This window comes from Primulina tabacum, chromosome 1 (genome assembly GCF_025594145.1).
Source record: "Primulina tabacum isolate GXHZ01 chromosome 1, ASM2559414v2, whole genome shotgun sequence".
In the NCBI taxonomy this organism is placed as follows: domain Eukaryota; kingdom Viridiplantae; phylum Streptophyta; class Magnoliopsida; order Lamiales; family Gesneriaceae; genus Primulina; species Primulina tabacum.
Genome location: NC_134550.1, coordinates 44,057,385 through 44,129,473, shown reverse-complemented (window position 1 = coordinate 44,129,473; position 72,089 = coordinate 44,057,385). Strand labels below are relative to the sequence as shown.

At 35.6% G+C, this 72,089-nt stretch overlaps 2 protein-coding genes and 1 non-coding gene across 3 annotated transcripts; 1 reads left to right on the top strand and 2 right to left on the bottom strand.

Moving 5' to 3' along the window:
• Positions 1-29,859: 29,859 nt before the first annotated feature.
• On the bottom strand, positions 29,860-31,485 carry LOC142509795 (uncharacterized). Its single transcript, XM_075619586.1, has one exon. It carries the CDS (start codon positions 31,483-31,485, stop codon positions 29,860-29,862), a length of 1,626 nt encoding a protein of 541 aa, XP_075475701.1.
• LOC142521429 (small nucleolar RNA R71) lies at positions 30,974-31,080 on the top strand. Its single transcript, XR_012814186.1, has one exon. It is a non-coding gene; the product is annotated as a small nucleolar RNA R71 (small nucleolar RNA).
• Positions 31,486-36,291: 4,806 nt separating the features above from the next.
• Positions 36,292-37,118, bottom strand: LOC142544293 (uncharacterized). The gene has a single exon (XM_075651356.1). The coding sequence runs from the start codon at positions 37,049-37,051 to the stop codon at positions 36,482-36,484; it is 570 nt and encodes a 189-aa protein (XP_075507471.1). The 5' UTR covers positions 37,052-37,118; the 3' UTR covers positions 36,292-36,481.
• Positions 37,119-72,089: the final 34,971 nt, after the last annotated feature.

Sequence of the window (72,089 nt, the reverse complement as noted above, 5' to 3'; positions counted from 1 at the left end):
TATTGGAGGCATTTTATGTCTCAATTGTGAAAAAGGGAATACGAGAGAAAGAGTATGCAAAGTGTTTGATAAAATGCCGAAGAGAGAGTTCAAATGTTTTATGGATTGATAGATACATAGTCAGAGATTGCATGCAATAAGTTGATCAACGACCATAGGCTTATATCCCTCAAAGTTGTCGATTTATATCGATGGGATATAGGTACAGAGATAGAGATACAATATAGATATCAATCCAACCAGAGTAAAGAGAAATACCATCGTTATTGTTATTATTGCTATGATATTCATGTTTCAGAATATTCATGTTTCAGAGTTGATGGTATTTAATGTTTTCAAAGCCATGTTTTACAGAGTATGCTATGTATCCATTGTTATGTAAGAGTTCCACTTGCTGAGTTTTATACTCATTTCAGTTATTTCATGTGATGCAGATAAGAGCGATGGACCAGGACGTTGATTGGAGCCGGGGTCATATGCATATCATAGATGGAAGGAAGAAGATATTTTGATAGCTCTTTGGACATGATCATACAAATGATATTTTGTATTTTGGTTTCATCATTTGATTGATCATGTATATACTTTTGTTTGTAAAAAGTAAATTTATGTGTTTGTCAAGAAAATTTTTAAATCCTTCCTCCCTTCAAAGAAATGTTTATTTAAATTCCGCTGTTATTTTACTAAAACGGGTCAGGTGTCACAATTCCGCTTGAGAAAATTCAATGGACTCGTCATGGCATTGAAGAAGCTACTTGGGAGACTGAATCAGACATGAGACAGGAGTTCCCAGCATTGTTTCACTGATGTAAGTTTCTATTCTGTTTCTATTACATTCCTTCTTATTGGTATGATTGATTGCCTGTGATTTCAGGGACGAAATCATATTTAAGGAGGGGAGAAATGTAATGCCCGAAAATTTAATCTTAGTAATCTATATTTATTGATTTATAAATTGATATGATTATGAGAGGATTAATCGGGACACGATTTGATTCAGCATGAAAAGATGTAAGTGCGAGGACAGTGCCTTTCGCGCACATGCGCGACATGAGACGCGCACATGCGCGAAACGGGCAGAGGGTCTCGCGCATATGCGCGGTGGGTGTGCGTGCATATGCGCGAGCTGTGCGAGGGTTTAAAGTCAACTCCAGAGAAGTGAGCGCACATGCGCGACATGTCCAGAGAACCTCGCGCATATGCACGACGTGTATCCGCGCACATGCGCGAGGGTACCTGAGAGTTGGATAAAATTAACAAAGGCCTCACGCATATGCGCCGAGTAAGGGCGCGCATATGCGCGAGGTTCTGTGCAGAGGACGCGCCGAGACATATGGTCTCGCGCATATGCGCCGAGTGATGTCGCGCATATGCGCGAGACGTGTTTTACAAAGGGCGAGCCACCTAACCTTTACATGCAACGTGTGAATATATATACATACAAATCTTCAGAATGAAAAACAAGATGAAAACGGAAGGCTTGGGGGAAAACGTGATTCTTGATTTTATATTTTGATTTACAATAAATCCGTCCGTTAGATTTTGAATCCGACTGCAGTACTGTGTTCCTATCGACGCAGGCTACAACTGGACGTAAGTTTTATTGAGTTTGGATATGTTTTGAAATTATGATGTTGTAGGAATTTGATATGATTCATATATGATGTTCTTGACATGTTAGACATCATAGAATCGAAGTCAGATTGAGAAACAGATTGATTATGGAATTGTTATGATTTTTTGATTATATTGATTTGAAATCGGATAGATTTGGATTATGAATGAATTACAGATTGTATCGGATATGAGTTATGATTTGTAATTGATGTCTGTTGATTTGGTATTGACGGGGATATTGAGATTGTGCCGTTATGCCGTGATTTGAACTAAATCCTGATTAATCAGATTCAGTGTTGAATTGATAATCGAATATTGATATTATGATTCTCGATATGTCATTTCAGATTTACAGAGACAGTCTTGAGTTCAGAACTGTTATTGCTTCAGACCGAGACTACGAACGAAAGGTATAAGTCAATGTGGTATTGGGAGATCGACTCAAGTAGTATATACTTGAGTTTCCCTAAATCACATACTTATTATTATGATAGTGTTTATTAATTTGATTTGATATGCTTGTTCTATTGATTTATAGGAAGCATGTATTAGACGAGTGATCTTGTGACAGAAGTGCCTGATAGTGGTGGGATCGCCACGGGCACATTGCACGATGTCACAAGATAGGAAATTGGTGAAAATGCCAAAGTCTGTGACGGTTAGGTCAAGACACTGGATGTTTGGTTATATCGATGTGGATAGAATTGGAGTTTCTTCTATTACTGGTGATCGATACCATATCGATGTGAATAGAATTGAAGTTTCTTCTATTACTGGTGATCGATATGGAATGCCAACGTCTGGAAACCGTGATCCCTAGACTAGGATTGAGTCTAGTCTGAGACGTGGAGTCACGAGTTTGATTGAAGATTTTATATTGATTATATTTCTTATTTTGTTACATGTTACTGATTTTTGTTACATGTTTTACATGCTTTTACATTGTTGATATAACTGCATGTTTCGTTGATTTATACTGGGATTTATTTCTCACCGGAGTTATCCGGCTGTTGTCGTGTTTGTATGTGTGCATGACAACAGGTGGGACAAGTTCAAGGTCGAGTAGATGAAGATAGATCGTGATTAGAGTGGAGACTACGGACTTTGATCTGAGATTAGGGTTTGGACACTTGACATTTAGTTGTTAAACCTTAGTTGAATGATGTATATATAGTACCAGACTTGTACTTTTAATATACTGAGATGTATATTTGCATGTATTCCATTACGTTCCGCAATTTAAAAAAAAAAAGAAAAAAAAAATTAGACCATGTTTATTATAATTAATTAAATTGTCCTAATGATGATTAAGAATATGATTAGCGTCCGGGTCCCCACACATGGTGTGCCTAAGTCCATTGTATCAGATCGTGATCCTTGATTTTCTTCTCATTTTTGGCAGAGTTTACAAGAGGCCCTTGGTACTCGTTTGCATTTGAGTACAGCATATCATCCTTGAAAGGGATCGATTTTAGGGTGTTCAAATGCGCAACGGAAGTTTCAAAATTTGTTTTTCAAGATGAAAAATTCGAACACCTCATACTTGATGTGTAGCAAATACAAAACACCAAAAATGTCATACATAGGGTGTTTATAGAAATGTACCTATCAATCTTAAAAGATTGATGATGGCTCCAACTAAGGTGTAAACACCTTAGCTCTTGAATGGCAAGACAATCTTCAAGCTTCTCTTTAAGCCCACCTCGCTCAAATATTAAGCCCACCACCAACTAGTTAGAACCCCTCATATTTTGCACTAGAAAAATATGAGGATTTTTCTTTGAGAAGTATTTTCTTTCTTCAACAATTGAAGAACAAAAATGGAGAGAAAAATGAGGGAGTGAGTGATTCAAAATTTCGGCCATTGCAAGGTGTAGGATGGAAGGGAAGACTTTTCTTGGGTGTTGAAAAAGTTGAGTTAAGCATGTGCATGCCATGCCTTGGTTATACAAAAATTTGTCTCCCAACTCTTCACCTCCCATGCAAGCATTTTTATTTGATTTTTAACAATTAAAAATCCATGGACTTAATTTAATTATCTCAAACAAATTTGAGACTAATTAAACATTACTTGAATTTACTCAAGTCACTAGTTGAATAATTATTTTACTATTGGGCTCTACAAGACCCAATATGATTTAATTAATTCAACACTTGAATTAATTTAATTATTTGGACTCTACTAGGCCCACTAGTGTTTAATTAATTCAACACTTGAATTAATTTAATTTAGTCCATAATAATGTTTATGAAAATCACAATTTTCAAATACATTATTTATTTGGCCAACTTTTAATTTAGGAACACATTCATAAATTAAAAGTCACATTTCTCTCATAGAAGTCATACTTCTATTTTTCTTTACGCTTATAAACTCCTTTATAAGCCGTTCAACACATTGAACTATTTTACTTCTCAACGGGATCTAGAAAGCTAGCACTTGTGTGGCCCTCAATGGTTCATTGATACAACTAGCCGTGGGTTCACATCTCCATGTGATTCGGACTAAACATGTCCTTATACGAGCATACCCCAATTGCTCCATTCTTACTTATCAACCCCTTGATAACAAGAACGTCAGAACTCAAGTCTGATAGTACCCAACCAATCATGTTAAACGCCTAGCAGCATCGCTTACATGATTCCCTAGGTATCAAATGATAGTGCCTGCAAGAACCATTCAATTATGGTTAGCGTACAGTACGGTCCCTTCAACTCATATATCCCGACCGATTCGACAACCATTGGTTTATCGAGAGTTGTCAATGAATCGGTACTATGTGTCATGTCGTAGTTTCATCGATGGTGTAATCTATGAAACCCCTTTCATAATTACCACCATACTCTGATCAGAGATTTAAACCTACATACACATGAGAACACATAGGATATCCATACCCGAAGGTATGCGGTGAATCCCCGACTACAATGCATCGACTCCTATATGTTTCGATAGAACACCCAACCTTGCCACCTGATGACCCCATGAGAGTCGGTAAACAAGTCAAAGTGTAATTCTAGCACATAGAGTCTCAATGTTTTCCCGGGTCATAAGGACTAATGGTGTACAACCATAAACTAGGACGTTTCCACTCGATAAGTGAGAACCACTTGGAAAGTCCTTTATGGAGGGTTGTTCAGTGCACTCTACCAGGAGCACCTATCTGCATGCTCGGACATCACAATGTCCCTTACCAATGAAACATGGTACTCACATCGCAGATATTAGTCTCGAACTCGAGCGGCCTATATCCTTCTTAGCGGCGGCTGAATCGACTAGGAACTGTTTAGAATATACAATATTCCAAATATGAGTTTCATGATACTCATCATATGAGCATCTCATATTCTTTCTACTATTTGTATATTCAAGGGCTTTATCTATGCAACTAGCATGGGTATTCAGATAAAGATGTGTCAATAATAATTTCAAATATTATTAAAATAAAGATTGTTTATACATAGAGTTTCATTGTGAACACTCGGCCAACACTTGGCTCGAGGGGCACCTACTCTAACAATCTCCCACTTGCACTAGAGCCAACTACCCATACGCTTCAAACCCATTAATTCGCGATGCTATTCGAATAATGGTCCATGTAAAGGCTTAGTTAGTGGATCAGCAACATTATCTGCGGAGCCGACTTTGTCAATCGAGACATCTTCTCTTTCCACGATCTCTCGGAGGATGTGGTACTTTCTCAATACATGTTCGGACTTCTGATGAGACCTTGGCTCCTTTGCTTGAGCTAAAGCTCCCGTGTTGTCACACAACACCGGGACAGGAGCAACTCCATTAGGAATGACATCCAACTCTTGGACGAAATTCCTTATCCAAACAGCCTCCTTTGCTGCATCTGATGCAGTAATGTATTCGGCCTCAGTGGTAGAATCCGTAGTACTGTCTTGCATGGAACCCTTCCAAGAGGCAACAGCACCATTGAGCATGAATACAAAACCAGAGGTTGACTTCAAGTCATCGATATCGCTTTGGAAGCTAGAGTCGGTATAGCCTTCCAATTTTAGTTCTCCACCCTCATAGACCAAGAACAACTTATTGGTCTTTCTCAAATACTTGAGGATGTCTTTCACAGCTTTCCAGTGTGGAAGACCAGGGTTCGATTGATATCTACTCACTACACTTAGTGCAAAAACCACGTCAGGACGTGTAGATATCATCCCATACATGATGCTACCAATCGCAGATGCATAAGAAATGCTTGTCATCGCCTCTATCTCTGCATCAGTCTTGGGAGACATAGACTTGGATAGGGACACGCCATGACACATTGGTAGATGTCCTCTCTTGGACTCATCCATCGAGAACCACTTCACGATGGTATCAATGTATGTGGACTGGGTGAGACCAAGCAATCTTCTTGATCTATCTCTATAGATCTGTATTCCCAATACAAAAGATGCTTCACCCAAGTCCTGCACCGAGAAATTACTCGCTAACCATATCTTAGTTGATTGCAACATCCCTACATCATTCCCAATGAGTAGAATGTCATTATCATAAAGCACAAGAAATGTCACAGCACTCCCACTGACCTTCTTATACACACAGGGTTCCTCAGGATTCTTAGTAAAACCAAACTCTTTGATTGTACTGTCGAATCTAAGGTTCCAACTCCTAGATGCCTGTTTTAGACCATAAATAGATCTCTGAAGTTTGCATACCATATGCTCACTTCCTGACAGATGTAAACCCTTCAGGTTGAGACATGTAAATCTCTTCCTTAATATCCCCATTAAGAAAGGCTGTCTTGACATCCATCTGACATATCTCATAGTCATACCATGAAGCTATGGCTAGCAATATCCTTGTGGACTTGAACATTGCAACTGGATAAAAGGTTTCCTCAAAATCAACTCCTTGTCTTTGAGTATATCTTTTGCCACCAATCGCGCCTTGAAGGTCAATACCTTCCCATCCGCCCCAAGTTTCCTCTTGTAAATCCATTTACACCATATGGGAACAATTCCCTCAGGTGGATCCACAATATTCCACACTTGGTTCGAATGCATGGAATTCATCTCAAATTCCATTGCTTCAAGCCACTTGGATGAATCGGCATCAGATAACGCTTCCTTGAAGGTCCTTGGATCACATCCACGGTTAGGCTCATCATGGCCCTCTTCAAGAAGCAGACCATACCTCATAGGTGGTCTCGAGACTCTCTCGGATCTTCTAGGAGCTTGTATCTCCTCTCTTGGCTCTTCGGGTGTGGGTTCTATAATTGTGGGTGTCTCTCGATCCTCTTCGAGTTCTATCATCTCGGCCTTTTCTATCCAATAGAAATTCCTTTTCCAAAAAGGTTGCATTCCTAGAAACAAACACCTTTGTTTCTTTGGGATGATAGAAGTAGTATCCAACCGAATTCTTTGGATATCCCACAAAGTAACATAAAATGGATCGACTATCCAATTTATCTCCCACTACCTGCTTCACATAAGCAGGGCACCCCCATATTTTAAGATAAGAATATTTGGGAGGCTTACCCATCCATATCTCATATCGGTGTCTGCTTTTGAATGGACATTTAGTGGAATATCTTTCAATTTTAAGTTATAAAGATCGTTTTCAAGTTCTCCAGTACCAATTAAACATTCATTCTTGTAAATATTGCAAACACCTTTGCTAAATAAACAAGAATATCCATCTTAGCATAGAAATGAAAACAATGTTTTTCACCAATTCAGGTACAAACAAAACATCTCATAAAATTAACTTAAAACTATTGTTCTACAATAAGTAAACATCTTCAACAGCCTTGCCAGCAACTCTTGCTCCATTGCCCATCCTCAAGAAGGTCACACCTTCCCTAAGCTTTCTACTTCTTCCCATCACCTGTAACTCATTACAAAGATGTGAGCCACAGCCGGTATCCAATACCCAAGAAGTAGAGTTAATTGAAATGTTTACTTCAATGTAGAACATACCATTTTCAGAACTTTTATGCGCAAGATATTCTTTGCAATTACGTCTCCAATGTCCAGGCTTCTTGCAGTGATGACAAACATCACTAGTCTTGTCAGCCTTAACTGGTGTATCTGCCACGACAGGGATTCGGAGATTGTCCTCAACAAGGGAACGTTCTTCTTGGGACGTTGGAAAGAATGCTTCTTTCCCTTCCCATGTGGATCAATCTTCGTACCAGATGAAGAACCCACATAAAGAACAAGCTTCTCTTTCTTGATAGTGGACTCCAAGGTCACAAGCATGTTCACCAACTCCTCAAGGGTCGGCTCCATCTTGTTCATGTTGAAGTTCACCACAAAAGGATCAAATGAGCTAGGCAGCGATAAGAGCAACACGTCGGTGGTCAACTCCAAAGGCGACATCGGATCCATGCCAACGAGCTTGTCCACGAGCCCAATCAACTTCAGGTCATGCTCATGGACCGAGGCCCCATCTCGCATGCGCAAAGTGATCAGCTCCTTGACGGTAGCATGCCTAAGAGGCCGTGTTTGCTCACCAAAGAGCTCCTTGAGATGCAAATGAATGTCAGCAGCACTCTTTGCATCCTCAAAACGCCTCTGCAGCTCATCATTCATAGAAGCCTGCATATAACACCTGGCTTTCAAGTCATGGTCACACCATTCCTTGTAAGTCTGCAATTTCTCAGGAGTGCAGTCAGTCGGAGCCTCAACAGGGGGCGACTCAGTCAGTGTATATGCTATCCTTTCCGAATTCAAGACAATTTTTAGGTTTCTTAGCCAATTAAGGTAGTTAGGTCCAGTTAATACGTGTTTGTCGAGTATTGCAGATAGCGGATTGCGAATCGAAGACATTGTCAAAAATTGTACTGAAAAGTATAAAAGACAAATGTTAATGACTATTTTAAAATATTTAGTAAGATATAAAGTATGGACTTTTACTTTATAAATGTTTACTCCCACTGTTTTGACATCTTTCACTACCCTCTAGTGAAAACGGGAAACTCCTTTCCTCAGTAGGTACGCAAGGTCCAATTAGCGAATTATGATCCCGAATAATATCAGCCAATCATAATCCCTAAAAGGTAGTTTCCAATTGCATCACAATGCAACCCTCTACGTAAATTTTTGTCTCACGTTTGATTAGGACCCAATAATATGACGTCGTTCATCTTCACGTGTCAAGCCTTACCCATCGATGTTGAACCTTAATGGACGGTCGCCATGAGTTCCCCCAATAATATGAGCCGAAATCATGGGAGTTCCACGTAGTTCACATCACCATGTCAATGGATGTCACAGCTTTCCGGCACCCAGGGCCCCCCAATAATATGAGCCTAGCCCCGAGCACGGGTAGCGTTCATCATGCACTCATTGTCGATGGAAGACATGGAAATTATAAACAAATTTATAATTCTCCTTTTCGGGCTTGATATTAATTTTGAATCTTATTCAAAATGAGGGTTTTTAATTCCGAAAGGTCTCATCATTAATTTTATTTAAAAGCTCGCCATGTTTGATCGTATATTTGCCGGATTCATGCAACTTTTTTATTATCACAATAATAACGCACATACTCATTATTTATAACATATCATGCATATATTATAAACAGTAAACAAAACAAGGATGATCAATCGCCCCAACACTAATGGCCCGTGTGCGCTAAACACGGGCCTAGGTCCAATCCTAGGGAAATGCATGGGATGCAAATGCAACTATTACATAAGCTTCCAATATTTACATGTCTTCGATCTTCATAATCATCATGGCCACCATCTTCCAATCTTGAACATCCACTATACTAATATTTACGAATAAATATCCATGGCAAATAGGGATACATCTCATGGATGTGGGAACGGGCCATAAACCAAGCCCACTTTAAATTTGATAATTATTACAATCATTCAACACAAAATATCCTAACATACACCTAGCAAATTGGGCTTGGACTTTTGATCATCATTCATGCATAATATCACATATCATACACCATCAATTAATTATCACAATAATTAATTGATCCAATATTATATATCTTGAATCAATCACTAACCGCCACGATTATAAACTAAATTAACAAAGTATACAAACACCTTTGTCTACTTTCTAATTAATTTATTTATAACCGAATTTCTTGTAAATCACCATTTACTATAAATAACTAAAGTCCAACTTCAATTATTTATTTTATGAGAAAATATTTGCAACTTTTGTAAATTTAAACTTAAGGGCACAAAAAATCATTTTTCACCAAAAACATTTTGGCCCATTTAAATTTCACAAATATGTTAGTCATCCAATGGCCCAACAACTCAAGGTCCATGACACTTTGATATTTCAAAACAGCTTTTGAAAACCCTAGTCGTCATCACCGTCGCCGAAGCTCCGTCGCCGGATTCCGGCCAACTTAGCAAAAAAAAAATTTTTTTTTATTTTTGAGGGGACGTTCGGGCAGCCCGAACGCCTTGATTTTGTTGCAAAAATTTCATCTTATGCGGTTAGAAATCGACCTCAATATAATATTATGTATATGCTACACAAACTAGTACCCTTAGCTCTGATACCACTTGAAAGAGATCGATTTTAGGGTGTTCAAATGCGCAACGGAAGTTTCAAAATTTGTTTTTCAAGATGAAAAATTCGAACACCTCATACTAGATGTGTAGCTAATACAAAACACCAAAAATGTCATACATAGGGTGTTTATAGAAATGTACCTATCAATCTTAAAATATTGATGATGGCTCTTGAATGGTAAGACAATCTTCAAGATTCTCTTTGAGCCCACCTTGCTCAAATATTAAGCCTACCACCAACTAGCTAGAACCCCTCATATTTTTCACTAGAAAAATATGAGGATTTTTCTTTGAGAAGTATTTTCTTTCTTCAACAATTGAAGAACAAAAATGGAGAGAAAAATGAGGGAGTGAGTGATCCAAAATTTCGGCCATTGCAAGGTGTAGGAGGGAAGGAAAGACTTTTCTTGGGTGTTGAAAAAGTTGAGTTAAGCATGTGCATGCCATGCCTTGGTTATACAAAAATTTGTCTCCCAACTCTTCACCTCCCATGCATGCATTTTTATTTGATTTTTAACAATTAAAAATACATGGACTTAATTTAATTATCTCAAACAAATTTGAGACTAATTAAACATTACTTGAATTTACTCAAGTCACTAGTTGAATAATTATTTTACTATTGGGCTCTACAAGACCCAATATGATTTAATTAATTCAACACTTGAATTAATTTAATTATTTGGACTCTACTAGGCCCACTAGTGTTTAATTAATTCAACACTTGAATTAATTTAATTTAGTCCATAATAATGTTTATGAAAATCACAATTTTCAAATACATTATTTATTTGGTCAACTTTTAATTTAGGAACACATTCATAAATTAAAAGTCACATTTCTCTCATAGAAGTCATACTTCTATTTTTCTTTACGCTTATAAACTCCTTTATAAGCCGTTCAACACATTGAACTATTTTACTTCTCAACGGGATCTAGAAAGCTAGCACTTGTGTGGCCCTCAATGGTTCATTGATACAACTAGCCATGGGTTCACATCTCCATGTGATTCGGACTAAACATGTCCTTATACGAGAATACCCCAATTGCTCCATTCTTACTTATCAACCCCTTGATAACAAGAACGTCAGAACTCAAGTCTGATAGTACCCAACCAATCATGTTAAACGCCTAGCAGCATCGCTTACATGATTCCTTAGGTATCAAATGATAGTGCCTGCAAGAACCATTCAATTATGGTTAGCATAAAGTACGGTCCCTTCCACTCATATATCCCGACCGATTCGACAACCATTGGTTTATCGAGAGTTGTCAATGAATCGATACTATGTGTCATGTCGTAGTTGCATCGATGGTGTAATCTATGAAACCCCTTTCATAATTACCACCATACTCTGATCAGAGATTTAAACCTACATACACATGAGAACACATAGGATATCCATACCCGAAGGTAAGCGGTGAATCCCCGACTACAATGCATCGACTCCTATATGTTTCGACATAACACCCAACCTTGCCACCTGATGACCCCATGAGAGTCGGTAAACAAGTCAAAGTGTAATTCTAGCACATAGAGTCTCAATGTTGTCTCGGGTCATAAGGACTAATGGTGTATAACCATAAACTAGGACGTTTCCACTCGATAAGTGAGAACCACTTGGAAAGTCCTTTATGGAGGGTTGTTCAGTGCACTCTACCAGGAGCACCTATCTGCATGCTCGGACATCACAATGTCCCTTACCAATGAAACATGGTACTCACATCGCAGATACTAGTCTCGAACTCGAGCGGCCTATATCCTTCTTAGCGGCGGCTGAATCGACTAGGAACTGTTTAGAATATACAGTATTCCAAATATGAGTTTCATGATACTCATCATATGAGCATCTCATATTCTTTCTACTATTTGTATATTCAAGGGCTTTATCTATGCAACTAGCATTGGTATTCAGATAAAGATGTGCCAATAATAATTTCAAATATTATTAAAATAAAGATTGTTTATACATAGAGTTTCATTGTGAACACTCGGCCAACACTTGGCTCGACGGGCACCTACTCTAACAATCCTCAGACAGACGGACGGTCAGAACGTACTATTCAACATTAGAGGATATGCTGAGAACTGTAGTGATGGATTTTGGTATTGGTTGGCAGGATTCGTTACCACTTGTCGAATTTTCTTATAACAACAGTTATCAAGTGAGCATTGGAATCTCACCATTTGAAGCACTATACGATAGGAAGTGTCGATCTCCTTTGTATTGGGACGATTTATCTGAAGCACCAATTGTAGGACCTGATATGATAAGAGATATGACAGAGAACGTGAAATTGATTCGGAGTCGTATGCGAGCTGCTCAGGATAGGCAGGCTAAGTATGCAAACATCAGGAGACGACCATTGATTTTTGAGAAAGGTGACAGAGTTTTTCTGAAAATATCTCCTTTCCGTGGTACAGTTAGATTTGGAAAGAAAGGAAAATTATCACCGAGATTTGTAGGTCTGTATGACATTTTGGAACGTGTTGGTGATTTGGCTTATAGATTAGCTCTATTCCGCCTGCATTATCAGGTGTTCATAATGTTTTTCATGTGTCTATGTTGAGGAAATATAATCCAGATCCTTCTCATTTACTTCCATTCGATGAGGTTGAGTTAGATCAGAATTTGAGCTACATTGAGATACCGATTCAAATTCTAGACAGAAAAGATAAGCAACTCAGAAATAAATTGATACCGTTGATTAAAGTACAGTGGAACAGACAAGGTGTCGAGGAGGCATCTTGGGAATTAGAAGATAAAGTGAGACATAAATATCCAGAGTTATTCAAATGAAGTACGCTTCTATTCTCGGTTTTATTTTCAGTATTGATCATTACATGTTAGACTTGAAATTGATGATTGATTTCGAGGACAAAATCTATTTTTAGAGGAGAGTAGTTGTGATAGTTTATGGATATACGTTATGGTATGAATGGTAATGAATGAAATAGATAATGGATGGATAGAATCAAAGGTTGAATTTGAGCTAAGTAGGTAATGGAAGTGCAGAAACGGTATGAAAAATGTGGCAGTAGTTATGGTTTTTAGCATAATGTTTTGTATATTGATTCAATTGATGTGAGACCACTTTCATTAGAAAGATAAGACATAAGGCTATAACTTTCATGTTTTGAGTTTTGGTCAAATCATTAGGGACGACGAGACAAAAGTGGCCCGAAGTGTGTCGTGTGTATCGTCGTTCTTGCACTGACACATGTTGGGAGATTGAGCATAACTTTTTACTCAGACCTCCAAATGACATGAGGTCAATTGGAGATGCAAGCCAAGACATAGGGCTACAACTTTTATGCTGAGCTCAAGTGGTTACCAGGAATGTAGCCAATATACCTATATGCCAGGAGGTTGAGGAGTTGAATCCTGGGAAGGCAAAAACTCCACTTTCCTAGGCGTGGAGAAGTCCGATGAGTAAGTGCAAGCTGGTCTGAGTCCAGGAACTGTGATTCCAGGGCCTGAGGACAGGGCGGCCAGGGCCTTAGAAATCCACCCCGAGCGGAGGAGTCGGTGGATGTTGCTGGGGGATTCTCTTTCCTTGGGTACCCTATGACCAGATGATTCACTTGATCTTGAGATTTATTGACAGCCCACAGCTTCTGATCATACATTGTATTATATTGCATCTTTCTGAATTTATATGAACTATTTGAAAATTTAATTCTCATATGTTATTGATTGTATCATATTGGGTTTATACTCACCGGCACGTCGGCTACCTCTTGTTTTCATGTGCTTGACGGTAGGTGAGGTGAGGCTTGGGATGCCAGAGTCCAGCTCCAGGTGAGGAGATACGAGTTAGAGTGGGATTCTCGGGTCTTAGGAGCTATTTGATGATATTTAGATTACTTTGGCTCACAAGTTTATTTTGGCATGTTGAAAATTATATTTCAAACATTTGAGACTTTTAAATTATTTTGAAGATGTTTATGTGAGTTTGTGAACAACAAATTATATATTTTACTAAATCGTTTGGTTTGTTACATTTTTAATTATTAGTATTAATGTCGGACCCGGGGTCTCACATCTTGGAGGCGCCCGGGCGGATGTGAATGTGCGCCCGGGCGGATGGCTTTCAACTTTTTTTCTTTAATTTTCAATTTATGCACGAATCACTTGCATTTTCACCAACTAAACGCATGAGCAACAATAAAACATAAATTATGCTAAAATAATACAAAATACATGCAATCTAAATGATAAATGCAACAAAATGCGACATAACATGTTATGAAAAACAAGTAAAATCCCCCTATATCACTAGGGTTTGGCTTGCGGTGGCTCGACCGTGGCTCGAGTATTTTGGGAGATGGCTCGGTGTGTTCGTTAATGTGTCAAAAACGATATTTTAATAACAAAAATTTAATTCATGAGTCCACGGGTGTGGCTTATGATGTGGAAGGGTAGAATAAATAATAAAAATGCTATGTTTAAAATTTGGGATCAAAATAATGAGTTTTGGATTTATCCAGGATTTAATCGTCTCACGAAACGATAATTAAAGAATTAATTGAAAATCCTAGTTTTAAGCTTAATAAATTATGGAAAATTATATTTAAGCTCAAATAATTATTAAAAGTTTAAGTTTCAAATATGGGAATTTTAAATTAAAGTTTGGTTTAATTCGGAATTAACACGCAGTAATATGCTATATTTAAAGAATAAATTATAAGTCATCGATTTAAGCTAAATAAAAATATGAAAAAATTAATGTAAGCTTAAATAATTATTTGGGACATATTATTGTCAATGAAAGTAAGGAAAAGTAAAAAACGTGAAATTTTAAGTCCAGGAGTAAAACGGTAAGTTTACACCCGAAAAATAGTAAACGTCATGGAGTGCCATGAATGCTGTTTTATGTGCTAATGTGATTATTTTCAATGGTTATGGATGTTTATGTAATTTTATATGTTTAGGGATTTTTATGTCAAAATGTTTATGATTTAATAGGTCATAATGTTATTTTAAACGTTTATGATGCTAAAATGTTATTTTAAATGTTTATGGATTTTTAATATGCTAAAATGTTTATTTTAAACGATTATGGAATTTTATGATAAAACGATAACGTTAAAAGATATGTTGCATGCTTGTTTTTAAAAGGAAAATGATATTAAATGCTTGATTTTATAAATTGATGAAAAATGTGAAACATTGGAGGAGGTGAAGTAATTGTGACTATTGAGGATATGAGGACAAGAATGGAGATATCGTTAAGGAAAAGACCCCAGAGGGAGCCCATTTATGGGAAAAGGCCCCAAAGAGAGCCCGACGATTGTATTTCCATTCGATGAGGATAGGCCAAGGCTCAATTGACGGGTGAGAGTGTCACTCTTGTCCCTGCCGCCCAGTACTGTGGTTACATGATAGATGGATCCATCGAATTTTTGAGGACAAGAAAAGTCACAATTAACGATCTGAATTCAATAAAAAGTAAAGAATCAGATGCTGCTCCATCCTCTTCACTACCAGATTTGGACAAATTTTATGATGAACATCAAGCAGAAATGGAGGATCTGTTGAATGTTCCATCTGAACCAAATCCAGCTGTTGAGCCCCTAGAACCCACCAAAATAGCTTCTGATACGCACAAACCAGAAGACAGTGCAGCACTTGAACAACCTACTACTCCTGAAGAAACTTCTACAGCACCAGCAACAACTCCATCTACTGCTCAAACAGAAGCTGTCCCCTCTACTGCATTGATTGTCCCTCCCTCTGGTTCAGCTGCTCACATTGCTCAAATTGCAGACATCGTGCAGCATCTTCAAGAGAAATCTCCATCCCCAGAAGAAGAATTTGCTCTTGAATTTGAGAGAGATGTTCTGCAAAGAAATCTTAACAATCTCTCAGAGATAGTAAAACAGTTGTTTCATGAACATGCCGGTGAAGTAAATGCTAATAAATTCTTCTGTGACCGCATCTCTAAGGAAGTCACCAGCACGGCAGAATCTTTGGCCAAGCTGAATGTTGAAACTAGTATCTTCAGGAACTCTGTTTTCACAAATCAAAATAACAATTTGCTCGATCAGGCTGAGATAACCAAAACTTGTCTCTGACCATGATTCCTCTATTCTCTCAGTATCCAACAATGTTGCAGTTATGGATTCAAAACTCGAACTTATTGATGCCAAGATTGAGTCTCAATCTCAATCTCAATCTTTTCATGCTCTTACTGAACGAGTTTCCAACCAAGCATCGTATCTGGAGATGCTAAATGATGGAATTCATACCCTTACTAGCCGGGTGGATGATTTGCTCACTCAAATTCAGGCTAGTGATGCTAAAAAGGGGGAATCAGAAAGCATAACATGGGGCAGAACTGGAGATAGCATACTTCATGCAGAGTCATCTTTCAGAGATCAAGATCCTCAGAACAAGGAAACTATTTTTAGAGACATTGGCACTGATTAAGCTCTTTTACCTCGAATTATTTTTTATTGTTTATTTGCTTATCGATTATCTTGTTATGAACTCTATCCGCTTTTCGTTATAACTGTTGATCTTCATCTTTACTAACACCTAGGTTTTGGCATCATCACAAAGGGGAAAATTGTTAGACTTACTTTAATTGTGGTGATGAGAGTCAAAACCAGTAGGTGGTGATAGTAAAAATAGAGAAAAATATAAATAGCAGAAGCACTCATATCACTAAAACAGAAGCAGTACTTATCGAGTATTTCCTAGCTAAACTTAATGGTTAGCAAAAGCAGAAGCAGAACGTAGCCTAAGCAGAAGCAGAACGTAGCCAAAGCAGAAAGCAGAACATAACGTCTCTCGTTTTATCGTTTCAAGCCTTAATGTTACCGTTACCTTACATAGTACTAGTATTAATTGTAACATTTAATGTTGTACGAAGACATTTAACACGCCTTACTAGTTTTGATATAAAACAAAGATTGATTATTCTGAAGCTTTCTGCAGGACCCTTTTTCAGTGATAAAGCTGATTCACTCAGAGCCAAAAAAGCCGTTTTGTTTATAGACGTTGGATTCAAGGTTTCTATATATTAAATGATCAATCTAATATAGAAAACAACGATTATTATTAACAAGGAACACATTTTCTGTCTATCATTCCAACCACTACAAGAAAAAATCCATACGACAACGGTTTTTTAAAACTGTTGTTAAAGCCAGTGTCGTTAAATGGTTCGCTCAAAGACAACGGTGACCGTTGTCGTAGCTACAATTTGCGACGGTTTTCAAAATCGTCGCAAATGAAAACTGTTGTCGTGCTACAATTTGCGACTGGAACCGTCGCAAATATCATTTGCGACGATTTTTAAAACCGTCGCAAATGATATTTGCGTCAGAAATCATATATAAACCGTCGCTAATTAGCGACTGTTTGTTACACCGTCGTTACATTTAGCGACGGTGATTAATAAACCGTTGCTAAATTTAGCGACGGTATTCATGTGCAAAATCGTCGCTAGCGACGATTTACATTAGTTCCGTCGCTAATATTTTAGGTAAAATAAAAAAAATTAAGAATTTAATAAATCTGTGTTGTGAATTGGTACAATCGTATTAGAGATAAAAAAATTTAAGTGTCGTAAAGTGATAAAATCGTGTAAGAGATAAAAATTTTAATTGTTTTGAAGTGGTAAAAAAATCGTGTAAGAGATAAAAATTTGAAGTGTTGTGGAGTAGTAAAATCGTGTAAGAGATAAAAATTTTAAGTGTTGTGAAGTTGTAAAATCGTGTAAGTGAGAAAAATTTTAAGTGTTGTGAAGTGAAGTGGAAGAAAATGGAGCGAATTTACAGGTATTTATAGAGAGTAGTGGAAGAAAATGGAGGGAATTTTAGGTGGGATCGAATTTTTGAAATTTGCGACGGTTGTCTTTCAACCGTCGCAAATTCAGCAATGGTTTTAGCTAAACCGTCGCTAATCTGTAATCTAAAATGTCGCTAAGTTCAAATTAGCGACGGTTGTACATGATACTGTTGCTAACTTTAGCGACAGATCAAATTAAATCGTCGCTAATGAGATGTTGTGTTTTATTCTAAACACACACTAATCGACAACGGTTTTCTAAAATCGTTGTCGATTGTCAAAAAAAACACGCTAATAGACAACGGTTCATGAAACCGTTGTCATAAACGTTCAAAGACAACGGTTTTACAGAACCGTTGTTATTGACCCTAAAAACCGTTGTCTTTGACTCCCAAAAGACAACTGTTTTATAAAAACCGTTGTCTTTTGCTTAAAAAATGATCTACCACAACAGTTTTAACTAAAACCGTTGTTAAAAGTTTTTTAACAACGGTTTTAGTTAAAACCGTTGTCATATGTGTGTTTTTGATTCTGAAATTTCTTGTAGTGAACGTTTTTTTGAGCAATCAAGAACTACTCTTTATCTTCAAACTCAATATACAGAAAAGCAGCACACTCTTTATAGCAGATATCTGATCTTCTAAGATCGTCTTGTACTCCTGTTTCTTTATCTCTTCACAAGCTATTAACCTTATTATATCTTATCGAGAAGAGTTTGTAATATGAAAAAGAGTCTTTTCCAGAACCTTGTTGTATTCATTATATTGTGTTGTGAAACTAAGAGTTTCAGTAGGCGAAAGGTATGTCCTACTGAAGTGGGTGTGTACAAGAGTTGTACTGTAAAAACCAAAGTCTTTTACTGATACCTTCTGGAAACAGAAGAAGGGGGAGACGTAGAAGATTTCATCTTCGAACTTTCAGAAACAACTACTGTCTACTGTCTACTGTTTTATTGTTTTCACATCAAACCATCAGATCGTTTCCGCACAAGTTATTGTGATCTGCTGAAAATATATTCGAACAAGATAAGCTATAATCTCTAACAGGATTCTAGCACCTTTTCAAAAACGTCAAAGAAAGGAACGAGTTTATTCACCCCTCTCCCCCTCTAAACTCTAAATCGATCCCCAACAAAGTTGATTTCCATTTCCACAATATTAATGAAAAGTTTGAAATAAAATTCTTCTCACAATTGAGGTCAATCTGAACAAAAAGAAAAAATAGTATTAATGAAATTATAGTTTTACCAAGGTTGTGTATTTTGACCATATCTATCAAAATACTTGGTAAAAAAATTATGAAAAATCACCACAATTTAGAAAACTCAACTATGAACAATATTTGTTTTATGTGAAAGAAGCAAATCTGTTGGCAAGATTGTCAAAGATGGAGTGCAATATACAATTAAGACTTGGGTCATTCATGAAGAAAAAATTGTACCAATTATATGTAAAAAAAATATTTTCTTTTCTTTTGTCTCCTCAAATTAGCCTATAAATAGGAGTATATTGTGATGAAAGGAAATCATCTATCATTTTATGAATAAAACTTTGTGTTCATAATTTTTCTCTCTTTATTTTTTCACTTTAATAAAATTATCATACTAAGTATATATTCCATGTTCTTCATTTCCATCATGAGTAGCTAATCTTCCAAAGTCAAGATAAAAAGGTAACATTCTTGGTATGATAATAAAGTAATAATATTTAATTATTTAATCATTATTTATTATTTATGTTTTATTTAGTTTATTTTATTCAAACATTTTTGTACCCTACATATAAGTGAAAGATTTGATTTTTTGATTCTATAACTACACCAAATTTTTGGTATTATTTAAATATTAGTTTGGTATCATCAACCATTTAAAGTTGTTACTTTGATTTGATGTTTATAAATATATAGCTTAATAAATACTTGACAACATTTTTAATTTTTGGTGTATATAATTTATGAATAAGAGAATAATGTATAACAAAAATATAAATAATAATTATTTAATATATTAGAACCATTTTATCAAGTGAATTCTAATTATTTACATTTATTAACTTTATTTAAATATCAAGAGTTAATACTCTCATCTCGACTATTTAATTTAAACATACAAAAATCATTATATACGGTTAAAATAATAAAAAACAAATGTTTCCATGTTGACAATCTGCACCTGGGAGTGCAACAATCACAGTTGTGGCAACCGTCTTTTGGATCTCTCTAAGATATCTGGAGAGTCTAGATGTGTAACGTCCACAAGTCAAATGAATTAAATTACATAATTGCTTTAGTTAATTGATTTTAAATACTTACATGATGCATATTATATGATTAAAGATATGATTAAATGATTAAATGATTATATGGCATGATTTCATGAAACTGAAGGATTTTACCCGAATATTCGATAATATGCTGGGGAAAAGAGACCGGGGACGACCAAGACAAAATATATATTTTTCAATAAATATTTTCAAGGCTTATTAATATGATTAAAAATGAATAAATTCTTCTAAAAATGATAGAATTCAAATTATTTTACGAGACGAGTTCGATTTTATCTCGGAAGCCGGTTTTGGGCAAATGAGGGACTTTTAAATATCAAATGCATTATTTTTTAAAACAAATTTTTATAAACTTTTATTTTTCAATAAAATTACTCCTAAACTTGAAAGCCCAAAACCCAAGGCCAATATCATGCAAATTAAAATCTATAAAATAGAAACATATGCTTCTAAACACACCATTCAGCCGAAAACACACACACACCACACACAAATTTCAAAAATACCCAGGGGAAGAAACAATGAGTCTTCATCGTCCGTTCATTCTTCCTCGCACCCCACGTCGATGATCGTATTTTTTAAGCGTTATAAAACTCAAAGGTACGTTTCTAAACTCCCTTGACGCATCATTCAATCCATCACATTTTGTTTATTTTGCATGAAAAACATTGGTGTTTAAATTGCGTAACGTTTTGACGATTATTTTTAAAGTTTTGAAAGTTTTTACGTATATATGAACTTGTTATGATTTTCAAAAAGTACGATGCCAATAGGAGGTGTTTTAGGGACGGGAAAAGAGTCGTTAAGGGAAGAAATACACGCTGGAAACCGAGCTTGGCTAAGGAGGAGGAAGTCTTAGGGTTTCCTAGCCACTTGATTGAATATTGGTTCGGCTAGGAGGGTTGTGCGCCGAGGGCTCGGCTTGGACTGCTCTGGGACTCGTTGAGGGACATGACTAAGGAATAGGAAGATTCCTAGCATGGCTATGATTCAAGGACTGCTGCTAGGGAAGAGTTCGCAACCGCATGGACTCTTCCCATGCACGCACATGTGCGGTATCAGAGGGGGAGGGTCGTGGCTTGGTTGGGTCGGTCTAGGATGGTCCATTAGAATCTAGGGAGGATGGTCAAGAGTTGGGTCAGGGGCTGGTGCATGGTGGTTCGATGGTGGCTCGACCAAAGCTTGTGGGAAATCGTGCGGCTCTTGTTCTTATTGTTGAATATTTTCACTACCGCAAGTATACGGTGTCAAGTTTTAGTACTGGTTAGAGTACAGATATCGATCCCACGAAGAGTAAATATTTAAAACTGTATATTAATTACCACCATTGACATAGCTCAACTTTATTTAAACGAATCAAATAGTTGGTTTAAAATCAATTCAACTAAAATAACAATTCCTGTAATTCTAGCACGCAGCAGAAAATTCACTGAGGAAATAAATCTAGAGATATGATTTCGTCGAGTCTCCCATATGCTAAATTAACATTGACTAACATTTAATTAAATTGCATCCATGTTTATTAACCAAGAACTCACAGTATTTTCTATTCCCACTATCGAGTGTTAAATAGAAATGTACTACCTATTACTGATTTTCATATGTCTATTCAAAATCACGTAACACGTAATAAAAGTAAACAAGGTTCTTTTATGGATTCGTCAGAGTTATACGTCTTTTGCACGTTATAAATATCTAACGATGTGATTTCTTCTGTCCTAATTTCAATCCCCTCTGTCGAGTGTTAGATTTCAATTATGTAATCAATCGAATTATGGCCAGTAATTCAAAAGCATTAAAAACAAGAAATCACAAATAAACACGATGAAATAATTCAATGAAAATTCAAATCGTCGTTCACATAGGTTCAACCACGACTACATCAATCACTAGATAATAAAATTAGTTCATACTCGAATTTAATTCACCACAAAACATGTTTGTAATCATTAAAAAAACGTAAAAGTAAGAAACCGAATTAAGAACGTGTTGGCGAGAGATGAAAGTGCTTCTCCGTGTCCGGATTCACCGTCTTCTATCTCCGTTCTTCGCGTCCCGTGATCCGTGCGCTCTCACTTTTTCTCCTTTCTCTCGAGTGGTGTGACGGCTGTGCTAAAAAGATTTCGGAACCCCCAAAAAAAACACGCCGAAGCCTATTTATTTCTGAATGTACGCGCCGCGCGCATATGCGCGCCATGAGCGACGCATATGCGCGCTGCTCTCGGTATTTCACTTCTTGGGGCATTGCTCGCGCATATGCGCGATCTTACTCGCGCATATGCGCGAGTCTCACTGTATGGGCCGCGCATATGCGCGGCTTTGAGGGCGAATATGCGCCAATCTTTCTGTCCTAGTTGCGCATGCTTGGCTCACATCTCTTCTATTAAGCGCCATTTTGGTTCATTTTTCACGCCCATGTCGTGGCCGCACCTAGCTACCTGCAATCACACCAAAAACAACAAAAAGCGCGTAATTCGGCCCAAAAGACTAACAATCTGTATGAAGTATAAGAATAATATAAGTGCATTAATGCACTTATCAAATCCCCCCAAACTTAAACTTTTGCTAGTCCCGAGCAAAATCAAAATGAAAATAAATAAAACATTAACTAGACTCGACTAAACAAATCCTAAAAAAAAAAATAACTAAACGAACAAGAATTGTGGAATAACAGGATAACCACTAGCCTCAGAGATTAGAGCTTCCATGATTTTGAATCAAACACATGCCACATTACTCACAGTTCACGTGCGTGTGTGTTTTGCTATTCTCGTTTACCCAAACCAAATGCCAAAGTAAGTTCATAACTTTTTCTTTTTCATAAAATTCTGGACCCCTCGACACACACGTAATTAGCAAAACCATTGAAGCACACATTCACCTTCACAAATCAACAGGACTTATAGGGTAACATTTGGCTAAACAAAGTGGTATTATGAAGGCAGCAATTAACCAAATAAAATCCAATATCATGAGATGCGCACATGTACGCAATCAAATTCTGTGTTTATTGACGGTATTTTTCAAGTGTCCATAGGCTTAACTTTGACATCTCTTCTCCACTAGTATATTGGGTACGTGTGACTTGGTTAATAGGTCTTTTAAGCTTATAACGTTAGGCTATGGCTAATGGCTTCAAATGAAGGTCAGGAGTCAAAAGTGAGAGAAAACAAACCAATTTATTTTTCAACACGCGTCTCCTTCCTTTTGTTTCACTTCCACTTGCCTTGCCACAACATTTTCACCATTTTTTCCTCCTTTTTACATCACATGTCATACTCTTTCCCTCTTTATTCAACTTTTTTTTTTCTTTTCACCTTTTCATGATATTCTTATATACACACAAGGGAGAGGAACTTTTGTAGTGATACACAGGTTCGTTTTCTCTCAGTTTTCGGTAGGTACTAGTGTATATGCTAAAAAGTTGGTAGCTGACGTAGGAGTTTAGAATTGATACGAATGGGGGCTTTTGTGTGCCTTGGCACACTCCATTCGATTTTCATTAAGCTCAAACATGGGACACTAGGGTGTATATGATGTTATGGGTAGGCTTGAAAGGCTCAAACGTTCCAAAAATCACCTAAATCATCCCTAAGTCACACAATACCCGTATCTCGCCTCGAAGAGTGCCAAACTAAGTTCTAGACTACTTTCAATTTACCAATCAACAAACACAGACAGATCATGTTTTCGGGTATTCAAACAGAACAAATCACATCTCATTCTCATTTAGGCTCAAAGGGCTAACAATTGACAGTTTATTCAAGGAAAAACAGGCCCAACATAAATCAAAGACTGCCTGAATCATTTTTGTGTTAGTGAACATATAGCTCAACAACAAGAAATCACATGCCGGTTTTGGAGTCCGCTCATTCATTTCAAATCACAAACCACATGAACACTCTCTCGACATCGGGTGTATCAACAATCATAGCAATCGTGCTTTAATGTGTAAACGGTTAAGTAAAGATGGCATGCATTCGGATTCGTAATCAAAGAACAACATGAATTTCGGGTCAACTCTCATCATTGTTTGGTTATTACCTTAATTCCACAATTCCAAAAAAAAAAACAATTAACGACTACGAAAAGAAAAACATAAAGATTAAATGAAACATTTATTTTTTTTAATTAAAAATAAAAAAAATAACATCAAAGCAACAAATCAACTCAGATCAAATAATCAAATCACCCCCCAAACTTAAAATATGCATTGTCCTCAATGTATAAACAAGAAAGAAATGGGACACGCATACCTCACACGACGAGCGTCAGTGCTCGCCATCATCATCATCGACATCCTCATCCATGTGCTGGGGTGGGGCCTGTGGAGGAGGTCCTGGATGCTGTGGTGGCCATGCAGGTGGCTGGGGAAACATGGGATCTTCTGGACCTAAAGGCGGGAACCGCTGAGCGAGCACGGAGGTGAAATCCATCATGAATCCCATAAAATGTTCCGTGCGGTACTGAAGTGAATCTAGCACCTGGCGCTGCTCGACTAGTAACTGCCTCTGATCCTGCATCTCAATCTCTAGTCGTCTCAGTCTGTCTCCCCTGCGCTCTCTGGCTGCTGCATGTGGTGGTGGAATCTGTGCTTGTGGGGGCTCCTCTTCGTCCGGCAACTCATAGGGAACATAGGATGCGCCTCCAAAGAAAGCAACAATGGGGGCCTTTGGCTTGAGAACTGGTTCATCAGGGGCCCATGAGACGCCAGCCTGGCGGCATAGCTCGGTAACAGTGTGGGGACAAGGGAGGGCAACCGTGGCTAACCCTGCGCCGGCTCTCATAATCGAGCCATAAATGATTTTCCCCACGTCAATTGATTTGCCCGTCAGGATGGCATAAACCAATGCGTCTTTGTCCTTGGTGACATCGTAGTAGTGAGAGGACGGGAGGATGCGGGCTAGTACAAAAGATGTCCATGCACTAGCGTTAGGACCCATGTCGGTTTTCTTTAAAGATGTAGGCCCGTTCGAGCTCATTTTCCTTACGGCGCTGGCCTCACAAATGGTCTGGATGACCTCTGTGTAATTAACTCCTTCTTCGAGGAACTCACTGTACTCGTCCTGATCGAAACTGGGCATCTGATAAAGCGTGTTGATCGTTCGAGAATCGAACGACACCAATTTCCCTCGGACCAATACTTTAGATTCCTCATGGCGAATCCGGAGGTTGGCATAAAATTCTCGCACAATGGAAATAACGGCGTCCGACGGGTGTTGAGCGAACTCCACCCATTGCCTTCGTTCCAGTTCATTTATAATCACACCACGTGCAATGGACAAATTGAACCCCCGTTCCGGTATTATGGGCCGTGTCATAGTACTGTCATATATCTGCTTGGGCCTCCTCATTCCAGAATCGGTGAGAATCGAAGCTTGAAGAGGAAGAGGCACCCTTTTTTGACCTCTTTTTCGGCGCCATATCAACTCAATAATCCAATATCACAATCAACACCGACTAAATTTAACAATTGAAGAGCCAAAAGAAAAATATGGTAATCACACCCCAATATAGGTAACGATTATAATTTCACCAAACCACTTAATCCGGTTAGCAATACGATATATGCCCCAATCACAAACTGATTTAGGACAAAACGAAGTACCCACGTCACAATAACAGAAGTTCCTCTAAAAATCGAACATCAATTCTCAATTATTCTCAAGATTTGAGAAAATTTCGAAGTAAAGCCTTTAACTTCACGAGAGAGTTACCAGAAATCGGAGTGTTGGTGGAAAATTTGCTGTTGTGAAGGCGGTGGTCGGCTTTCGGTAGTGGGAGGCGGCGGCGCGGGCTTCTGAGGAAGAGCGGCGGCGGCGTGGAATGTTGAAGGAGGGAGGTGCTGTGACGTGAGGGAGAGTGGGTTTCTGAATTCTGAAGTCGCGATCCCCCTTTTTTTTTCTTAAGCTGAGTCGCGCGCATATGCGCGCCATGAAGTGGCGCATATGCGCGTCTGCTACTGGCCGGCATGCTGGGATGTGGCGCATATGCGCGCCAGGATTGGCTCATATGCGCCGACCTTTCTGGAAATTTCGCGCATATGCGCGCTCGGAGTGGCGCATATGCGCTGACCTCTATGCCAATATCGCGCATGTGCGCGGAGCACACTGTCCAAGCGATTCTTGAATTTTATTTATTTTTTTTAAATACCTGCAAAAAATAGCAAAATGCAAATTAATACTTGAGAAGATTAAAATTAATAAACTAAAGAATCGAAATAAAATAAATAAAATGAAAGCAAAAATAAATAAATGTGGGTTGCCTCCCACACAGCGCTTGGTTTAACGTCATCAGCCTGACTTTCTTCAGTCTACTTTGGTTCTCGCAGTGGGATGTTGTCCATGTGTCGCACTTCATTTCCAAAGTAATGCTTGACCCTCTGACCATTGACTTTAAATGTCTGACCATTGTTGCATTTTAACTCAATTGCACCGTGTGGGTACACTGTTTCAATTGTGAAAGGTCCAGACCATCGTGATTTTAACTTACCAGGGAACAATCTCAGTCGAGAATTGAATAATAACACCTGTTGTCCTGGTTCGAAGTCTCGTCGAAGAATCTATTTGTCGTGCCATTTCTTGGTCCTTTCCTTGTATATCTTGGCATTTTCGTATGCATCATTCCTAAACTCCTCCATCTCGTTCAGTTGCAGCAGTCGTTGTTCGCCAGATGCTCCCATATCAAAATTGAGCCTTTTCACAGCCCAATATGCTTTGTGCTCCAGTTCCACAGGGAGATGACAAGCTTTCCCAAAGACCAACCTATAAGGCGACATCCCGATAGGTGTCTTATATGCAGTCCTGTATGCCCATAATGCATCATCTAGCTTGATCGCCCAATCCTTCCAGTTTGTCTTCACTGTCTTTTCTAATATTTGTTTGATCTCCCGGTTGGATATCTCTGCTTGCCCATTGGCTTGCGGGTGGTATGCCAGTGTCACCCTGTGCTTCACGTCATATTTGGCCAATAGTGAGTTAAAAATTTTGTTGCAGAAATGCGTACCTTCATCACTGATAATGGCTCTAGGCGTTCCGAATCTTGTGAAGATGTTCCTGTGGACAAACTTAACAACAACTCGAGCATCATTAGTACTGGTGGCAATTGCTTCCACCCATTTTGACACATAATCAACAACAAGTAAAATATAAGATTGACCAAAAGAGGATGGGAATGGACCCATAAAATCAATACCCCAGACATCAAAAAGTTCCACCTCCAAAATATTTGTTAGTGGTAATTCATGTCGCCTAGAAATATTGCCAACTCTTTGGCATTTATTACATGACTTGACTAAAGTATAACTGTCTTTAAATAAATTAGGCCAATAGAAACCTGACTGTAATACCTTAGCTGCTGTTCTAGATGCTCCAAAGTGTCCACCGTAGGGTGTGAAAAGTTTTTCATCTGGGAACGACTCGTTGATAGCTCCACCTTCAGTTCTTTCTTTCAGCTCTAGTCGTGACAGGTGATCAGCCACCTGGTTCTCGCAACCTTTCTTGTCTTTGACTTCAAAGTCAAATTCTTGAAGTAGGAGTATCCATCGTATCAACCTGGGCTTGGCATCCTTTTTGGCAAACAAGTAGCGAAGAGCTGCATGGTCAGTGAAAACAGTTACCTTGGTGCCAATGAGATATGTTCTGAATTTGTCGAATGCAAACACCACTGCTAGCATCTCTTTCTCAGTAGTGGTGTAATTCTGTTGGGCTGCATCGAGTGTACGACTTGCATAGTAGATGGCTTTAAACATCTTGTCTCGCCTTTGTCCCAATGCTGCTCCCACAGCATAGTCGCTAGCATCGCACATGAGCTCAAAGGGCTCCTTCCAATCAGGCACTATCATGATGGGTGCAGAGATCAGTGCTGCCTTGATCCTGTTAAAAGCCTGTAAACAATTATTGTCAAAAATAAATGTAGAATCTTTCTCTAATAAATTACATAAAGGTCTAGTAATTTTAGAGAAATCTTTAATATAACGACGATAGAACCCGGCATGTCCCAAGAAGCTTCTGAGTCCTTTCACATTTTTCGGCGGTGGGAGTTTTTCAATTGCCACAACTTTGTCTCTGTCCACTTCTATCCCTCTAGCTGAAATTTTATGCCCAAGCACAATACCTTCTGAGACCATGAAGTGACATTTTTCCCAATTCAGCACTAGATTCTTTGCTTGACATCTCTGCAAAACAAGCGTTAGATTCTGCAAACAATGATCAAAAGATGAACCAAACATAGAGATACCATCCATAAAAACTTCCATTATTTCCTCGACCATGTCAGAAAATATGGCCATCATACACCGCTGAAAAGTAGCAGGTGCATTGCAGAGACCAAATGGCATTCTCCTGAAAGCAAATGTACCGTAGGGGCAAGTGAAGGTAGTCTTCTCTTGATCCTCCGGTGCAATGACAATCATATTGTAACTTGAATAACCATCTAGAAAGCAATAATAATGATAACCACCTACTCTATCAAGCATCTGGTCAATAAAGGAAGAGGGAAGTGATCTTTCCTCGTCGCATCATTCAATTTCATGTAATCTATACACACTCGCCAACCAGTCACTGGACGAGTTGAAATCAATTCGTTATTCTCATTTCTAACCACAGTTATACCTCCCTTTGTAGGCACTACTTGTACTGGTGAAACCCAAGAACTGTAAGATATAGCATAAATAACACCAGCATTTAACAATTTTAATACCTCAGCCCTCACAACTTCTTTCATGGCTGGATTAAGCCTCCTCTGATGATCAACATAAGGGGTATAGGACTCCTGCATCAATATTTTATGCATACAAACAGTAGGGCTAATCCCCTTTATGTCAGCAATTGTCCATCCCAACGCAGATTTAAATTCTCTCAACACCCTCAACAACCTATCTGTCTCATCACTAGTAAGAGCAGAAGATATAATTACCGGATGTGACGAACCCTCGTCTAAGAATGCATAGCACAAGTGACTCGGTAAATCCTTCAATACAGGGGATGCTTTTGGTACCTCTTTACCTGCATCCTCAAGTAACTCTTCAAGTTGGGCATTATTCTTTTCTTTAGGTAGCGTATTGAGAGCAAGTAACTCCTCTCGCACATCCCAGTCATCTTCATCCAGTGTAGACGCTGATTCCAATAAGCATCTCTCCAAAGAGTCCTTTGTCATCCTACCTGCACCAACATGAGATACACATGAATCAATTATATCAATGCTATTACAAGTACTTACCTCATTTGGTCCCTTGATGGTGTTGTAGATGTTGAACACGACTTCATCTCCACCTACTCTCAATGTGAGCTTGCCCTTGTGCACATCAATCAAGGCGTTTCCAGTAGCTAGGAATGGCCGTCCAAAGATAAGTGGCGTCTCCTGGTCTTCTTCCATATCTAAGATGACAAAATCAGCAGGAAATATGAATTTATCTACCTTTACCAGCACATCCTCTACTATCCCTCGTGGATAGGTAAGTGATCTGTCCGCCAGCTGCAAAGTAATAGTGCTAGGTTTCACCTCGCCAAGTTCCAATGTCCTGTAAATAGAAAAAGTCATTAAATTAATACTAGCACCCAAATCACATAAAGCTCTATTTACTCTAGAACCACCAATAACACAAGGAATAGTAAAACTCCCTGGATCTTTGAGTTTCTATGGTAATTTCCTTTGAAGTATGGCACTGCATTCTTCGGTCACCTTTACGGTCTCAAATTCTTGAAGTTTCCTCTTTTTGAACATCACATCCTTGATAAACTTAGCATAATTGGGCATTTGCTCCAATGCATCGGCAAATGGGATGTTGATGTGTATTTTCTTGAAAATTTCCAGAAACTTCGCAAACTGATCATCTAGTCCTTTCTTCTTGAACCTCTGTGGATATGGAAGATTTACCTTAGGTAAAGGTTGCTGCTCAATCACTTTCTTAGGTTCCTCCACTTTCTGTTCCCCAACACTTGCACTCTTTTCCTCATCTTCCTCAACTGTAATCTCCTCACTTTCTTCAGTAGGCTCTGGTATCCCTATTTCCTTGCCACTCCTCAGTGTGACAGCTTTGCACTGTTCCCTAGGATTCACCTCGGTATTGCTGGGAAACTGTCCTCGATTCTGATCTTTTAAAGCATTGGCTAGTTGCCCAATCTGTGTTTCCAAGGACTTCATCGTGGCACCCATATTGCCCATGTGTGTCTCCATGTTATCAAGACGAGACTCAGTTCTCGCCATTCTCTTCCCAGACTCAGTCACAAATATGCCAACTAGATCTTCAAAAGATGGCTTTCCTTCCCCTTTTTGTGTATTGAACCCCGGTGTGGGATTCAACACGTTCTTGTTGTTTGCATAGGAGAAATTCTCGTGATTCCTCAAACCTGGATGATACCTATTAGGGGGAGGATTACCTCGATAACCTCCAAAGCCACGATTGTTGATGTACTGAGCTTCCTCCACAACTGGCTCTTCCTCAGCAGTCACCAATGCTACATCAGACGTAGATTGGCCTGGCTTGTTCATCGCTGCAATCTGTGCGGTCAATGCCGAAACCTGTGCAGTAAGTGATGTGATCGGGTCTACAGCATACACTCCAGCAGGTTTCCTTGATCCAGATCTTTCACTTGGCCACTGATAACTGTTGATGGTCATCTGTTCAAGCAAATCATAGGCCTCATCAGGTGTTTTAGACAAAATAGTACCTCCGGCGGCTGCATCCACATTCCCTCTAGTTGGCCCATCTAAACCATTATAAAATAACTCAATCTGCACCCAATTTGCATAGCCATGATTCGGGCACTTCATGAGTAATTCTTTGTATCGCTCCCATGCCTCATACAATACTTCAAATTCTCTCTGCCTGAAGTTGGTGATATCTATTTTCAGCTGAGCAGATTTAGCAGGAGGAAAGTATTTTGACAGGAACTTCGTAACCAAATCTGCCCAAGTAGTAACACTTCCCAGCGGTAGAGATTGGAGCCAGCTCCTAGCATGATCCCTGAGAGAAAACGGAAACAGGCGCAATCGAATAATTTCGTCAGAGACACCGTTAATTTTTACCGTATCCGTGATCTCCAGAAAAGTTCTGAGGTGAAGATGGGGATCTGCGGTGGCTGCTCCTCCAAATTGGTTCTGTTGAACCATGTTGATGAGTGCGGGCTTTAGATCAAAATTATTAGCAGCAATAGTTCCACGAGCTATTCCAGAGTAGTGAGCGTTTATGACTGGGCGGAAATGTTCCCGGATTGGCACCTCTCTTGGGAGCTCATTCTGATTATCTCTGTTTTCAGCCATCGCTTTAATTTCGTCTCTCCTTGCTTTCCTTAATCTCCTGGCAGTTCTTTCGATTTCCGGATCAAAAATTAGCAAGTCGGGATTTTGAAATCTTCGCATGCACTGCAAAACAAAAAGATTATAGATTAACAAAGTAACTAAAATAAAATAAAATAAAGTCTAAATTAAAGTAAAGACTAATTAGTAGTGATATCAATATGCAATTAAATAGTTTACTCCCCGGCAACGGCGCCAAAAACTTGTTGAATATTTTCACTACCGCAAGTATACGGTGTCAAGTTTTAGTACTGGTTAGAGTACAGATATCGATCCCACGAAGAGTAAATATTTAAAACTGTATATTAATTACCACCATTGACATAGCTCAACTTTATTTAAACGAATCAAATAGTTGGTTTAAAATCAATTCAACTAAAATAACAATTCCTGTAATTCTAGCACGCAGCAGAAAATTCACTGAGGAAATAAATCTAGAGATATGATTTCGTCGAGTCTCCCCTATGCTAAATTAACATTGACTAACATTTAATTAAATTGCACCATGTTATTAACCAAGAACTCACAGTATTTTCTATTCCCTCTATCGAGTGTTAAATAGAAATGTACTACCTATTACTGATTTTAATATGTCTATTCAAAATTACGTAACACGTAATAAAAGTAAACAAGGTTCTTTTATGGATTCGTCAGAGTTATACGTCTTTTGCACGTTATAAATATCTAACGATGTGATTTCTTCTGTCCTAATTTCAATCCCCTCTGTCGAGTGTTAGATTTCAATTATGTAATCAATCGAATTATGGCCAGTAATTCAAAAGCATTAAAAACAAGAAATCACAAATAAACACGATGAAATAATTCAATGAAAATTCAAATCGTCGTTCACATAGGTTCAACCACGACTACATCAATCTCTAGAAAATAAAATTAGTTCATACTCGAATTTAATTCACCACAAAACCTGTTTGTAATCATTAAAAAAACGTAAAAGTAAGAAACCGAATTACGAACGTGTTGGCGAGAGATGAAAGTGCTTCTCCGTGTCCGGATTCACCGTCTTCTATCTCCGTTCTTCGCGTCCCGTGATCCGTGCGCTCTCACTTTTTCTCCTTTCTCTCGAGTGGTGTGACGGCTGTGCTAAAAAGATTTCGGAACCCCCAAAAAAAACACGCCGACGCCTATTTATTTCTGAATGTACGCGCCGCGCGCATATGAGCGGCGCATATGCGCTGCTGCTCTCGGTATTTCACTTCTTGGGGCATTGCTCGCTCATATGCGCGAGTCTCACTGATATGCGCGGCTTTGAGGGCGCATATGCGCCAATCTTTCTGTCCTAGTTGCGCATGCTTGGCTCACATCTCTTCTACTAAGCGCCATTTTGGTTCATTTTTCACGCCCATGTCATGGCCGCACCTAGCTACCTGCAATCACACCAAAAACAACAAAAAGCGCGTAATTCCGCCCAAAAGACTAACAATCTATATGAAGTATAAGAATAATATAAGTGCATAAAATGCACTTATCACTTATGCGTAGGAGCGTCATGCATGGGCTGGGGGCTAGTGCGTGGTCCAGGGGGGTCGGTAGGGTCCCTAGGAGGTCTGGTCAAGGGATGGCTCGAGGTGACTCGGCCATGGTTCAAGAAAAAAATGAAAGTGGCTCGATGGAGTTAGCTTAGGGTTCGGTTTTGGCTTAAAAAGAAAAATTGTTTGAACCGAGGTCCATGGTGGTCGAGTCATGGTTCAAGAGGGTAATTTTATGTATAAAAAGTCTATGTTTAAAATTTGGGACGAAAATATCAAAGTTTGAAATAATTCGAGAATTTAACGTTCATTCGAATTTCTAATTAAAGAATTAAAACGAAAGCCTCGAATTTAAACCAAATAAAAAATATTAAAATTTAATTTAACCTTTAATAATTACTGGGACGCTCTAGAGTTAACGGAAATAAGAAAATGTCAAAAACGAGAAATTTTTTGTTCAGGAGCAAAAAACAGTCATTTTACATTTGGATAGTACGAAAAGGCTTGGCAGCGTTCTGAAGGGTCATAACACACATTAAAAGATATATTATGATAAATTTGATGAAAATATAGAATTTTAAGATTATGGTAAAGCTCTGCAATTTTTAATGTAAAAATGCTATTTTTGGAAAGTCATAATATATTATGAAATAAAATGGAAATAAAAATGTTTTAAAGGCTGTGAATTGACTGTGACAAAATATTTTTAATATATGATTTTTAGGAAATATCGTGAGGGAAAAGGCCCCTATCGTGAGGGAGAAGGCCTGGGAGCCCGTTTACGGGACGAGGCCCCATAAGGAACCCAATGATATTCGTATTTCCATTATTTTTACGTCGGTGCCTAATGCACATCCCAATGTGCAATGGTGAGCTAAGACTGATCAGTCGACCAGATGATAAATGCTAGTAACTTTCAAGGATCAAACTTCACCCAAAATGATAAATGACTGACAGTTTTACGATTATATGATTTTACGATTTATTATCTATTTATGATAATAAAAAATGCTATTTTAAATAAAAGTATGTTTTAATGCATGTGCTTGTATATATATTATTTGCTACTCATGTTTAGAACGCGCTGAGTCATTAGACTCACTAGGATTGAAAGTTGTAAGTGATGATAACGAGGGAGGCGCTGACACTTGAGTTGATCGAGGCAGGCAATACACTCATGAGAGACATTTCTTTTTCGCATTAGATTGATAGTAGATTTCAAGATTTTTGTTTATGATTTATTAAAGATATTCTTTTATGCTTTATTTTGATGTTAGTTGATTTTGTTAAAGGTCGATGTAGGATTTTTGATTAATTGACGATTTAGGGATTTTTATGCATTTGAGATTTTAATATGTTAAAGTATTTTGATTTATGAAATGTTAAATTTAAATGGTGGATTTTCGAAATCATGCTTATATATATTAAAAAAATTAGTAAAATTTTAAAGGGAAAAAGAGAGGGTCATTTTAAGATGAATCCGAGACTATTACTAGGAACATATTACTATGAATCATAAGTTTACCTTAGGATTCTGATATGTTTCTATCTGCTTCTGATGTCTAACCTTGGTTAGAACCTCTTGTAAATATTCCAAAGTACTGGAATATGTCATGTAAATAATTAATTTCGAACATATGTTCAATCCATAAGTTTTTAGAAAAATATCATCCTCAAACATTTAATTACACAATAATAAAAAACATTATGTATTTGAAATAATTTTATTTCTGTTCTGATATTATTTTTGACACAGTTATTAAATCAAGGCCATTTTTTTATCACTTTGTCAAAATTGGGTAGTTCAAACTAAATTTTAATGTCTTAGGTAGTAAATCTTAAATTGAAACTTGAATTGAGGATATTTATCTAGTTTATCTTTAAATTAAATATATACAGTTTGGTTGAGTGCATTAATTCTGACTTTTTAGGCTCCGAGTGATATTTTGTAGGATTTGATATCAAAAAATACTGATGTATTGTCAAAATTTTCTTAAGTCTCTCATGCTACTCTAGCAATCGGACAAAATTAGCCGGATATTAAAAGATCAGACAAAAATAGCTAGCTATTAAAAGCTCATGCAACAAAATCAAAATTTAAATACTTAACGATCTGGAAATCTTAAATATGACAAATTATTGAACGATAAAGTTATTTTCCCAGTGTTATAAATTTACTACAATTTGAGTCCAAAGTATGATTCACAAATGAAGTATAAAAGTTGAGACTAATTTAGTAAAAAAAAAACAAACAAACAATAACTACTATTGCTGTAATTAGTTTCTAACGATACACATCGCATTTATTTATAATATTTTTTCTTGACATAATGGATATTAATCGTAATGTTTTTTTCCCTTTATATAATGAAAGTTATTCTAAAATAAATATATCTTTAAATAGATTTTATTTATTTAATTTGTGTATTTACATTTTGTTTTCTTAGTTTACTGATTAAATTAAATTTTTCTTTGAGCTTTGGATTATTTTCTGTATTTTGGCTATCGTTTTATTTTGATAAGAGTATCTCCAAAAAAAAAATATAGTAAAATTTGACTATTACTAAAAATATATTGTATTATAAATATTACAAATAATAATGGTTAAAATAATACGCTTATGAATCTGTCCAATATTTTCGTACTTCAATTCTTTAACATAATAATTTTTAATAAAAACAACATTTTTTTATCACTTTGAGTAGACGAATAAAATCAACTGTATCGATGTTACGTTAGAAGAAAATTAAAATGATCAAAAATAAATATAACAAATTAAAAGTGAAGTTTAATAACATCCAAAATCATAAAAATAGAAACATATATAACCAAAAAAATTATTTTCACTAAATTTTATTTTAAAAAATGTTTTAATAAGATAATAAGTATGCCATGTCACACACGCGTATACCTAGAAGTGCTAGGAAGATAGGAATTGAATTTAGACGTGATCGGTGGGAGCAAATTTGACTCTCTACAAGACATATATCGGTGCAATATGACTACTCACTCAATTATTAGATCACGATAATAATAGTAAAAAGAAAAATAAATTCATGTTTATTTGACTCAAATTTATTTTTCCTTTTATTTTTGAATTTATGCAGAAATACCAGTTACAAATAATTATTTCTTTTTAATTTTTTCAATGAAATATATAAATGCTGATTGATCTTGCTAATATGGAATTTTGGCAAAATGAAATTATCAAGTTTCACGATAATACAAATATACGTGAAAATTGAAAATCAAATCAAATTAAAAAAAAGAAGAAGAAGAGAGAGAAGCATTACAAACTCCAAATCAACAAATATTGTCAATTCAAAACATAAAAAACCAAGATATATATATTGATAATAATTTTAATTAAAATAAAATTCATTAAAATGGTGGATTATACATATTCCCATGTTGATCAAGGCGCCGATACCATTTTCCAAATTCCACACAACACCTGCCCCATCGATCAGCCCTTACGCCTCCTTCAGTTCCACCGGAGCAGCCTGGTTCACTTCCACCGCAGCATCCGCGTTCACTTCCCCGCCAACCTTCACCACCTCCGGCTCCTTGGCCATCCCCTTCCCCTCCAATACCCCCACCTTCTGCTGCTTCTCCGCCCCCTCTATCTCAAACGCCGACGTGGGGAAGGTCCGAAACAGCCCCGCTGGAGTTCTGAACGTGATCTTCCCCGTGGGTGGATCGTCGACAGAGATCTCACTCAGATTGATCCAAAGAAGAAGCTCCTTAGCTTTGACCCCCGTGAGTTTCTTGATCTTGTTTGGCTCAACGTAGGCTGTCACCTCTCTCGCGTACTGCACGGGTTTCCCGATTTTCTCGAACTTGTGCTCGCATTTCTTCTTCTGTATGAGCCACACAAAGCCCGTATCTTTGATGTAGCCGCACTCCTCGATGTCTTGCAGGGGAAGGAGACCGTTGGGCAGGCCGACTTCCGTGAGCAAGAACTTGGATTTCTCTGAGCATACGTCGTGGCCGTGGTAGAGTTCCGACGCGCTTGCTCGCAGTTCATCTGTTATCAGAGACATTTTTTGGGTTCGATATCCTTGAAGTTGACTCTTCGGTGGAAGGAAGATTGATTGAGAGTTGTGTGTCGAGTGGTCTATACATATATAGTTGAGAGTATGGCAACTTTCGCATTGCCTTTTTTGTGTAAATTCTAAAATACCCCTTCTTTGTTCCTGTATTTATGATGAGTTAAATTTTTTAATAATTAAATATATGGAGTTAATATTAATATTCTATTTTGTTTATCTATATTTAATTTTATATGTAAAATATGTGTCAAAATTATTTACAAATGAAGTGTAAATAAAAAAATAATGTAATCTAAATACCAACTCTATTAAATATTTCAGTTTGTATATTTTTTTAAGGGAATTTCGTGTAATTTTGATAACGAGTTGTGTAGAATTAGTTTAGCATCTAAAATTAGGAATCTGATCGAGATGGAGTGGAGTTTTCATGGTGAAGGTATTTTCATTGTAGAGTTCAATTTTAAAAGTTTATGATCATTGAATCGGAGTTTGAATTTTAGTAAATTTTACTTTATAAATTTGGAAGGTCGTGAAATTCTACTATGAAATAAGCAAATATTTATTCGCCTTGAAAGACATCTGCTTTCGTGTTACTAATAAATTATATCTTAATTTGTGTGAATCAGATTTTTTGCTAGAAACATCGGAAGCGGCATAAATTTCACCCAAATATTATGGATAAAAGAATTACACAGATTTTTTTATTTAGTAGTTTGAACTTTGTGAAAGTTGAGGGACAATTTAAGGGAAGGGGCAAAAACGGGAACCTCGAGAAATGAACACGAACTAGTTGTAAATTTAAGGATAGTAATTAAGGAAGGGAAGTAGCAGTTGGCAGAGGGGGAAATGACGTCAACATTTGTGTTGCAGTTGGGAGTGTGAGGCGACAAATTAAAGAAGTCACCAATTTCATATTTATTCAATTATTTAATACTATACCCACAAATACACCACTTCTATCAAACATTTAATTTATAAGTATAATTGGTCGTTTTTTGTTTTTTACTCGACTACAATTTGGTTTTGGGTTTAATATAATAAATTGACTCTCTATCTTTTGCTCATTTAATCGGTTTTTCCATTGGATATTATTGATATATATTGTTTTCAGAACTTGGTGAAAATCAGAACGAATATGTGATAAAGACCAATTTATTGGATTGTGATCAATCAGATGAACGCAAATCCAGATAGACCAATTTATTTTATTTTTGTGTATATTTAAATTTTTTTTTGCTGTTTTAGTTTTCTATAAAGTTTATTTTTTTCGTGTTTTTATTTTTCTCGTCTCTTTAAGAATCATGGCCTTTTTTGGTTAGTGTATATGTCTTTCAAGCCAACGACTAAGAAATTTTCGACTCAGTTGTAATTAACAATCTTTATTTTAATATAATTTAATTTTTTATAGTTTCATTTTACTTTATCTATATACTCATGCAATCAGCATAAATAAAGTCCTTGATTATACGTTAATACAAATGAATCGTAATTCAATTTTGAAACTCATTTGTAAATACTGTATATTTTAAATTCGTTTCTAGTCGATTCAGCCGCCTAAAATAAGGATAAAGGCCGCTCGAACTTGAGTGTAAGGTTCAGGAAACTTTAAACGACGTAACCTGAATACATGCAATCTAGTGTTTTTATTTAAATTATGTGTTAAATGATTTTATGCATTTAATGCATAATCAATGCATGGCTAAGATTTATTTCGTGATTATTTTAAATTTTCATGCATTAGGATTTAAGTTGCATTTCACGTTCGAACGAGGATCGGAGACCGAGGATATTCAGGAAAAATATTTTTATAGAATAATTATTTTTAATTATTTAATATTAGGTGTTTTAAGTATGATTTTTGAAAATGGGCATTGGCTGGGTATTTTTACCCACCGGGATATATTTTTAACTGGTACGTAAATTTTAACTATTTGGAGGACTTTTGAGGGCTCGGTCATGCAGGGCCGAACCAGGGCGTGGTCGGACCCTGGTGGGTCCAAGCCGTGGTCCAGGGAGACCCATCATGGCTAGGATCGAGTGGAAGGGAGATCGAAGAGGCTAGCCGCTAGTTGGGGTTAGGTGATTGGATTTCATGGCTTGTGATGAGTGGATCTCTCGTGCAGCGTGCATGGGTCCTTGGTTAAGTAGGTCTAGGAGGGTCCAGTGATGGGCTAGGATTAAGTTGTTCAAGGCTGGTTTGAGTGGGATGAGAACAGGGTAGAATATGGCTTCTTAGTATTTTGGTCGCGCAGGGTTAGCGCCGCGGCGTTGCATTTTGAGCGCCGCAGCTCCTGCGCTTCGCACCTAGTAGCGCCGCAGCGCTGATACCAGGCGTCTAGGCGCTAATCAAGCGCCGCAGCGCCTCGGTGCAGGTGCCTAGGTGCTAGTGCAGAGGGTAAGAAGCTTTGGTTCTAATGCTGTTATATTGATCGAGGTATCGTTACGACGTTATGACCGAGTTTAATGAAGGTTTGGTTGGGTCGTACAAGGCTTGATTAGGAATCTTTGAATTGTGATTTAAGCCTGGTTGCCTTCAGGTCAAAATTTTGAGGTCTAGGGATAAACTGGTCATTTTGGGTTTTCACTGGCAAATTGGTCATTTTGCACATGAGTCGAGATTTTGTCCTTGCAGCGCCCTGAGCACAATTTGAAATGTTTTATTTAAATGTTTTTGCTTCACGTATATGATTTTTATGAAATTAATGAACAACATACTTGCATGTTTGGTTTTAAGGAAAATTACGTATATGTATGATTTTTGTTAAGTGATGAAAATGTTGATGTTTTTGAAGGATGAGAGTTGGTTGTGACTTACGATACATGTGTACGATGATGATGAGACCTAGGCACAGTGGATGGATAAAACTGTCACTGTTGTCCGACAGCCGCCGGTACCATGGTTATACGTAGATTGATCCATCAAATAGAGCTGATACGAAAGTTACAACTAATGAATTGAATTCAATCAAAGTAAATGTATAAGTATATGATGATACAATGAGCTATTTTGACACGATATGATTTCCATGACATGTTTACGTTTATGCTTTTAAGTTCATGAACCGTATTTTATTACAGTACTTTTCACTTTCGCATATTATGTATATGTATTTGCTATCAACGGTACATGTGTATTGAGTCTTTAGACTCAGTAGATGTGTGTGATGTATGTGAGCATTTTGAGGAGAAGATTGGAGGTGTCGAACTCTGAGTAGGCAGGCTGGATGTGCGCACACGACCCGATGACCACTTTTCCGCACATCACGTTTTATGAGCTTTGAGTAGACATGAACAGTTTTATACTTTATTATGATAGGAAGTCGATTTTCAGTATTTTACTCGTTCTATTTCGTTCATGCATGATTAAGGCCGAGTTGGCAAATTTTAGACTGCAGTTTTTTTTATTTTCATTTGATTACAGTTATTTTCAAAGGTTGTATTTCCAGCAGTCCTGCATGCATGCGTAAAAAAATGGGATTTTCGTGTTTAAAAAAATATTTCGTAATATTTTAAATCGAGAAGACGTTTCATTGAGACTAGCATTTGTGATGTTGTCTACCGTGTTTAATGATAAGGGCATAGAGATGTCTAATCATACAGATGGGTAATCATACGATGATTGTATCAAACAACCCTCCATCGGTTTTTTAAGTAGTTATCATTCATCGAGAGCAAAAGTCCGTGGTTGTTATTGTACATGATTAGTCCTTATGACCTGGAACAACACCGAGTCTCTACATACTAGGATTGTGCTTTGACTTGTTTACCGACTCCGCAAGAGTCACAAGGTGGCGAGGTTGGGTACAATTCCGAAATGTGTAGGAGCCAGTGCATTGTAGTCGGGAATTCACCGCTCATCTACGTGTGTGGATATCCTATGTGATCTAGCAAAATAATAGTGCATGAAATCTCTGGCGAGTGTGAGATGTACATTAGGGAAAAAGTTATCTAGTTATGCATGCGATGATACTATGAATATTTCATGATAGATCACATAGCTATCGAATTTAATGTGCAACCCTCGATAAACCAATGGTTACAGATTCGATCGCGATATATGAGATGAAGGGATCGTATTGTACGTTAATCATAGTCGACTGGTTCTTGCAGGCACTATCAGTGATACCTAGGTAATGATGTGGCGATGCTACTAGACACTCTTACGATGATTCGATAGATTTAATCATAAATTTATTTATGACATTCTCATGATGAAATGTTGATGCATGGAATGAGGCAAATTAAGATAAGCCCGAATAATAGAAAATTTCTTGAATCACAAAGTGTTGTGAACTCATGGCTAGCTGTATCCCTGAACAATTGAGGGTCACACAAGCTTTGGATCATTTCTTCTCGTTCAGAGAATAAATTCAAGGAGTTGAATTTATATAAAATTACGAGATAGTAAATTCAAGAAGTTGAATTTATGATAAATAAAATTAGAAGAGAATAAATTCAAGGAGTTGAATTTATAAAATTTAAGAATTTAAATTATTAAAATAAAAGGTTGAGTTTATTAAATATTAAATTAAACATAATGTGAAGTATGTTTAATGGACTTGTAGGAGTACAAGTGCAATATATTAAATAATTAAAGTTCTTTATGGACTTTGATATAATAATTAAACTAGTTGGACTAGTCCAATTAATTATTCAATCTCATTAATATTAATTATGGAACCTAAATCTACAATTAAGGTAATTTGGTTAAGGCTTTTGTTTTAAGGTAGTGAAGCCATAACCCTAGCGTCAACTCACTCTAAATTTTCTTAAAAAGCTCTCCCTTTCCTCTCAATATTTCGGCCATCCTCAAAGAAAATTTGGGTTGAGCCACCTCTCAATTTTTTTTATCTCCAACGAAAAATCTTTTAAATTTCTAGTGCAATTAAAATGGGAACAATAGATCTAGTCGTGGAGCTGATTCGAAGATTGAAGAAATGATTTTTGAAGAAACTTCACAGATAAATAAAAGAAGAGCTACATCCGCTAATATCGGAGTAGTTGGTGCCAAGTGTTAATTCACTAAAGGTAAAAATCAAAACTCCCTTTGTATGTCTTATAATATAAACTATACTGAGTGTCCAAAAATTTTGAACGTCAAAATAAAATTATAAAAGTTCCGCTGCATTTTTGGATATGAGAAAACCGATTGCCCAACAGTGGTATCAAAGTTGGGTTCTCTTTATCATATGGTTTATTGAATGTCGAATAATTTATTTCTAATCACACAAGAACTTTTTTCAGAAAATAGATGCACCATTAAAATTTTGATTTTAATCAAAAAAAAATTATAATCGAATCTAGTCGTAACTGTTTCAGGGCAGACCGTGCGCCAACATTTTTTGTAATTTGATACTTTCATAATTTAAGGAGTATCGGGGCATTCTTAATTTTAACAAGTCGAATCTAGGGTTCTAGCTCAAACTCAATCTATTATTATCTTTATGTTTATTTTTTTTAAAAAGAATTAAGATAAAATAACTTAAATAAGTATTATTTAAATTTACTCTCATTTAAATAGGAAAAATTGTATGTTTTCATCATTTATGTTTAAATGTCTATAATTTTGGTCTTCTACGTTATCAAAATTATGTCTTAATATATCTTCCATATTTTTGTGATTTTGAAAATTGTAATGCGATTTTAGTGATTTTCCCATGACAACATGTCAAAACGGGCTAGCGGGTCATGTTGGTTCGATGGGCCTATCCAATTATATGCCTAATTTGGCGTGCCAACCCACGCTCCACCATTTTGACGGGTCATGAAATTGTCAACTAACCTAGCTATTTTTTATGGTTAACAGAAAAATATGGTCCTAGATCATTTTGACATTTTTATACAGCTCTGACGCAATAGGTTCATGTTTGCAAAAATAGAGATAATAGATTAAAACTCAACTTGGATTGAATATAGAACTAATTCATAGAAAAAAACTAAAAACAGGATTGCCATTTTCCCTCTCTAAATAAATTACCACTTGACCCCGTCGAAGACTCGTGAAGATATGGTTCATAAATCTGATTGGTACTACTATAAAAAATGTATGATTCAAGTTATCTTTATCATAAAATATTAATTTATTTGTATCTGTAATTTATAGCTCGATCCAAAACTTATCTTTAAAATACTACTAATTTTTTTTAATAAACTTTTCCTTTATGTTGGAACATTTCATATTCGCAATCTTGGTTTTGATATTAACAAAACTTGTTATTGTATTTTTAACATATTTACTCATGTGTGAAGTTGCAAACACAAGATGGAAACTGAAAATGAATTTAGCCAAACTTAATTATGACGGGTTTCGGTGTTTTAATGATATCTCTGAGCTGTATGATTCAAATGGCAATCTGCCAAATTGACTAATCAGAAAACTCAATTTGGAACAAGTCGTACTGCACGTCAATTTGGCAAAATTGAATGGTATCTAGGTTAAACCAGTTGCTGAATGACGAAACTGATTGCATGAAAACAACAATCAGTTGAGTATGAGCAGTTGCGGTATTTTGGTCATATTTCTGAGCTCGCTTATTGGAATGAAACGATCAGTATGCATTGGAAAGATAATACAATGATCAACAAATCATCTTCAGAAGTCAAAGTCTGAATCGAAGCTTAAGATGCTGATAAATGATGATGAAACTACTGGTTCTGCACAGCACTGCTACTACTTAAATTATAATTCACCCAAGTGTAGGTTGTCTGTAAGTAATATATTTCATAAGTACGAGATCGATCCACAGAGATGTTATTTTAAGTTTAAATTAATTAATTTATAAATTACCAAATGCAAGAATGAAGTTTACCAATTATAAATTTTGTCAAGCTCAAGGATTTATTCTTGGTTTATGTAATATTGTTTAACTAAAAGTAGAACAAAGAAAACCACCATAATTAATGGTTCCATAAAAAAGAAAATTAAATATTTAAACACATATATAATATAGTTTTCCACTATAAAAAGTACTGAATTAATCGATATTTTATATATGGTACCTGTGATTATATATATACTGTAATAATATAAAATTGCATAAAATAAATGTTAAATTAAATCATTATATTATATTTCATTTAAAACAACCGGCAGAGCCAAACTATTGCCTAAATGAAATATATGATTTAATAAATTAGTTGTGGTAAAATAAAAGTTAGTTGCGAAAAATAAAAGTTAGTTGCGAGAAAGTAAAAGTTAGTTGCGAGAAAGTAAAAGTTAGTTGCAATAAAATAAATGTTAGATTGTTAGATGTTAGTATTAGTTCATAATATTTTATTTAGAACAACCGGCAGAGCTACGCTATCGTCTAAATGAAATATATGATATAATTATATATACTTATATATATAATGACAATAATAATAATTGATGAAATATTTGTTGTATCAAAATTAAACAACAAATCAAGATAATCACTTCAATAGTATCAATCATTTGATATAAATTGATAACAACAAATAATTCATTTTTATACCTATAATAAAAACAAGTTAGCTAAATGAAAAAAAAAATATAGAGAGAATATACAAAATATAAACAATCTTACTTCACCAAGAATTCATCATCTTCACATTGACATAGTAGATTTAGCTTGCCATGAGCTTATTTTTCATTCACAATGTTAAACTTAATTTAATTGTGGTGATGAGAGTCAAAAACAGTAGGTCGCGATAGCTATAATCAGTAGACTGTATTAAAGCAAAAGCTCTCGTATCGCCTTAACAAAAACAGTACTCTTCGAGTATTTAAACGGCTTAGAAAGCCAAAGCAGAACATAGCTTTAAAAGCAGAACTTATCTTAAGCAGAAGATAACTTAACGTCTTTTGTTTGAATCGTTACAGTCTTAAATGTTACCATTACTTTACCTAGTACTAGTATTAATTGCACCATTAATGTTATACAAAGACATTTATCGCTCCTTACTAGTTTTGGTAGGTAACAAGACTGATTTCTCTGAAGCTTTCTGCAGGACTTTTTTAGGTATTAAAGCTTATTTTACTCAGGATCCTCAGAAGCTGTTTTTAATTATAGACGTTGGACTCAAAGTTTTCTATATATATAGAGGTTAATCCTTTATAGAAAAACACGTTGTTATCATTATCCATGTTATGATTATTCCAAAGTGAATTTTGAGCTATCATCAACAATTTCTCTTCAATTTCAACATACAGAAAAGCAGCACACGATTTATTATCTATATCCGATCTTTTGAGATCATTTTGTGCTGCTACTGTTTCGAAATCTCTTCAAGCTAAATGCTTTACTATATCTTATTGAGAAGAGTTCGTAATCTGGGAAAGAGTCTTTTCCAGAACTTTGTTGTATTCGTTATACTGAGTTGTGTAACTAAGAGTTTCGTAGGCTAAGGGTGAGCCCTACTAAAGTGGATGTGTACAAGTGTTGTACTGTAATATCCAAGTCTTTTAGTGATGCCTTCTGGAAACAGAAGAAGAGGAGACGGAGAAGATTTTGTCTTCGAACTTCCAGAAACAGCCACTGTTCAACTGCCTACTATTTTATTGTTTTTCAACATACTCCATCGAATTGTTTTCGCACTTATTATTGTGATCTGATCGATTTACATTCGAACAAGATTAGCTATAATCTCTAACAGGATTCTAGCACCCTTTGCAAAATCGTCCAACAAAGGAAAGAGTTTATTCACCATTTTTCTTGTTCTAAATATTTACAACAGATATGGCACACTTCAGCAAAGTACCCATGTTCTCTAAAGAAGATTTCGATGATTGGAAGATCAGGATGCAAGCTCATCTTGCAGCTCAAGACGATGAAATGTGGTTTGTCATCACAGATGGTCCACTAAAGATTTTAAAGCCTAACACTGCTATTGCTGTTACTGAGGGGGCACCTCAGATGGTTTAGAATCACAGAGGAGAATGGACAAGTGAAGACAAAAAAAAAGCTAATCTTGACAATGTTGCGAAGGACATTCTCTATAAAACTCTCGACAAAAACACCTTCAGTAAGATAAAGATGTGTTCTACTGCAAAAGAGATTTGGGAAAAACTCATCCAAATCTGTGAAGGAAAAATATGGCAACAGAGAAATAGCACCCAAAGTAATGAGAGCTTTACCCAAAGAATGCGATGTAAAAAACTATGGCTATGAGAGTATATAAAGATATGAATAAGTTAGAACTACACGACTTGTTTGCAGACTTAAAATCCTATGAGTTTGAACTGGAAGTTAGAAGTGGAGAAGAGCCCTCATCAAATACACCTACCAAGGCTCTTACTGCTACTGCTACTGCTTCAGTTGTTACAAGTGCATCACCTGCTACTGCCGTTGAAAGCACATCTGGAAAGATTGCTGAACAGATCAACAATGATGCAATATCTTTATTTGTGAATAAATTTTTCAGATTCATGAAGAAGAATTATCGAGCTTACCAGGGTCCTAACCGAAACTTTAAGGAGGATTCACCACCTGGTGACATGGCATGTTTCAATTGTGGAAATGTTGGGTTCATTGCTGATTGCCCAAAGCCAAAGAAAGATGATCAGAAGAAAAATGAATACAAGAGGAATGACAAGAAATTCAAAAGAGACCGTAAAGCGATGATTGCTGAGGAAAGCAAATATAAATTGGGGGATTCTAGTTCTGAGTCCTAACTCAGAAAGTCATTCCAGTGATAGCAATGCTGAAGAGATCAAATGTCTCATGGCAGACACTGAATCAACCTCGACATCTGGAGAGGTATTTAACTTTGACTCTAATAAATTTAAACGAACTGATTTGGTTAAAGCTCTGCATGACATGGTGGAAGAATAGTCGAGACTTTCTCAGTCATTCGTGGAAGTCAAAACTGAAAATCAAAACTTAAAGGATCAAATCAGTAAGTTCACTTGCTTGCAAGAGAACAGCTGTAGCGATCTTGAAGTTGAGATGAGTAAATTAAGAATTTAGAATGATAGGGTGAATACAGATTATAAGACGAAGAAATCCGATAATCAGAAGCTATCGAATATGGTAAATGCATGGAACAAGTCTTCTGTTTCATTAGAGAAGATGCAAGAATTGCAGAAACAATCTGGAGACAGGAGTGGTCTCGGATTCAATAATATTGAAATCACTTCTGAAACAAATACTAAGCCAGAACTGGATAAAAGCAAAGGGAAATACATTCATTTTGTTAAATCCAGTGTGGTATATGAACCAGCAGTACCAACTGTTCGAGTTGAAAGAATAGTAGATCAGACAAACAGAATGAAGCATTATGGTCTGGGTTATGTTGAACCTAAGGAAAGAGTCCACCAGAGTTTTGGATCTAGTAGAAGATTCAACTCTGGAGGACAACCCTCTATGAAGGTTAGAAACTACCAGTACTATAATTCTAGACCTGTTCAGAAGAGATACATGCCAGACAACAAAAACAGAAGGGAAGAACAACATTCTAAGATGCATTCTGTTAGAAATAGCAGACCTTCTGTTGCACACCTCTGTGCATACCCGAAGTACAAGGTCACCTAGAATTGTACAAATGTGGGTTCCTAAAGGACTGATAAGGCTTGGACCCAAATAGAATGGGTACCAGCTACTAAAACTTGTGCTTGTAGGAATAGGAGAAGAAAACTAAGATAAACAGCTCCACATGGTATCTGGACAGTGGATGTTTCAGACATATGACTGGACAAAAGAGTCTACTCTCAGAGATAATGAGTTGTATTGGACCAAAGATAACTTTTGGGGACAACTCAAAATGTAAAACCGTGGGTAAGGGTAAGATCATGTCATTACTAGAAATGACGTGCTCTTGGTTGAAAATCTTTGTTATAATTTATCAGTATTAGTCAACTGTATGATAATGGTTATTCAGTAGTTTTTCAGAAGCACACATGCACACTTAAAGATGCTGATGAGTCTACTGTATTAACTGGAAAAAGAGAATGCAACACTTACAAAGTATCTTGGAACATAGATCATGTTAATGTTCCTACATGTTTAGTTGCCTCCCTTAGTGATAAACATTGGCTTTGGCACAAGAGATTGAATCACCTGACCTTCAAGTCAATCAATTATCTCAAGAAGCAGAACATAGTTGATGGTTTACCTGATATTAATTTCGTTAAGAATCATGTATGTTCTGCATGTCAACTTGGCAAACAAGTAAGATCTAGCTTCAAGAATAAAGATAGTAAATCAACTTCAAGGTGTTTAGAATTATTGGATATGGATTTATTTGGTCCAATCCCTATCATGAGCTTAGGGGGAATGAAGTATACAATTGTTGTTGTTGATGACTTTTCTAGATATACTTGGATGATATTTCTTGCTGGAAAAGATAAAACCAGTAGCTTCCTGATCAAGCTTCTGAAAAAGATTCAAAATGAAAAATCAATTTCTGTCATTAAAATCAGAAGTGATTGGGGAACTGAGTTTACTAACAAGATTCTTGAGTTATATTTGGATGAACAGGGTATTCATCATGAATATTTAGCTGCCAGAATGCCTCAACAAAATGGAGTAGCTGAGAGGAGAAACAGAACTCTTAAAGAAGCTGCTAGAACAATGCTAGCAGATGCAGACATCTCTCAGCGCTTCTGGGAAGAAGCAATCAGTACAGCGTGTTTCACAAAAAATAAAACCATGATCAACAAGAGACACAATCAGACCCCATATGAGATATGGAAAGGGAACAAGCCTAATGTATCTTATTTTCATTTTTTGGTTGCAAATGTTTTGTGCACAATAATGGTAAAGATCATTTGTCTGCATTTGATTCAAAATCAGATGTTGGATTATTTCTTGGATATTCAACAGTAAGCAAAGCATTCAAAATTTTCAATAATAGAACTCTTATTGTTGAAGAATCTATTTATACTGTTTTTGATGAAGATAGCAGTGCTCCTGGAATTTCGAACGTGTCAAATCTAATTAACAGATTAGAGATGAATCATCTGAAACTAGATAGTGAAGATCATGCAGAACCAAGTGTCAAAGATCCTCTAAATACAGAACCAGACATTCCTATGGTAGAACCAGTTGTTCAGACACAGGACATACTAGAACCAGAAGTTGACATTCAAGAACCTGCTACTGCTTTAGCTGAGCATGATCCGAATTCATCAAACCAGGAAGAAATTTCTTTAATCTCACCCTCCATCTTTGGTTATTGGTAATGCAGCAGCTCCATTAAGAACTAGAAGGCAAATGATTAATGAATATATGCATGCTACTTTTATCTCTCAGGATGAACCAAAGAAGTTTGAAGAAGCTCTTCTGGATTCCAGTTGGATTGAAGCTATGCAAGAAGAGCTGAATCAATTTAAAAGAAATGAAGTTTGGTTTCTTGTACCTAGACCATCTCATCAAGCTGTTATTGGAACCCGGTGGGTATTTAGAAACAAGCTAAATGAAGAAGGTACTGTTGTCAGAAATAAAGCAAGACTCGTGGCTCAAGGTTTCAGACAAGAAGAAGGAATAGACTATGATGAGACCTATGCACCAGTAGCAAGGCTTGAAGCTATCAGAATATTCTTAGCCTTTGATGCTTTCAAAAACTTCAAAGTTTATCAGATGGACGTGAAAAGCGCCTTCCTTAATGGTCTACTGCAAGAAGAGGTCTACGTTGAACAACCTCCAGGTTTTATTGATCATTTATTACCGCATCATGTATTTAAATTACACAAAGCCCTATATGGTTTAAAACAGGCACCTCGAGCTTGGTATGACACACTTTCACAATTTCTTGTCAATCATGATTTTAAAATCGGCACAGTGGACAAGACTTTGTTCACTTTAGTTAAGAATAAACACATTCTGTTAGTACAGATTTATGTTGATGACATTATCTTTGGGTCAACTAACCCCAAATTGTGTGCAAAGTTTTCTAAATTAATGCAGGAACAAATTGAAATGAGTATGATGGGAGAATTGACATTCTTTCTAGGACTGCTGATCAAGCAACTTGATACTGGAATCTTCATAAATCAGGCTAAGTACACTAAGGCACTACTAAAAAGTTTGGCATGGAAACATGCTCTGCTGCTTCCACTCCAATGAGCTCATCTACTAAACTTGATAAGGATGAAAGTGGAATTTCAGTAGAAGTAACTCAGTATCGTGGTCTAATTGGTTCATTGTTATATCTTACTGCTAGTAGACCTGATATTATGTTTGCTGTTTGTATTTGTGCAAGATTTGAATCTAACCCTAAGCAATCACATTATATTGCTTCTAAACGTATACTGAAATACTTAAAGGGTACTCAAAATGTTGGCCTATGGTATCCTAATGATTCTTCTTTCAATCTTATTGGATATTCAGATGCTGACTATGCAGGTTGCAAACTGGTTAGAAAAAGAACAAGTGGTTTTTGTCAATTTTTTGGTGATAAGTTGATCTCCTGGTTCAGTAAAAAGCAGACTTCCATAGCTACGTCTACTGCAGAAGCAGAATACCTTGCTGCTGGAAGCTGCTGCTCTCAAATATTTTGGATGCAACAACAACTTAAAGACTATGGAGTTTAAGCCTCTGAATCACCTATATTCTGCAACAGTACCAGTGCTATAGCAATTACGCACAATCCAGTAATTCTTTCCAGAACGAAGCACATTGACATCAAACATAATTTTATTAGAGATCATGTGCAGAGGAAGGACATTCGTCTAGAATATGTCCCTACTGATCAGCAAGCATCATATATCTTTATTAAACCTTTTCCTGAGAATAAACTTCTTATTTTTGTAATGTTCTCGGTTTAATTGATTTATCTTAATTACTGTTTACTATCTTCTGTTTTCTTTTATGCAGTAAGTAAAATCAGTAGATAAACAAGAGATCTGACAAAATAAAACATTTCATTCATAAAATAAGATGAATTACATTGTCTAAGCTATTACAATTGTTGAAATCAGCAGTACTAAGACTCTCAGCAGGAACATAACTAGAAGCAAATGGAATCACCCCCTCTCTTTGCATGATTGTAGTTGGTGAAAGGGATGATTCCACAGCTAAGCCCTTCTATACTATTAAATAATCACTCTCTCTTCACATTATCATGGCTTGTGAAAGGGATTATTCCACAGATTCTAACATAATTTAGAATAATCTAACTGGTTATTCAGATTACAAGTCAAGGAATTTCTTCCAAGTCTTCGTCTCCTGGAAAAGGATGTCGTCAAACATCATCTTACGAGAAGCTGGATGTTGCCTTTGAAACTCATCTGCTGAATCCGACTCTGGAGAAGTCTCCGAGAGAATTCTTACACCATCCATTTGTTTTGATTTGATAAATGTGTAAATGACTTACTTTGTGTGTTTGCAGGTTTTTATATTAAGCCTCAGGGAAGCCAAAGAGCCACTTGACTGTTCATCTCATGCACGACTGTCAAGAGTTATCTGTCTTTCCTTTGGATCTCGTATCTTCGCTTTTAATATTATTTATTATTTGCATTTATTCAGGGGGAATTACTTTTATTGTGACTGATAATTCCGTGCCATGTCATAAGCAGAAGGAGATTTGTCTTTTTGATAAATCAATGTGTCTACTGGTTTTTATGAAAGTGCTGGAGATATTTCAGAACTTTATGACTTCCAGCAGATATTATCATAAGACGACAAATTCTCTTCTGATTTTCTTTAATAACCGCTTGGACATCCCGCCTTTTTTTAGTATATTTTAAAATTTTGGTGTACCTGACACTCATCTTTTAACTTTTCAAAAACTCAACCGCAAACATATTGACACGTGTCCTTATGTTTTCACTGACGGCTGTACATTTTTAATATTAACCATCTCTTTCTTATCATTTCATCTTTTACGATCTCAGACTATTGCATACTAGCTACTGCTTTCTCTCGCATTCATCTCTACTACAGAATCTACTTCAAACTCATTTTATTTGCATAAATGGCTGGAGCTTATACACTAAATGCTTACCAAGTTAACTTTGCATCAGTTCTTAAAATCAAGGATGACAATCTTGTTAAGATGTTCAAGGCCATTGAAAAGTCTGGTCTAAGGAGGTTTTTAGAGGTTCCAGAAATCATATACAAGACTGCCCTCCTGGAATTCTATGCGAAAGAGACCATTGAGGATGAGAAAATCATTTACTCCCAGGGAGATGCATCCATCTCCATCGATGCTACACTGCTGGAATAAACTTTCTTTCTTCCACTCTCAGGTACTTTAGATTTCTCAATTATTTCTAAGGAGGAGAGGTCCACTTCCCTTACCTCCTTCTCAGCTTCTGGAGTGGAACTCTCTCCCTCTTGCTTCAAGAAGCTTCTGAAAATGAAATATCAAGTGCTTGCCGATATTGTGGCAAAGGCACTTCTGGTCAAAGCTGGTACGTTTGATAAGCTGACAAAAGAAAATGTTCAAGTATTGGTAGCTATCACTTCTGATATTAAAGTGGACTGGAGTCAATTTTTGTTCAGAATCATGAAGGACATGATTGCGAGGAAGGATACTGGTTTTGCTGTTCAGATTAGCATGATGTTGAAAGATGCTGGTTTTCCTTTTACTTCTGAACAGGATGGTTCATCTGTTACTATGGCCGACACTTATAATGTACTTGCTCTAAGGCCTAAGCCAACTGTGGCTGAATTTGTTGACTTGAAAAAGGAGATTGGCGACACTCAGACTGAGGCTCAAGGACTTCAAAAGAAAATCAAGAGGAAAAGAGTGGTTGTTTCTACTAATTGAGATAAAACAGTATCTGAGGAATCTGCTTTTTCAACCAAATCCTTACTCCCAGCCACCCCAAGCAAGAAGAAAGCCCGCACAACTCTCCGCCTCAAGAAAACAGTAGTTGTTGATGATTTAAACACCGTCCCTTTGAGACAAGTGTTTCCAGAAGCTACATCATCCAAACCAGCAGCCATCTCTACTGCAACCACCTCAACTTCTGTTCCGACTTTCGAGCCCACGTCTGGAGTCGTTATTAGAGAATCTACTGCAGAGTCTTCTGCCTTTAGACCATGCTGCCTGCCTCTTTTTGAGATAAAGGCAACGGAAAACTTGTCGCAGAATCGCAAACTCATGACGCCAATTCATCCGTTATCACTGCTATTGAACTTCACATGGAGGAGATTGAAAAATCTGCTAGTGAAGACATGACTTTCTTTGATGATTCGCTGAAAGTCAGAATTTTCCACCCAATCACTCATTTGAAAATATCAGATGTTTATGAAAAATAGTGAAGAGTGAAAAGAAGGTCTTTGATTCTGCTAAGACCATTAATGTGATTGAGGCAATGAACAGAAGAAGCTACATTCTCGAGTAGCTGAAGTGCCAGAAGCTGGAATCTGTTTTAAAGACTCTTAAGTCTAATTTCGACTCTATGATTCCTACTGCTGCTGAGGATCAGAATGTCATTCAACTTTTGAATAATCGACTGAGATTGATGAATGAGCAACTTCTTGCTCAAGAACAGGCCTTTGGAGAGCCTGTGCAGTACCAAGTAGGCTTCATCCCAGACTTTCTTCAGAATAAACCAGTTGAGGAAAGGACCACAGCTCCATCAAGAGCTAAAGTCTCCAGTACTCCTGCATCCCTGACGATGCCTGCTCAGTCATCATCTCTGATTTTTGTTTGTGAATTAGCTTTAGTTGATGAAGTCATTCAACCTATTGTTCTTGTTGTTTCTACTGCACCAGAAATAGCTCAGGCTGATGATGTGGTCCAACCAGCAGACCAACCAATGGCAGAATCAGATGCTGCTCCACCTCAATCACTGCCAAATCTGGAGATATTTTCTGCTGAACATCAAGCGGAAATGGAAGCTATTTTGAATATTCCATCTGAATCCATTCCAGCCGCTGAGTAACTAGAAACCACTGAAGCTGCCCAACCAGAAGAGAGTGCAGCTCCAGAACAAACTACTGCTGTTGGAAGAACTTCTGCCGAACCAACTACTGCTCCACCAGAAGATGCCTCTACTGCTTTGATTGTTCCTCCTGCTGATTCTCCTGCTCACATCGATCGTCTCGCAGAGATCAGACATCGTTTGCTCGAAAAAACACCGGCCCTAGCAGAAGAAACATTTGATCTTGAATTCGAGATAGATATTCTGAGTAGAAATCTTGATAATCTGTCAGAGATTGTTATACAATTGTCATTTCAACATGCTGGTGAAGTTAGTGCCACCAGATTCTTCCGTGACCGCATCTCAAAAGAAGTCACTCGTACGGCAGAATCATTGGCCAAACTGCATGTAGAAACCAGCCTTTTCAGACAAAATGTTTTCTCAAGTCAGGCCAACATCTTTCTTGGTCAAGATGAGATCATTAAAACTGTCTCTGATCATGATTCAGCTATTCACTCAGTCTCCACCAAAGTAGAAGCTATGGACTTGAAACTTGAAACTATTGATGCCAAGATTGAGTCCCAATTTCAATCTCTCCATAATCTTAATGAGCGAGTTTCGAATCAAGCACCATTTCTGGAGATGCTGAATAATGACATTCTTACTCTTACTGGCCGAGTGGATAACTTACTCACTCACTCGAGTTCAGGCCAATGATACCAAAAATGGGGAAGCAGAAGGCAGGTTAGAAGAAGGCAGAAATGGAGGACATCATGCAGAATCTTCCTACAGGAATTAAGATCCTCAGGATGAGGAAACGATGTTCAGAGACATCGGGACTGATGATTAAACTCTTTTGAACTCTATTTTACTGACTATTCACTTATCGATTATTCAATTACAATTGTTATCTGCTTATTGTTATAATTGTTGTTTACTAACTTCTAGGTTTCGGCATCACCACAAAGGGGAAAATTGTTAGACTTAATTTAATTATGGTGATGAGAGTCAAAACTAGTAAGTCGCGATAGCTATAATCAGTAGATAGTATAAAAGCAGAAGCTCTCGTATCGTATTAACAAAAGCAGTACTCTTCGAGTATTTAAACGGCTTAGAAAACTAAAGCACAACATCATTTTAAAAGCAGAACTTAGCTTAAGCAGAAGATAACTTAACGTCTTTTGTTTGAATCGTCACAGTATTAAATGTTACCGTTACTTTACCTAGTACTAGTATTAATTGCACTATTAATGTAACGTACCGTACTTTTACCTACTTAAAATTTGCGGAAAAATAAAAAATTTTATTAAAATAAATCGTGAACCTTCAGAATTCGAGAAAACAACTGTTCATCTTAACATAGTTGCAACCAAAGATCTCAAAAATAAAGTTTGCCAAAAGTACTTGTTTAAAATCTCATAGTCAGTAACATAAATCAGAGTATTTTGAACATTTCATAAACTCTTAAAAATTGAGCGGTCCTCGGGTCCAGCCTCCTGCTAAGTCCAAGCCAGCTCCTTGGTCCCCACCTCTCGTCTCCTCTAATGCATCCTCACCTGCATCGATCAAGTCTAGTGAGTCTAAAGACTCAACATGTATAAACTGGGAGTAATGAGTACTAGGTAATAAAATCACATGCAACTTCAAAATAGAACGTAAATACTTGAACTTGAACGTGCATATAAGAGCTTGAACTTACATACATACATAGACGTGCCATAACGTGAAACTTTTCTTAAACGTGCTTGCATAATTGTACATACATGAACATACATAAACTTCATTATTTTGCGTAGAAGCATGTTTCAAAGCAAGTGACCCATACATAATACGCCTGATCAGACTAAACCACAGTACTGGGTTGACAAGAAAAATCCACTGCCTCATACATGATATCCCCATTCATACTTTAATGGGTGGATTGGTCCCTGGTCATGATTTACCGCTTTCCAATCCTGATCTAAAACCGTTCATGCTTTAACGGGGTGGAGAGGTCCTAGGTGACATTCACCGACTTCCAAACCCATTCATAAATTGGTCACATGACATTTAGCATACCTCAAAAATAAAACATTTTCTAATTTGCACGTCGAACATACTTACTTGGCATTGAGGGATTCGTTGGATCTCGCTTGGGGCCACTGCTGCACATACTAATATGAGTTTTAATACTTATCTTGCATAGCTTAGACGTATAGTCATGCTCACGCCCAAAAATGACAATTTCCTTATGACATTCTAAATCTCTCGGGGCTCGACCTCATTTAATCATCGTACTAAACCATGACATAGAACCCCAAAACAAATCTCGAAGGGAAACCTAAACTATTCCCAAACAGGAGGTACACGGACCCCGTGCCCAGGTCCTGCTCCGGGTCCGTGTAGGTACTGTAAAATGCGTGTGAAGGAAAGGGAAGGCACGGACCCCGTGCCTAGGTCCGTGTAAGGATCCGTGTAGACTCTGCAAAATGACACTTCGGAAGGAACAAAGGCACGGACCCCGTGTCAAGGTCCGTGTACGGGTCCGTGTACCTACTGTGAACGCAAACCAATGGAAATTCTGTGCTTGTGAATTAATCTCCCCTACTCAATCCTCGCGACCATGAATCAACATCTCGAGACCCATCCTAGGATACTACAACACTCACTCAAGCCTATTCAATTGTCCCAAAACAACCATGCATGACAAGTAACCCAATAAACCCGTGAACACGACTTTTGACAACAAAACAAATTTTACGACTACTCATTCTCCAAATGCCTAACAACGCGAAACGAATCCAAAATAATCATATGACTATCATTAACAATGTACCTATACGCAGTAGTGATCACCCGTCGATGCCCAACGAAGCCTGCAACCATGAAACTTCAAGAACACGTCAATAACATATTTTTCAGAAAACGTAGTTTGAGCAGTCTCACGAAAAACACCATAACTCACTCAATATTTATCCAAATATTTTTAACTTTATATCAAATCAAAGGTATCAAAACGTTCTACGTTTTATTTGTTGAAAGTTTTCCCAAAATCTAGACCGAAAAATCGCAGTAATTCAAAATACAGTGAAAACGAAATTCTGAGATCTAAAAACGTTGTATAGATTGATCAAACAACTTTTCTGCTCAAACCCTTCACCTCACATATAGATTTTCACGCATAAAAACATCGCAACATATAATATGACTAGATCGACGCAGGAAAAACAGAATATACATGCCTTTAAATCTTTAACATTACCGAAACGACGACTCAGACGCGGGAAGGAAGCGAGGGTTGATCCGGGACTATCGTGCAACGATTTTTCTTGAAATAAAACTCACGAAAATTGCTCGAGAATTACAAGAAGAGGGGCGGCTGTTCTTGCTTCAAAGAACCCTAGTTTTATTCTCTCAAAATAATAAAAGTTTTAATGAAATATGTAATGTGTGTGTTGTGTCGTGTAAGTGTGTGTGAAAATAGGTGTGTGCGTGTGTTTATGTAGTAAATTAGGGAAATAAATTGCTTAATTAGTAATTAGCAATTAATTTAAAAATACTAACTCTCCCCTAATTATAATAAAATCTCTAAATTTAAAATAATTTGCACAAGTGTCAAAGCTTTTAAAAGTTTAAAGATCATAAAATACTACATAAATAATTTGGGTTTTAAAATTGATAAAACCAAATAAATTATTTAAAATGCCCCATCCTTAACTTAAAATAAAACACTACATTTAAAATTGCCAAAATCGTCGTCGGTCTCTTCTCCTCAATCCCGTATCGGATGATCGCCTGAAACGTGAAACTCGAAAAACATTTAACGTGCATTACATAAACATAATTACTTTAAAATAATGCATTTAAATAAATCATGCATGGCTAAAACTCATTTTAAATTAAATAAATGATTTAGCATTCAAAGAAATGCATGAGTTTTACGTGTACTGAACTTGGGCTCTACAATTAATGCTATACAAAGACATTTATCGCTCCTTACCAGTTTTGGTAAGTAACAAGACTGATTTCTCTGAGCTTCTGCATGACATTTTTTAGGTATTAAAGCTGATTTTACTGAGGAGCCTCAGAAGCTGTTTTTGATTATAGACGTTGGACTCAAAGTTTTCTATATATAGAGGTCAATCCTTTATAGAAAAACACGTTATTATCATTATCCACGCTACGATTATTCCAACGTGAGTTTTGAGCTATCATCAACTATTTATCTTCAAGATCAACATACAGAAAAGCAACACACGCTTTATTATCTATATCCGATCTTTTGAGATCATTTTGTGCTGCTGCTGTTTCAAAATCTCTGCAGGCTAAACATTTTACTATATCTTATTGAGAAGAGTTTGTAATCTGGGAAAGAGTCTTTTCCAGAACTTTGTTGTATTCGTTCTACTGAGTTGTGTAACTAAGAGTTTCAGTAGGCTAAGGGTAAGCCCTACTGAAGTGGGTGTGTACAAGTGTTGTATTGTAATATCCAAGTCTTTTAATAATATCTTCTGAAAACAGAAGAAGGGGAGACGTAGAACATTTTGTCTTCGAACTTCCAGAAACAACCACTGTTCAACTGCCTACTGTTTTATTGTTTCTCACCGTACTCCATCGGATCGTTTCCGCACTTATTAGTGATCTGCTGGATTTACATTCGAACAAGATTAGCTATAATCTATAACAGGATTCTAGCGCCCTTTGCAAAATTGTCAAACAAAGGAAAGAGTTTATTCACCCCCCCTCTAAACTCGTTATCGATCCCCAACACACACTAAAATCATCACTCATAGTTGGGAAAGAAAATATATTAATCTTAGAACTTTTATACACACAAACTATATTTTACTATGGGATATGATACTCCTCAAGCTATCACAAGGCCTCTATTTATAGGCCAAATGAGAGAAAATGTCAAAAATTTCATTATTGCCATGTAGTTGTAATAGTAGTTTTTGTCTCCTCCAACTTCAATTCCTTGGACCTTCTTTGAATGCTATGTTCCTCTACATGAATCTCCGAATTTGAATTTTCTCAAAACAACAAACATGTGGGGAATTGTCTATAGATGAATTTTGCCTTTTGGCTCACCTCATTTGGTTAAATATTGAAATAGGTTATGATTTTTTTACTATATGCTGGTCATAGTAAAAGTAATTATGTCATTATTTTGATATTTGCACAATTTGGTTATCTTAATGAATTTTTTAGGCATTTATGTCTGCTGTAAGGTTGTATATAATTCTTCAAGGATTCCAAACATGTTTGAATCACATCAAATTGAATTTTGTAGCTTGAGTTATCATTATTTTAACAACATATAGAAAACCTGAAAATAAAACATATTTAGTAAGACAATTATTATTTATAAACAAACAATAATAAAATAACATAATTTTATAATTTTAATGAAACTTAAATTTTAAAATATAGGTTTTAACATATAATAAATTATTAATTTTAAGTTTCATCACACCCCTCAGACTCTCTTATTACTAGTCTCTTAATAATAAAATTTATCAGAAAATCACAAGTTAGATTCTTTATTTCTTTTATATATTCAAATATAAAAATATATTTATTATAAAAACAAAATCATATACCGATATATATTTATATATATATATATATAATTTTCATTTAATATAATAATATATAATTAGATGTGTTTTTATTATTATTCTTATTTTCACATAATATATAAAGTAGGAATATATATATATATTTTAAATTTCTAATTTTTAATAATAATATAGTCAAAAAGATAATTCACACAACCCACCATAACATGTATAATATCAAGAATATTTTCGTAAAACCCTCAACTCCATATTCTTTTAGGTCAAAATTTTTAATGAATAGCTGATTTACACTCATGGAGTTGGAATGAATATTATCTCTCATTGAAAAAGGCTAAGTATTAAAGCAGGCAATTAAATAAACTAATATTTAAAACAAAATAGGAAAATTTACAAAGAATAAAATCTTCTTTTTTTCTCTTTTTTATTTAACGTGACTGCAAAGTTTTAAAATAACATAAATCAAATACCTCCGACTATCTTTGAAACTTATCCAACACAAACAAACCTTTTTGTTTTTTGTTTTGTTCTTTTTGTTTTTTTAGAACACATTGATTGATGTTGTTAGAACACATTGATAATACATCAATCAAATATAAAAAAATTACAATGAATAAAGTGCTTTGCAGTCCGTTATTTATTTACTCTTTTTTAAAAAAATAATTTTTTAGGGGAGTTATATTATTGTAATTAACCATTTTTTAATAATAAATAAAAATTTATTAATTGTTTTCTCATTTCTCACCACTTACTTACAAAATATGTGTGAGTAATTGATTATATTTTTACAAAAAGAATTCTTTCAATTATACATGTTAACAACCCTACAAACCATATCAACATAGACTCTACATCTTGAAACCAAGCCAATTTTCATAAAAATTTTAGAAATTATTTTATTTGAAAACACACACAATTATATATATATATATAAATAAGTAAACATATATAGTATACATTTTATATTATTTGATCAAATATATATATATATATATATATATATATATAAATTGGTATATATGAAAAACTGATTTTTCTTGTTACCTGTAATTTTAATATAATGAATATTAAAATCTAGAGTATTGTGATTTTTCAATAATTATTAACTAATGCGTCTCAGGTGCATTTTACTGACACCTTACTCGACAATGAACTAAAAATTATTATTATTATTACTATATATATGAATATATATATATTTTCATAAAAAAACTAAGAGAAAAAGAAGAGGAGATTATTCATATAATTACATAAGCCTCAAATATTTACTATGTCTTCGATCTTTATAATCATCATGGCCACCGTCTTTCAATCTTGATCTTCCACTATACTAATATTTACAAATAAATATCCATAGCAAATAGAGATACATCTCATGGGGTGTGAACGGGCTATAAACCAAGCCCACTTATAAATTGATAATTATTACAATCATTCAACACAAAATATCCTAGCATACACCTAGAAAATTGGGCTAGGGCTTTTGATCATCCTTCATGCATAATATCACATATCATACACTATCAATTAATTATTTCAATAATCAATTGATCCAATATTATATATCTTGATCGAATCACTAACCGCGACGATTATAAATTAAATTAACAAAGTAAACAAACTCCTTTGCCTACTTTCTAATTAATTTATTTATAACCGAATTTCTTGTAAATCACAAATTACTATAAACAATTAAAGTCAAACTTCAATTATTTATTTTATGAGAAAATATATAAAAATATTGTGGATTTAAACTTAAGGACCCAATAAGACATTTTTCACCAAAAAAATGTTTTGGCCTATTTAAATTTCACAAATTATGTTAGCTATCTAATGACCAAACAACTCAAGGCCCATGACACTTTGATATTCAAAACACTTTTGGAAACCCTTGTCATTACCGTTGCCGGATTCTGGCCAACATGCACAATTTTTTTAAAAAAAGTTAGGGTGGGGTGGGGGGGTTCGCACAGCCCCAATGGCTGTCCTTGCTGCCCGAAATGGGCAGCTCCTCGGTTGCCCGAAATACCTCCAAAATCGGCCTCGGTTTGTTGCGACAAATTATCTCATGCGGTTAGAAATTGTTATCAATATAATATCATATATTTGCTACACAAAATAGTAACCATAGCTCATGATAACACTTGAAAGTGGATCAGTTTTACGGTGCCCGGATACTTAATAGAAGTTTCAAAACAAAATATTTTACAAGAAAACTGAGCACCCCAACTTATTGTGTGTAACGAATACCATAAAACACAAAAATGACATTCATAGTGTGTTTAGATATTTATCTATCAATTTCAAAGATTGCTTATTGGCTCCAACTAAGTTGTAAACAACTTAGCTCTTGATGATAGACAATCTACAAGCTTCCAAAAGCACTTTCTTGCTGAAATGGACTTCTTCCTCCAAATTAGGTCCACCACTAACAAGATAGATCCACTTTAATTTTGCAATAGAAAAATTAGAGCATTTTGCTTTGAGAAGTTTGTGCATTCCTCAACAAAATGAAGAAGAAAAAAAATTGAGAGAGAATAGACTCAAATTTCGGCCATATGCTTGGTGAGAAGGGGGAGAGAAGTTTCTTGGTGATTAAAAAGGTTAAAGTGCATGTGAGACACATGTCTTGTTTATTGAAAAAGTTGTATCCCAACTCTTCACCTTCCCATGCATATTTTTTAGGCTTGTAACATTTATTAAGTCCATGGACTTTTATTTAAATATCTCAAACACATTTGAGATCAATTAAATATTTACTTGAATTCACTCAAGCCCACTAGTTGAATAAATTTTCAATTGGCTCTTCAAGACCCAATATTATTTAATTAATTCAACAATTGAATTAATTTAATTATTTGGACTCTACTAGGTCTACTAGTGTTTAATTAACTCAACACTTGAATTAATTTAATTTAGCCTATAACAATGTTTATGAAAATCAAAATTTTCAATTACATTATTTATTTAAGACAACTTTTAATTTAGGAACATTTCCACAAATTAAAAGTTACATTCCCCATATAGAAGTCATATTGCTAAGTTTTCCTTGTGCTTATAAACTCTTTTATAAGCCGTTCAACACATTGAACTATTTTACTTCTCAACAAGATCTAGAAAGTTAGCACTTGTGTGACCTTCAATTGTTCATTGATACAACTAGCAATGAGTTCACATCTCAATGTGATTCAGGACTAAACATGTTCTTATATGAGCATACCTCAATTTCTCCATTCTTACTTATCAACTCTTTGATAATAAGAACGTAAGAATTCAAGTCTGATAGTACCCATCCAATCATGTTAAGCGCCTAGCAGCGTCGCTTACATGATTACCTAGCTATCAAATGATAGTGCCTGCAATAACCATTCCATTATTGTTATCGTACAATACGGTCTCTTCATCTCATATATCCCGACCGATTCGACAACTATTAGGTATATCGATAGGTGTCAAACTATGTGTCATGTCGTAGTTGCATCGATGGCGTAACCTATGAAACCCCGATCATAATTACCACCAACACTCTGATCAGAGATTTCAAACTACATACACATGAGATCACATAGTATATCCATACCCGAAGGTAAGTGGTGAATCCCTGACTACAATACATCGACTCCTATATGTTTCGACAAAACACCCAATCTTACCAACTGATGACCCCATGAGAGTCGGTAAACAAGTCAAAGTGCAATGCTAACATATAAGGTCTCAATGTTGTCTCGAATCATAAGAACTAATGGTGTACAACCATAAAATAGGACGTTTCTACTCGAAAAGTGAGAACCACTTTGAAAGTTCTTTATGGAGGGTTGTTCAGTGCATTCTACAAGGAGCACCTATCTGCATGCTCGGACATCACAATGTCCCCTACCAATGAAACATGATAATCACATCGCAGATACTAGTCTCAAACTCAAGCGGCTTTATCCTTCTTAATGGCGGTCGAATCGACTAGGAACTGTTTAGAATATACAGTATTCCAAATATGAGTTTCATGATACTCATCATATGAGCATCTCATATTCTTTATACTATTTTTATAGTCAAGGACTTTATCTATAAAACAAGCATGAATATACAGATAAATATATGCCAAAACAATAATTTCAAATATTATTAAAATAAAGATTGTTTATACATAGAGTTTCAACAAGAACCCTCGGCCAACACGTGGCTCGACGGGCACCTACTCTAACACACATGTGATGAGTCCTGAAGTACGGTCTCAATGCTTCTATAAATACAAGCTCAAGACCATCAACAAGTAGAAGAACATAAAAAAGTATGTGAAGATACAAAAAAATAGCATGCTTATTTACTTATCAGCTTACAAGAAGCAATTTGCCCAAAGTGAATACTCAAGTCATATCAGCTTAGTTTAGAAGCTTACTTCCCTTAGTGTGTGAGAACACCTTCGTGGTGCATTCCATGTTCAGTTCTCACACACGCACACAAACCACCACTCAAATACAGTCTTGCACAAAGACAATAAACTTGTGTGTATAGTCTTTGACACAGACGTTAAACAAGTGTTGACTGGAAGGTGTTGCCTTCAATCTAGTCTAGGAGTTCAGTTAGGCAGTGGGTAAGTCCTAAGCTGGGTGAGTTATTAAACTTGTTGTAATTAATTAAAGTCTTCTAGTGGATCCTACCCAAGGTGGTAGAAGGGGTGACGTAGGAAGTAGATGAAGTCTCCAAACATCCATAAACATATCTTGTGTATTTAATTGTTTAACCAGTATTTTCAAACTAATTTGATCAGTAAGAGCATCCGCCGGTTCAGTTTTTCACCATAACTTAAATGATATATGTCACAACTGATTCCTGTTATTTTTTAGCTATTCAGTTACACATGATATAAAATTTATCAATGTTTCTTAACGAATGATTATTTTCGAGTGTTTTCCACTTGGTTTAATACCAAACTCGATATAATTCATCGGTGTACACATTTTTAGAACACGAGATATTGCAGCTCTTGGAGAATATTTTGTTTGAAGCACCTAAAGGTGCTATCACCTGCATGTTTAAATCGTATATACATTACAGTACATGTTTAGCTGTTTATATGTTTTGGAGCTTAAATGTTCTAAAAAACTAGATTGAATTACATGTGGATTACGTTTGAAATTGGACATGTCTAAGAATTCGGTTATTGAGCGTTAAGAAAGGTTGTAAATGATTTAACTATATTGATTTTTGGGTATTAGTACTGATGTCCTACTTTATCGGCCATAAGTTAATCATGAAGATTCTGAATGCTTTCGGAACATGTAAGATTTTTTAAAATACTGATGATTTGTGGTTACTAGTTGAGTTAATTTTTGAAGATTTCGTATAAGGAATAATAATTCGAAAACTGCGACGATATTTGGAAATATAAAAATATATAATTTGGGATTTTAAGAATTGATGGAAATGTAAGATTGGTTATAAGAATTGATTTTGGATTTAATAAGCTTAAGATTATTGAAAGTTATGATACGGGAAACCTATAAAATAGAATTAGGAATGCCAATAACTTATGGGTAATTGAGAAATTTTCGAAATTTAAGGACCAAGTGAATAATTTTCGAGGAAATTAGGAATTAATTTTGAAATTTCTAAGAAATTTGAGGAATAGTTTAGCAATAAGTGAGAATCAAATTGTTTAAATGATAGGAATTTTCGAAGATTTAGGTTTGAAGAGATATTTAGAACTTTGAAATATTTTGGTTAAAATGTTATAAGGAATGGTAATCAAGGGTATTGTAGGATGAATCAATATTGGGCATGAAAATCAAAGGGTTAGTGGAATAATGTTGTGGCAAATTAAGAATTTAGAGTGATGATCATTTAAGGTGAAGTTGATCATTAGTTAAGTTATAAGATTACACATTAAGTTGACTTATTTTTGGGAACTTAAGGTTTAATGTAGCATGATTTTTAATCATGATCTTAAGAGTTAAATTTTTTACCTTTGTTAGGATTAAATTTTTCTAGAAAGTTGTGTATGATTGGTGGTTAGGTTACTTGAAAGACGCATGCAAGAAGTGAGATAGACATCATGCCTTGAGAATTTTTGAAAGTCATTAAGAAACTTGGGATTAAGTAGATATGTTGTTGGAATTTTGTTATCTAAAGACTATTTGGGTTATGTAGGTGAATTACAAGTTTATGGGATAGACGTTTAAACGAACATTTTGAGTGAAATAAAACCAAAAGAGAATTAGTTGTGTTCAACATAGATTATCAATGAACAAATATTAAGATTTTTATCGTGTAAGAAATCTAAAATCTTGATATGTGTTGCGATTTTGATTGTTGCACTCCCAATAGCAGGTTGTCCACAAGTAGTATAATTCGGTGAGTCCGAATATCGTATCCACAGGGAAGTTAAGGTAATTACAAGTCCACTACAATGTCTTTTTGTTTTTGTTTTTTTTATTTTAATGGTTTGAATCTTTAATTGGTAATTTTTAATTGTTCAAATTTTAATTTAAGTAGTTGAGATTAAAGGATTCTCTCTTGGTATTTTAATAAAGTTAACATTAATGAACATTATTGAAATGCACTTAATAAAATGGTTCCAATATATATTAAATAATCATATTTATATTATGTTATATATTATTATCTTATAAGTATATAATATATACCAAAACTTATAAATGTTGTCAAGTATTTATTGTGCTATATATATATATATTTGTAAACACTAAATCAAGGTTCCCACTTTAAATGGTTGGTAAAACCAAATAAACATTTAAATAGTACCAAGAAATTAATATTATGATATTAATATATAATAAATCAAGGCATCCACTTTAAATGGTTGGTAAAACCAAACAAACATTTAAATGGTACCAAGAAATTATTATTTTGATATATTCATATATAATAAATCAAGGCATCCACTTTCAATAGGTTGGTAATACCAAACTAACATTTAAATGGTTCCAAGAATTTAATGTAACATATAGCAACAATAAATCAAAGCTCCGACTTATAAGTAGGGTATAATAATACTTAAAGAAATAAATATAACATAAACAATAAATAATGATTAAATAATATAAAACATAGATTCTTACCTTTTAATAACCTTATTATCATGCCAAGAGATTCACCTTTTCATCTCAACTTTGGGAAGTTAGCTACTCATTTTTCAAAGTGTAAAACTTTTAATATGAATTTAACATGCTAATTATATTTAAATGAAGAAATAAAAGAAAAAAAAAAGAGAGAAATATTATGAACTTAAAGGTTTGTTTATAAAATGAGGGATATCTCAATACAGTACAATGCACCCCTATTTATAGCCAAATTTGGGGAGACATCCACAAATAAAATATTATTTTTTACACATAAATCTTCATTGGTAGTTCCAAGAAATTAATATTTTAATACACATCACTTTTGAAAATCTTCTCATCCGAATTTTCTTCTCCACATAAAACAAAACATGTAGATATCTGAGTTGTTTGAATTGTGGTATTTTTTTAAGCATTTGACCAAGTAATTTGAGAGATTTGGTCAAAATGCTAGAGCATGGTAAAACTGTCACTTCTTTGGTAATTTTATTTGTTGCTTAATTTGATCTCATTTGTGAGAAAATTTTTATCTCATGCTTGCCACCAATATTGTAGATATTAACATCAACTTTCTACAGGTCCAAGAATCATCTTAATCCCATATGCAACGCGAAGGTTATTCTAGTTTGATCGAACCTGTAAAAAATAGTAAAAACTTATAATTACACAACAACTTATATTTTATACAATTTATTATAAAACATATAATATTTAAACATTTAATAAAACAAAAACTATAAATTTATATTATAACATTTAATTAATATACAATTTTTTATCTTTATCACACTCTCTAACCAGCTTATTGCTACTCCCTAGCAATTTAAGCGTTAATACCAACACAAAACATATTGATTAATTTAAATAGAAATATAATCAGAACTATCCAAATGTTTAAATTAAATTTGAAAACTGTCAAAGTTATATCAAGATCATTATAATTATAATTTATGAAATAATCTGAACTGATCAATTCAAAGCTTATTTTCAGGTAGTTAAATGTACATGGCCTTCAGAAATTCCTAGTAAGAGTCTCAACTCCATATCCTCACACGTTAATAAGTGTTTCAATTTATAGGAATGATTTCTCTCATGGAGTTGGAATACAGATAAATGCTAAGAAAATGGTTTACAGAATGCATATAGACAAACGAGCCAAACTAATCAAAAGATAGGAAATCCATTGATTCAAAATCCAGTTGTTCTTATTATATATTTTTTCCTGATTTTTTTTATATCATGGAATCAGACTAAGTTTATGCTTCTTGACCACATATTTATTTAATTTGTACAATATATTTCTCTCTTTCTTTTTTTTTATTTTTAATTTTATTTTTATGAGAGATAAATGGGTCGCATCATATAACTTAAAAATTTAATAGATCTTCAACATCTTTCTTTTTTTTTCTTTTTTCTTTTTTTTTTCCATGAAATAACATTTTTTTTTCAAAATAAGAACTCAAGATCTAAACAATAGATATCCTCTCTGATGATCAATAAAGGCTCGCAACCTGTTTTCTCAATCGTCTCCACTCACTCACAAAATATGTGTGAGTTTAAAAATTTTAGGCACTCTTATCAGGTATATCTTGGGCCATATACTTTAATAACTGATTTTATCACAATGGTTAATCACTCAAAAAGATTTCATAAATCATATTTTTATAGTGATCAAAATATTAAAATTGACTTTTTTTTTTCAAATAAAAATTTAAACATCCTTAGATAGATTATCACAATTTCTAATCTAAACCTTTCAAACATGTAATGTATGATATTTTTGCAAAAATTACTAAGATACAAACAATAAACATGTTTTTATTTTAAAATAATTTTTTTTTAAATTTTATTTTATTTTTTTAAAAGTTTGTTCTCCTCTCAATCAGAATATGACATTGTCCCTAATGCCAAAATAACTATTAATAAAGAGTACATAATGAAAGAGATATCACCCGGAATTTTATTGAAGATAACAAACTGAAACAAACGCAAACCAAGCCACGATTTTTGAATCAATGATCCAAATTTCTTTTCTTACTGCATGATTGCGACCAATTGATATTTGTTATCATCGGATCAGGCTTATGAACAAAAGCTTCCAAATAATCAATTAATTGGTCGGCAGTCGAAGCACAGATGAGCATCCGTCGTGAATTTTCTGAAGTGAAATTCAGTTCCACATCTTTATCAAGAAATGTCAACAAACTGTTATAATAATTATTGATATTCAACAAGCCCACATGTTTATTATGGATATTAAGTTGTGCCCAAGAGACAGTGTGAAAAATTTCTTCTAATGTACCAAAACCAGCTGGTAGTGCGATAAAAGCATCAGAATTTTCAATAATTTTGATGATTATTTCATACATAGAAGAAACTTTTAATTCCTCCCCAATCGTAACACCTGTAATATTTCCTTCAGCTAAAGCTGTAGGAATAATATCAAAACCTAACTACCTCCAAGATGAGCAGATGTTGAAACAGATCCCATTAACCCAATATTACCTCCCCCATATACCAAGTGAGTTTTTCTCTCAGGAAATATCTTTCCAAGATTATTCGCTACCTCTACAAATACTTCATTTTTTTCAGGACTCGACCCACAAAATACACACATATTTTTCAATGTTTGTGCAGATGATCCAACCATATTTTTACTTTCTTTTTGGTCTGCGAAAATAGAGAGAAAGATGGGAGATTTTATAGGGGTAATATATTATCATGACAAAACTATGGGTCATAGCTGTAAGCAGAATAAACAGTAAAAATAATAATGACACACATGCATATAAACAGTAGTGTGATTGTGGCTCACAATTTTCCTCTGGTTTTACGTCCAGAAACGGCTTCAATGCCTTCTATGAGTCGAGGATATGCTTCCCATCCAATTTTCTTATAAATTGGCAAACAGGGCTTTTTCAGTCGAATTCCCAAGACTATGACGCTCATCTTGAAATTAGTTTCCATAAATGGAGAAGTTCAATATGCACATGTCCACTAGAATGCGTCTCAAGAGTCAATAAGACGTTATCTAAAGACTCCTTACTCAGACCATTCTTAATGAAACCAATTTTATCTTCTCTGTTATTGGAAACACATCCCAAAGATCTGCATCGTTTGTCACAAGTCCATCTTGCACTACTTATGACAAACCACTAACCTTTTGGCCTTTCATTTTTTCGTATAAGTGCTTTTTCCTAATCCAGGCAAATATTGAATGAGCAATGATTGTGAAACTTCTCCTCTTAATCAGACCTTAGCTTCTATTACAAGAAAAATATCTTCTGGAATTTCTTTTTTCATTAGCAATCTCAATCTTTCACACCTACCTGCATAAATATTTCTTACAAAATTTTCAGAAACAGAGGGAAAATATTTACAAATTTTTGAGTGATTTTCATCCATTTTGAAAAGAAAAGAAATGATTTTTTTTTATTTTTGTATCAGCAATTGTGGGAAACTGATTTAACCGACTATGAGAGTCACGGAGTACCGTTATCCGCCATTTAACTGGGAAAATAAAAAGATTAAGGAAACCTTAAATAAAAACAAACAAAATTAAATACAACATAAAAATTTAAGGATCAGAAAGGGAAATAAACTCTTCTTGAAAGATTTCATTTTCTAAAAATGGTTTAAGCCTTTGTCCATTTACTTTAAAAACATCACCATTTTTAGGATTTTCAATATCCACAGCTCCATAAGGATACACATGCTTTACAACATATGGGCCTGTCCATCTTGATCGTAATTTTCCTGGGAATATGTGAAGTCGAGAATTATAAAGCAAAACTTTTTTACCAATCTCAAAAGATTTTCTAAGAATTGTTTTATTATGAAATGATTTGATTTTTGCTTTATAAATCCTTGAATTCTCATACGCATCATTTCTGAGTTCATCAAGTTCATTTAGTTGCAATTTGCGCAATTTGTTGCAATCACCCATGCTTGAATTAAAAGTTTTGATCGCCCAATAAGCTTTATGTTCCAATTCCACAGGCAAATGACAATGTTTTTCGTAAACCAACCTATAGGAAGACATATTCAATGATGTTTTAAAAGCTATTCGATATGCCCAAAGTGCATCATTAAGTCGCAGAGACCAATCTTTTCTATTTGAGTTTAACAGTTTTTTTCAAAATTTTCTTTATCTCCCTATTAGCTAATTCAACTTGTCCATTTGTTTGAGGATGATAAGGAGTAGTTACTTTGTGATTAATACCATATTTTTTCATTAATGAAGCAAATGGTTTATTAACAAATTGAGTTCCCCCATCACTTATCATGGCTCGAGGATTTCAAACTCTACTAAAAATATTTTCTTTCAAAAATTTGATGACGATTTTATGATCATTTTTTAGACATGGAATTGCCTCTATCCATTTTGAAACATAATCAACTGCAACTAAAATATACAAGTATCCAAACTGTAATGCCCGGGATTTTATTTATTGTAATCGGAGATTATCTGAAATGATTTGTGGATAATCGATGTGATTATAGACGTAAAGGATTAGACTGGAAAAGACGAGAAAAGACACGTAAAGTATGTGTGAGGGTGTGGCATTCGCGCACATGTGCGACGTGATGCGCGAGCCATGCGCGAATTGGGCAGAAGACCCCGCGCATATGCGCGGCGTGAGGGCGTGCATATGCGCGAGATGTCCAGTAGCCAAGGAACTATAACAGAACATTGCGCGCACATGCGCGACGTGAGCCGCGCACATGCGCGAGGTAGGCAGAGAAGTTGGCGCATAGGCGCGCATATGCGCGAGTTGCATTGCACGAGAGAGTAGGTCTCGCGCATATGCGCGACGATGGGGCGCGCATATGCACGAACTGCCGTGATGTTACGCGCCGAGACTTTGTGGCTCGCGCATATGCGCCGATGCTGGTCGCGCATATGCGCGAGACGTGCAGTATGCACAATACTCCACTTGCCTTACATGCACGAGATGTATGTATATGTATATATAACATAATTCATTCTCCTGTAGCAAATGAAGAAATCGAGAAAACCTTGGAAAAATTGATTCCCAACTTTAGAATTCGATTTGTGCAAAATCCGTCCCTCAGATTTTGAATCCGACTTCAGTACTGAATTCCTATCGACGCAGGCTACAACTGGACGTAAGTTTTGTTACGTTTAAATATGATTTGAAATTATAATATTGTCAGAATTGAATAGGAATCATATATGGTGTTTCTGATACAGTGGACATCGTATATTTGAAGTCAGATCGAAGAACAGACTGTGTCTGTATTTGTTATGATTTTCGGAGTCGATTTGATTGAGATTTGATATCAGATTTGTATTATTATCAAGTATGAGTTACAGGAATTGATATTTGTTGATTTATATTGCGTGGTATATTTATATAGTACCGTTATACCGTTGAAACCGAATTCGATTAGGTTCTGATTTTATCTGATATTGATTATGAGCCGTATTATTATATCTGTGATGTTGAAATTGATGGGGTTATCGAGGTTGTATTATCATGCCCTCGAAACATCAGTGAACTGATATTGATAAGATTCAGTATTGATTGAGATTTTATTATGGTGTCGTGATATCGATCAGATTAGGTATTGAATTGAGTTATACATTGATACAG

Coding starts and splice junctions, on each gene's coding strand:
- LOC142509795 (XM_075619586.1), bottom strand. CDS start 31,485: ATGGCTGAAAACAGAGATAATCAGAATGAGCTCCCAAGAGAGGTGCCA.
- LOC142544293 (XM_075651356.1), bottom strand. CDS start 37,051: ATGTCTCTGATAACAGATGAACTGCGAGCAAGCGCGTCGGAACTCTAC.